This window comes from Xenopus laevis, chromosome 5L, assembly GCF_017654675.1.
Source record: "Xenopus laevis strain J_2021 chromosome 5L, Xenopus_laevis_v10.1, whole genome shotgun sequence".
NCBI classification, from domain to species: Eukaryota; Metazoa; Chordata; class Amphibia; order Anura; family Pipidae; genus Xenopus; species Xenopus laevis.
Genome location: NC_054379.1, coordinates 69,568,874 through 69,639,589, shown reverse-complemented (window position 1 = coordinate 69,639,589; position 70,716 = coordinate 69,568,874). Strand labels below are relative to the sequence as shown.

At 38.1% G+C, this 70,716-nt stretch overlaps 1 protein-coding gene and 1 non-coding gene across 2 annotated transcripts; one reads left to right on the top strand and one right to left on the bottom strand.

Moving 5' to 3' along the window:
• Positions 1-10,978: 10,978 nt before the first annotated feature.
• Positions 10,979-11,050, top strand: trnae-cuc. Its single transcript has one exon. It is a non-coding gene; the product is annotated as a tRNA-Glu (tRNA).
• Positions 11,051-31,266: 20,216 nt separating this feature from the next.
• Positions 31,267-60,370, bottom strand: hey2.L (hes related family bHLH transcription factor with YRPW motif 2 L homeolog). Its single transcript, XM_018263187.2, has 5 exons — positions 60,034-60,370; positions 55,096-55,174; positions 46,878-46,961; positions 38,054-38,135; positions 31,267-32,620 (listed from the first exon to the last, which is right to left on the bottom strand). The coding sequence occupies exons 1-5, from the start codon at positions 60,114-60,116 to the stop codon at positions 31,944-31,946; spliced, it is 1,005 nt and encodes a 334-aa protein (XP_018118676.1). The 5' UTR covers positions 60,117-60,370; the 3' UTR covers positions 31,267-31,943.
• Positions 60,371-70,716: the final 10,346 nt, after the last annotated feature.

Below are 70,716 nucleotides of genomic sequence, written 5' to 3'. Positions count from 1 at the left end.
TAGAGTTGGGTGTCATTAGCATAAAGGTGATACTGAAGTCCAAATGACTGAATAAGTTTTCCTAGTGAAGTTGTATAGAGCGAGAACAGCAGGGGGCCAAGAACAGAGCCTTGGGGAACTCCAACAGAGAGTGGGAAAGTAGTAGAAGTAGAGTTAGAGAAGGAAACTTTAAAGTAACGGTCAGACAGATAAGATGTAAACCATCAAAGAGTAGTATCCCGAATGCCAGATGAGTGTAGAATGTCAAGGAGGAGTGTGGTCAACTGTGTCAAAGGCTGCAGAGAGATCTAGAAGGATTAGAATGGAATAGTGACCTTTAGACTTTGCCAATAGAGGATCATTGGTTACGTTGGTGAGTGCAGTTTCAGTCGAGTGTGATGGGCGGAAGCCAGATTGCAAGGGGTCGAGGAGGGAGTTGTGAGTGAGATGCTGGATCAGGCGTTTGTAAACAAGCCTTTCTAGTAATTTGGATGCGAGTGGAAGAAGGGAGACCGTTCGATAGTTAGTGGGAGAGCTGGGATCAAGGGAAGGTTTTTTGAAGATAGGAGTGATTAGTGCTTGTTTGTATAATGATGGAAAGGTACCAGTAGAGAGTGAAAGATTAAATAGGTGGGTAAGTGCAGGAGAGAGTGTATCAGAGATTGGGTGGAGGAGGCGAGAGGGAATGGGGTCGAGTGAACAGGTCGTGGGTTTTGAGCAGGCTAGAAGTTTGCTAACTTCATCTAGAGTTGCAGGGATGAAGGAGTGCAAAGTAGATGGGAGTGGACTGCACGTTGGTCTGAGATTGTTGTCGGACGGTATGCTCAGCCTAATGAGATCGATTTTTTCATTAAAGAAATGAGCTAGGTCTTGGGCGGTAACATTAATAGGTGGAGGGGGTAGAGGGGGGCATATGAGTGAGTTAAATGTGGCAAACAGCTGCTGTGGTTTGGAGGACATAGTAGATATTAGAGAAGAGAAGTATTGTTCTTTGGCTAATGATAGAGCTCGGTATATGCAAAACCCTTCTTCATGTAAATTAACCATTTTTATAATAATATACTTTTTTAGTAGTATGTGCCATTTGGGTAATCATAAATAGAAAATTGCCATTTTAAAAAATAAGGGCTGTCCCCTGGGATTGTACGATTCACTGTGCACACAAACATACCAACAAACCATACTTGTTAGGTCACATGAGCCAATTAACAGACAGAGTTGTGTCTTTTGCTTCAACACTTCTTCCTGTTACAGTTAGAGCTGTAGTATTTCTGGTCAGGTGATCTCTGAGGCAGCACACAGACTTACTTACTCACAAAATGGTGGTTCAAGACAAGAGATGTGAAAGGGCACTTTTTTAACTTAAATATATAGTCCAGTTTGGTAAGATTCTTTCATATGTCACTTAATTTGATATAAATTATCTTGCTTAAGTATTCATTTTGGGGTTATAGTTTTCCTTTAAGACAGGCTTTGCATTATCCAAAAATCTAATGTATGCACCAGAAAGGAGGACCTGATACAGGTTATATATAATTGGCAGTGAAGAAGGAGGGATCATGTGAAGAGGTCAGTAACATCCAGAAAGTGCAGAAGGGAAAATAAAAGTGATTGTTGAACCTGAGGCATAGAGGTGGGAAAGGCAAAATATTATTGACAGCTGTGATTTTTAAATTAGTTTATAGCAGGTATGGATGTTCTAATAAAAAAAAGAATTTCATGCTTAACCCTTTAATTGCCACAGATAATAATAATAATCTACTATCTGTGGATAAAAGGATTCAAGTGCCACAGATCATAGATTCTATGACATGCAGCACTAATAGTACTGCAAGAAGATGATGATTTAATAAATATTTTTCATATAATTTAGGCAATCAAAATTGATATAACAACTATTTGTGGGAATTCCCCTTGATAAAGGCTATTTGCTGAAACGCTAGGGTGGATAGGGCAAACAATCCCTGTTTTGTTTAAAGTGGAGGGCATTTTTAATAGCTTAAGGCACAAACAATATAAATATCCTTAATATATTGATAATGAGTGATAATGAGGACCTCTTGTATTTGTCTTTATGAATTATGTGGTCACAGCCTCATTACACCTCCACTTAATGGTTTAAAAATGAGTGGTGAGCACAGCTTTCCCTTATTGTTAAATGTATCAATTTCACCCAGAATTGGTCAGAGGTTAGGCAGAATAGGCACCTGCCTAGGGCGAAAAGGTAGAGGGATGCCAGACACATACCTATTCTGCAACCTTCCCCTTGTTTGTTCCCATGTGTCCCTCACCTTCACCAGCTCTTCTTGTATTTTGGGGGTATAGTTTTCCTTTAAGAAAGGCTTTGCATTATCCAAAAATCCAAAAAAAAATCCAAAAATCTAATGTATGCACCAGAAAGGAGGACCTGATACAGGTTATATATAATTGGCAGTGAAGAAGGAGGGATCATGTGAAGAGGTCAGTAACATCCAGAAAGTGCAGAAGGGAAAATAAAAGTGATTGTTGAACCTGAGGCATAGAGGTGGGAAAGGCAAAATATGATTGACAGCTGTGATTTTTAAATTAGTTTATAGCAGGTATGGATGTTCTAATAAAAAAAAGAATTTCATGCTTAACCCTTTAATTGCCACAGATAATAATAATAATCTACTATCTGTGGATAAAAGGATTCAAGTGCCACAGATCATAGATTCTATGACATGCAGCACTTGATGGGTTGGGGAGCAAGTAAAACAACTTGAACGTGGTCATGTCTTACTCTCCTTAAGATGTGTGATATGAGAGGAAATGGTGGAAACACTGTAGGTAAGCTAGTCAAAATGATATGGAGAAGGCATCTCTCCCTTTTGCTTGTTGATCCCAAATCCAAATAGATCCTGCGCACTAAATAAATAAACTAGGGATTCGGTTTGAGACTTTGCCTTTTTCAGCAGAATTTGAGTGCCTGTCTGAATCCAAATACTTAAAATCATGCGACTTTTTGTCACACAAACAAGGAAGTTTAATTTTTTTTGTTGCATTCATAGTGGGTGGTTCTCCTTGACCCTACCTTGGAGCAAATCAGGGGTTGCAATTTTGTTTGGGATTTGGCCAAATCTTTCATGAAGGATTTGGAATTTTGTTGAATCCCAAAATAGTGGATTTTGTGAATTCCTATAATGATTACAAAGAATAGTACTGCAAGAAGATGATGATTTAATAAATATTTTTCATATAATTTAGGCAATCAAAATTGATATAACAACTATTTGTGGGAATTCCCCTTGATAAAGGCTATTTGCTGAAACGCTAGGGTGGATAGGGCAAACAATCCCTGTTTTGTTTAAAGTGGAGGGCATTTTTAATAGCTTAAGGCACAAACAATATAAATATCCTTAATATATTGATAATGAGTGATAATGAGGACCTCTTGTATTTGTCTTTATGAATTATGTGGTCACAGCCTCATTACACCTCCACTTAATGGTTTAAAAATGAGTGGTGAGCACAGCTTTCCCTTATTGTTAAATGTATCAATTTCACCCAGAATTGGTCAGAGGTTAGGCAGAATAGGCACCTGCCTAGGGCGAAAAGGTAGAGGGATGCCAGACACATACCTATTCTGCCACCTTCCCCTTGTTTGTTCCCATGTGTCCCTCACCTTCACCAGCTCTTCTTGTATCTTTGGCGTTTGCATGCACACACAAGAGGAGAGGGCACGTAGTTAGCTGTATTGCCTATGGTGCCTGGCCAGCTTGGCCCTCCACTGGAACCACTTGAAGCAGATGTAGCAATTACTAGCGTGTTCCTCAAGACTACTGTACCTGTAGGTGCAGGAGTCTCAATAAGAAATGCTAAGTAAAGGAGATAGGATATTACTTAAAACATAGAATAGATGGTTGCTGAAGCTTTGTATAAATCATTTGCAATCACATCAATAGCAATGGAGAGGTGGGTTCAACCAGTATAGGATAGCTGTGTTATAGCGCACTTATTAGTGTAAGATGGATCAAAACACTGATCATTGGCAGCTTTGAGCCTAACCAAGGTGAGAATGGAAGGGAGCAACTTTTAATGTCTGGTGTGTGTTAAAACTTTGGTCTCTGGACAGAATAGAGTTACAATTATATTACAACTCCTGGCATTTTCTACTTCCTGGAATTTAGTGTGGGTCCTGGTAATTGGAAGGTATTACCCCCCTTCCCATTAGGCACATATCTCTTCTGCCTAGCCCTAGTTCAGCTGCCTAGCTATGCGCGATGGTGTGAGGGAGGACACACTCGTCATCATTGCATATCACAACAATCCACCGCACATCCATGCATGGGCATGCATGTAACTTTGCTGTGGCAAGGGGGCAAACTAGGGTGAGGGGCATGCCTTGGGCGCCACTGAAGATGGGCCTGACGCTGTGATTCAGTCTGGCCAGGCTGTGGGTCAACTTCTCAAGCCTGATCTTACTGCAGACTCTTAGCTCTCTTCTGTACCATGCTGATCATCAGCCTTCAGCATCTTCCTCCTCCTCCAGTCCCACCAGATCGTAAGCCTTTCGTTTTTTCTTCTAGCCTGACCAAACCTGGACAGATTAATTTTTACTTATCTTAGCAAAAAACACTCTGAGAATATAGAACTCCCCACTGTCTTTTAATGACCTTTTGATCCCTCAGTGGGAGTTGGGAAACTTGAAACTGAAATCATTCAGTAAGAGAAAGTGAGTAGAATTGGAACAGTGAGACTGAGAGGCAACATTGGCTTCTGTCCTTAGGCACAGATTTGTGGGAAGACCTCAAAGGCCCAGTTCTAGGGCAGCAGGATTTGTGGAGCTGCATGCTGCCCAGCCGCATCGTAATTTGTTCAGCACTGGGGATGTTCGGGAGATTATACAACTCCCAGTGCCCCAGACCCCATGAGTAAAAATCTGTATGTGCACATGTGATTGGGGGAGGGAAGGGGTTTGGGAGATACTGAGGGAGTTCAGGATTTAGTGGTCGGGAAGCAGTGACAAAAGGGCCATCTGGCTCATGGGACACCATTTTATGAATCCAGGCATATATGTCCTGTGTGACACAGAGGCTTATGGGAGTCTGACAAGTGTATTTGGAGTTTACTAAGGTCAATGACAATATAGGATCAATCAATAGTGTACACATTCTCTCAATATGCGAATGTAACAGGGGAAAATTATGTGGGTTGCTGTTCTTCTTCTGAATCCCATACCCTGTGATTGGTTCAAGTATTTTATGTGCAAGTAACTGTTACACAGCCTGTGATAACTGAGATACTGCAGTGCCCACCTTGCCTGTCCTATTCTTAAGAGTGAATGCTGTACCCTGTGCATTAATAACTACATGCTATTCTATATTCGTAGTGTTTTATCCTGTGAGAAACTGTTTTCTGTTGCTGCCCTCCTAAAGGCTGCAGATGTGAAGTACACCCTATTTTCATTGTTTCTACAAGACATTGCAGAAATTCAGGGAATGTATTTGCCGCTCCACTGAAAATGGATCTAATATTTTTTTTATATTACCTGATTGTTCCATGGATTTATTGTAACTTTACAGATTATAAATTCTACATTCAGGGCTAACCAAGTCCTAGCAGAATTTTGTATCAACAGTGCCACCAGCTGGTCAGTTCTTGTAACTGTACAGTCCAGGAGAATATGTTCAGAACGAGAACAGGAACTGCTGTGATGTTACTTTTCTCATGCCCAGTGTCGGACTGGGATGCCAGGGGCCCATCAGAAAACCTTAGACCGTGGGCCCATTTTCCAAACTATTATTCCTCCTCTCCTCACTCAACCTCTGTATTCTCCTAGTCTTTTATCTCTACATACTATACTCTATTCTTCCATTATTAAGACTCTTTTTTCCCATAAAGTAATAGGGAATGACCATGAAATAGACCAAATGGTTAGAGGCAAGAGGCCCACTGACACCTGGGCCCACCGGGAGTTTTCCTGGTATCCCAGTGGGCCAGTCCGACACTGCTCATGCCATTACTTTACATGAGGAATGTCATCTGAGAGTTCTGATCTGTTTCTGAGTAGATTAACATCAGAACCGTTCCTGTTTTCCTTCAGTAAATATTCTTCTCGACTGTACAGTCTCAAGAACTAACCAGCAGGTGGCACTATTCATTAAATTATGAGTTTATAAACAGCTTAATAACTTTGAAATAAACAAACAAAAAATGTGTGTAAATTGCAGAAATGCTTAGTAGAGAAATGTTACATTATTTTTTATAAAGTTTACATATCCTTTAAATATCACGGATCTTGTTCTTACAGTGCCTGTATCTCCCTCATGCTCCAACATCAGCCCTCAGCTCCTGACTGCAGCCCTCAACTTCCTCCTCCAATTTGACTAGACCCATCTGTACCACAGCTACAATACATCCTCCTCCAGCCATACTAGACCTTGGCCCTTAGCTTCTTCTTATTTAGCTTTAGCAGATCACTGGTTCTCAGCTTTCTCCTGCTATAGCCTGAGCCAGTGTTGGACAGGGAGAGTCAGCCAACAGCTATGGGTACTCTCTGGCACATTGTCAATGCCACTCCCCTCCAGTGCTGATGATTTTCTTTGCAATTTAATGACCAGTGCATTCTGGCCCCTATTGATACCATTACATTACCTAGGCTGCCCATGTAGCCTATAATGGGTAATGGGGTCCAACAGGACCGGGCCCAATGGGTTTTCTACTGGTGCCCCAGTGGGTCAGTCCAATGCTGGTCTGAACAGACTGTTGGTCTCTTTCTTGAACCTTACAAGAATATAGGCTTCTATGGCAGAAATTATTTGACTTGTGCTGTTTTTATAATTTATGATGATCCCTGAGCCTCCCAAATGAAGCCCAGACCACACTGAGCATGTGCGTAGTCTTGATCTTGCAAAGATGTTAAACATACTCACAAGATGGTGACCCCCTGCGGCCAACTTTAAAAGCATAAATCATTTGTTTTATTAGGCTTCTAGTGCAGTAAGTTCATGTTTATATTTAGTATACAAAATACAGCATTTCTAGCATTATTCTATTTTGGACTTTAGTTCTCCTTTAATAACAACTATCTTTGTAGCGCTCTCTTGTATTATACATAGCACTGCATAAAAGTTTAAAGGTTTGGTGTTACTTTAAGCTCCCTTTATTAGTTTTTTGGTTATATAGAGCTAGATTGTCAAGCACAGGGAAGATAGCTAAGTACAGTTTTATTCCCAATCAGTAAATGCAGGACTAGCCTGTATTTCTTTTGGATGCAGAGTTCTTCAATGTAAGAGAATGGATGTGAAAATGTCTAGTCAGAGGTAGAATTTGTAATTAATTATTGCGGCCAAACAATCCTTCTCAATCCCCCAGACAGCAGAGCTTTATTATTTTCTTTTTATTATTCCTAGTTTGTTCTTCTTGTCCTCCTTGAATTGCAGTTCCTGTACTTACTAGTTATGCCTAAAAAGTCTAAAGTACAAAGTACAAATTTGAGAAGATAGCTATAATGCACGTCTGTATTTGTGTATAGAATCAAATAAGTGTCAAACACTCAACAGTTTTATCAAACAAATCAGGTGCAATATGAACCAGTAAATTCAAAATTTAATTTAAATGTAATTATTTGATTAAATTGTTTTAACCACTGAGCTAAGCAAATAGTTACGCTGCCTTGTGTGAACTATGATTTTAAATTTTTTTTCCTGCTATATATTTCAAAAATCCCAGTTAACTGTTTTTTGGTCCACTGCTGCCATAAACACTGGATATGACTGCCCTCTTTGGATACCAGCAGTTACACACTACAGCTTATCTACTGTGAATGTGCCAATTGCAACAGGAACAGGCACTGCCTCCTCAGCTCAGCTGCTGAATTTTTTTATATATACAGTATAGGCACTCATGGACTACCCCATCAAAGCTCCGCCCTGGGCATGGGCCAGGAGTGTCTATAAATAACTATGGCACTGTGAGTGATCCTATTGGTTTAGAGCAAGCCAATATACAACTCCCTCCTCCTGCTCAAGTCCTACAAGACTGTTGACCCTCAGTTTCCTCCTGCTCCAGACTGACCTAAGCTCCTTCCTTCTCCATCCTGACCAGCCCTCTGGTTCATTATGATTCAGCCATAGCACAACATTAGTTTCAACTCTTTCCTTCTACAGCCTTAACAGTCAGAACCCAACTTCCTTCTGCTCCAGCATGACTAGACCATGGGGCTTTCAGCTCCCTTCTGCTCCAGCCTGACCAGAGTCATGCACCTTCAGCTCCTTCCTGTTGACTCTCAGCTCCCTCCTCATAATTCAGCCAAAGCAGAGCATTGGTCTTCAACTCTTTTGTGCTGCAGGCCTCACCAGACAGAATCCAACAGGGTACTGTAGCCCTTGTAGCTCCTGAATGGTACATTTCTGGTTTTGAGTGTCAAGTGTCTCTTCCAATTTTGAGTGCAGAACTTGTGGTGAGTTCTAGTGCTGCCTGTCTATAAGAATTTAAAAGGTTCTGCACTGATCCTCCCTCGCTTTTGTTGATATTTTGGCATCCTGCCATTATGGATGACATAACAAGAGCATGAGGGGGAAAATATATGTAGTAATCACAGTTGCAGTTATGACAGTATAACTTCAGTTTAAGTCTAGAAAAAACAATGGATTGGGAATGGAAGATCATATTGGTTTCACAGTTACAGTATAAGCATACCACTTACATTTATGCCTATAATGTAAGGTATATACATCACTTAATGATGTTGTCTACTCCATGATCATGCACACAGTGGAAAGAAAACAGATGTGGCCACCATAGGAATATATGCCAAAAATTGGAGTCAGGGATCTGGAGAACAAAGTGTGCTCTTTTTATGGAGCAGCATCTTAAATGTAGTCCTTTTCATAAATCTAAAGAAACTGGCACCTGCATGTTCTGAAAATCAATGTTTTCCTCTGAGTTTTTTCTTTTTTGTAGAAAAGAGAAGATACTAGGGAGGTGTTTCCAGTAAAGTCTGTCCTAAATTATATTTGTACCCACACACTCATATAGCATAAAACATATACATGTAAGGGATCCCTTATTCGGAAACCTATTATCCAGAAAGAATTACGGGATGATCATCTCCCATAGAGTTAATTTTAAGCAAATAATTGTCATTTTTTTTTTAATTGATTTCATTTTTATCTTTACAGGTAGTATCTATTATCTGGAATGTTTGGTACTTGGTGGGGGGCACCGGATCCGGATCTTTCTTTAATACTGTATGTATCACCAAGCTTTAAGACCAAAGGTAGATGGAGAGTTGGCTCCACTGCTCTCAGCCTGCTTTTTTTTTTTTTTTTTTTAGAGAGAAGTGGATCCTCTTTGTGCCCTATCTCCATTTATTTTAATAAGGATATATCCAGATTAGTTACCATCAAGTACAAAATACTGTTTTATTATTACAGAAATAAATCAATTTGACAAATTTGAATTATTTGCTTAAAATGGACTCTGTGAGAGATGGGCATTCTGTAATTTAGAGCTTTCTGGATAATAGGTTTTTGGATAAGGGATCCCAGAACTGCGATAGTAAAACATGGACTTAAGAGAAACAGCTGCATAAATCTGTATTGGTGGAACAACAATGCTTTTTGGTTTATGTAATGTTTAAATGCTTTTTAGCAGACTAAGATATGGAGATCCCAATTATGGAAAGATCCCTTATCCAGAAAACCCCAGGAACCAAGCATTCTGTATAATAGATAATATATGTATTTTAATGAGGAGGCTGCTCTGTCTGAGAAATAATTTAATATGTTCAGAGAATATTAACTGCCATACGGTGCACTTTTTCAGTAGAAAAAAGGATTTTTTTCCACAACGAAAAAGGGCCAAACACCTATAAACAAAGCATATGCAAGACCACAAAACAAACATATCAGCCAAATGTTTTCTTTAGTTCAAGACAGTTGTCTATGTTAGAAGTTTGATTATCTTGTGTTTTATGCTAAAGCTAATAGTGACAATACATGAGCAAGTTCTCTCTGGTATCTGACTGATTTGCCAGTAGGCCCCGTCACATCCTCTGCAAACATATACAACTGCTCACCGACACAGATCATTCTGTGGTAATATTTAATCTGCCCATGCATCAAAAGGGCCTTCCAACCCAACTTTGGGAATAAACCATTGTTATATAATTGCTTATACAGTATATCATAATCCCCTATGGGCCTCCAGTACATCCTGGCAGTCACCTCTGTAGCAGTGATGGTTCCCACAATGTATGACTGTCTCTCCAATAAAGGTTCCAAGGACCAGGGAGGGACATATATAATAAATTAACTATGGCTAAATGGCCTAAAAAAACCCAATGTATATATGTGTCAAATTACAGCCACCCCAAGCCATGAATATCTTACAGCTAACAAGCTAACCTGTTAGCCATGGTTTTAAACGTTCAGGAATGTATTACTTCATGTGCTCTGGAATGTATTATTAACTGCAATTCATGGCTGTGCAACTGCATTTATCTTATTGTTCCTCCACAATACCAACTGTCAGCAGGCACTACTTAGCAACTGTCAGCAGCCCACATAAGAAAACTTACGCGCTGCTTATTACAAAGTTACAGTAGGATGGATTCCAAATAGCGTTCTAATCTTCCACAAAGTAGGAAAATCAGCTTTACGCTACTTTTTCGGGGGAGAAAAGACATTTTTCATCTGCCTCGCGTTAAGTATTACAATTTAGCAGTCTCAAACACGTATAATTTGCAGCAGAACAGCGCCTTAGCAGCAAACGGAAACAGGTGATATAGTATTGCTCTTATACAGTTGCGAGAAAAGGACGCCAGAGGGCGCATGGAACATGGCTGGAACCCGAGGACGTGCGCAGTCGCTGGTGTTTCTGTATCAGGTTGGCTTGCAGCGTGTTCTACTAAATGGAGAATAATGGTGCCTTACAGGTTATCCTGAACAAAACAAATACTAAGTATAGGAAGTAAAAAATAGTATTTATTCTACTTATAGTACTACAGTAAATATAATGTATCCTCCGTATAGTTTCCCTGGTGGTCTAGTGGTTAGGATTCGGCGCTCTCACCGCCGCGGCCCGGGTTCGATTCCCGGTCAGGGAAATACGTTTTCATTTTTTGCGTCTTTCACTTTTATTTATTTTTATCCTTTATTTTATGTAGCTAAAACTTGCTTTTTTACAGCAATAGTGTTGCATACAGTGCAACTTTCATCCTGCCATTGCTACATTCAGAACAGCAAAACCCCAAATCTCTTCTGACTTCATTTCCCATAGCTGATAAATACACTAATAGATGTATATATATCATTTTGTATCACTGCAACTTTAAAATAGGCCAAAACTCATTTTTATGTTTCTACCTTCATGTAGATAGGGTCTACACTATAATTGTACTTATGTTTATGGTACTACTGCTTGGAGGATAAATCTTATGTAATGTTTTACCCTTGGGACTCCACAACATTTTTTAATTAATCACACTAGAGCAATAAAAAAAACAAAAGCTAGGGCAATATAAGTTCCAATAACAACAGCAAATAAAAGTGGTATATTTTAATTACTCTGAGCTGATATCAATGTTTAAAGTGTAAATTTTATCAGCAAAGGCTACCACATTATTTGCTGGGTCCCATTGATTTCCCACTGCTTTCAGTCCTTCCAACTTTTATTGCAGTGACGCTTATTTACTATATGATATGGTAAAGATACTAGAAAGTTGAATCTTATTCAATGTAAATTCAGCTTTTTAAATCCAGTTAAACGGTGCAATACTCATATTCTGAAACAAAATGTACAAAGCACAAGTTTGCATAATTTAAAATTGGTAATCTTCTTATGCTACACAGGTTTAAATCAGTTTAAAGAGACATTTTAAGCATGGTAAAATGACTGATTTCGATAAAGAAAGGTTTTGGATTATAAAAGATTGTTTTCATAAATGGTCATTTTTTGCAGCATATAGGTTTCAGTTTTAGCTGTAGTATTGACATTCACCACAAGATGGCAGGCTAGCCCAAAGACATTATTCCAGATATCTTCACAATGATACAGGAAAATAGGTTCCATGTCTGTTTCTATCTATCCTTCTAGAATAGTAGAGGTAACAAGAGAGTATCTATTAAAACTAGCAGAAAATAAGTTTTATGGTAGGATGGCACTATAATGGCAGTCAGGTAATTCCATTTATTTTATTCCTGTGCTTCTTCCTGTTACAGTTAGAGTACCATTATATTCTGCAGGTCTCTGTGGGAGCACACAGACCATCAGTAACTGTTGTCACAAGGCAAAGGGCAATATTTACTGATTTACTGTTAAAACTCTTAAAAATGATTTAGCAGTTGATCCAGAGAGCTATATAATTACCGCATTGGCACCAAGATGAGGAAAGAGGGGGTTTATTAAATTGGAGGCTGTCCTGCTTGGGAACTTTGTTTGGAATAATTGAACTTGATGGACTTATGTCTTTTCTTTCCACTTAACTGACTTACTATGTAACATTAGGTCTCAGTTACATTTCTTTTACACTTCATTGATATCCATTATTTTTAGACATTGCTTTTCATTTACGTCAGAATCAAACAGAAGCACTGACAGAAACGCTCACAGCTAAACAAATGTCATGTAGAGCAGAGTACAAAAGTCCTGTTCACATTCACTTGAGCGATGCCATTCACTTACTTCAGGGTCAGTGTATGGTATCTATCTGGACCTTTCTCAAGCTTTGGAGAGATATACAGACAAGTCGCTGACTGCATTGCAAAGTGAAATAAGAGAAAACAGAAGAAGACCATGTGTGATCTGTTTTAGCTTTAAAATACAGTTTTAGTTATCACTGGAGTGGGGGAATTATCTAACTAAGGGGAAACATGATGAAAGGGCACATATTCATATCCCAACTATGAACAGAGATATAATTAGATTAGTCAGAAGACAGTCTACATGAAAACAATATAAAGACAAATAAATAAAAGAATGAAAAAGGTGACCTCCCACCTCAGAGCCAGCCATTGAATTGCTACATTTCTGATATAATTGTAGTGGAAGTGGGTCTAGCCATAGTTGAGTGTTACAGTCGGCACCCTAAACCAGAACTAATGCCAAGCTCCCTGGTCTCGGCTTCACCAGTAGTGTGACTGCCTTTGGCTTCGGGAGGAGCCCTCAGCGTACTCAGATGCCACCTGGACTTTTCGAGAGGAGCAAGGCGAGGAGTTCTGGCAAGCGAAGGGGCACGACTGTTGTTAAAGTCAGTTAGGCCGAAGGTCGTGGTACAATAACGTAAGACAAATTCGTGGTCAGACAGGCCGGGTCAAGGCATAGCTAGAGTCGTCAGGCAGGCAAGGGTCAAACCGGGTAATCAATCAGATGGGCTGAGGCAGAATCGGAGTCAAATAACAGGCAGAGGTCAAACCAGAACGTCAAACAGGAGGGTTAAGCAGAGTCAAGGTCAGTTTCAGGCAAGGGTCAGGTTCCAGAGATAAGAGTAGTCAAACAGGCAGGCAGGGGTCAAAACAGACAATCAGGATCAGATTCAAACAGAATAGCAACAGCTAATAGCACCAGGAACATATCCTATCACGGGCAATGCATAAAAGCAAATGTCTCTTTAAATCCATTTGAATTTCACGCCATTGCGCGCTGACGTCATCACGCCAGCACGCATGCGCCTATATAAACCGGAAGTGCGCGCGGCGCGCATTAGGAAGCTGGCAGAGAAGGATGACCACTGGACCCCCAGGCTTCTCAGGAAACTTAGCATGGAATTGCCTCCTGAGGCGGTCAGCCTTGATGTCATCAACTGAGACCCAAGAGTTCTCCTCAGGACCGAATGGCCCTTCCACCTAGTTAGATATTGTAGCTTACCTCGCACCAGGCGGGAATCGAGGAACTCATGGATCTCATATTCAGGCTGACCTTCAACCAACACTGGGGGAGGAACAGACAAATGATGAACATTAGTGGCAGGTTTTAAAAGAGAAACATGGAAGGAATTAGAAATTTTAAAATTAGCGGGTAATTGAAGACGTACAGAGGATGGATTGTTTATTGCAATGATGGGGTATGGACCAATGAATCTGGGACCCAATTTGGGAGAGGGAACCTTCAGCTTGATGTTCTTTGAAGACAACCATACTAAGTCCCCCACCTTGTATTGGGGTGCTTCCCTACGGGATTTGTCAGCAGCTCTTTTCTGAGCAAGGGAAGCTGCTGACAAGGAATTGTGCACCTGAGACCAAATTTCAGAAAATTTAAGAACAGAGGAATTGGCAGAGGGTACAGGAGAATTAGAGCCAGAAAAAGAAAATGCTTTGGGGTGCAACCCATTGACAATAAAGAAAGGAGACTCTCCTGAGGAGGAATGGGTAGCATTATTGTATGCAAATTCCGCCCAGGGTAACAGTTCGGACCATGTAGATTGATTATCGGACACATAGCACCTAAGATATTGTTCAAGGGACTGGTTTACCCTTTCGGTTTGACCATTCGTTTGGGGGTGATAGGCAGAGGAAAAGGATAATTCAGTTCCAACCAGAGAACAGAAAGCACGCCAAAATTTTGAAACAAACTGAACCCCCTTGTCAGAAACAATATTTTCAGGAAAACCATGAAATTTAAAAACATGATCGACCACCACCCAGATCATAGTCTTACCCTGAGAATGGGGCAATTCAACAATAAAATCCATGGAAATGCGGGACCAAGGTTTCTGTGGGATGGGTAAGGGATTTAACAGACCTTGGGACAGATGATGAGATGACTTAGACCTTTGACAGATTGGACAGGAGTTGACAAAAGTTTTAGTATCCAGTTTGAGAGAAGGCCACCAAACATGACGGGACCATAGAGAAACAGTTTTAGCAACCCCCGGGTGTCCCACCATTTTAGAATCATGAACCTCCTTCAAAACCTGCTCCCTAAGCTCCTCAGGAACAAACCATCTCCCAGGGGGAGTATCAGAAGGAGCAATTGTTTGTAAAGGAAGTAACAAGGAGGAAAGGTCAGATTCTAAAGTGGCCAAAATTAATTCTTTAGGGATGATGGGAGTACACTCACTAGAGTCGGAGGGAATAGATTCAAAACTCCTAGAGAGTGCATCTGCCTTGGTATTTTTGGAACCAGGCCTGAAAGTTAAAGAGAAATTAAATCTTGAGAAGAATAAAGCCCACATGGCTTGCCTAGAATTCAGGCGTTTAGCAGACTCGATATAAAATAAGTTTTTATGGTCTGTATAGACCGTCACCACATGTTTTGCACCCTCTAAGAGATGCCGCCATTCCTCAAAGGCCAATTTGACAGCCAACAACTCCCTGTTCCCTATGTCGTAATTTACCTCTGCAGGTAAAAACTTCTTAGAGAAAAAGGCACAGGGGTGCAATTTGTTGGTTATCGGGTGCCTTTGAGAAAGGACTGCCCCCGCTCCTACCTCAGAAGCATCAACCTCCACAATGAAGGGAAGAGCAGAATCAGGGTGTAGAAGAATAGGGGCAGAACTGAACTCCCTTTTGAGGGTTTCAAAAGCCTGTAAGGCTTCAGGAGGCCATATATTGGGATCAGCGCCCTTCTTAGTTAAATTTGTGATGGGGGCCACAATAAGAGAAAAATTCTTAATAAATTGACGATAATAGTTGGCAAAACCAAGAAATCTTTGAACTGCACGTAACAAAAGGGGTTGGGCCCAATCCAGGACAGCTCTCACCTTGCCTGGATCCATTTCTAGACCATTGTTGGAAATAATAAACCCCAAAAACTGAACAGAAGACACCTCAAAGGTACATTTCTCCAGTTTCGCATAAAGATTATTTTCCCTTAGCCTTCGTAAGACTTCACAAACATGATTACGATGTGTACTTAGATTGGAAGAGAAAATAAGAATATCGTCAAGATAGCCCACCACGAATACCCCCAACAGATCTCGAAAGATGTCATTGACAAATTCTTGAAAAACTGCGGGGGCGTTACAGAGCCCAAAGGGCATTACTAGATATTCGTAGTGGCCATCCCTGGTGTTAAATGCGGTTTTCCACTCATCCCCCTCTCTAATACGAATGAGATTGAAAGCACCTCTAAGATCAAGCTTGGTATAGACTTGGGCACCGTAAACCTGGTCAAATAGCTCAGAAATTAGAGGAAGGGGGTAGCAGTTCTTAATGGTGATTTTATTTAAACCCCTGTAATCAATACAAGGACGAAGACCACCGTCTTTTTTACCCACAAAGAAAAACCCAGCACCGGCAGGAGAATTAGAAGGCCGGATGAAACCTCTCTCAAGATTTTCTTTGATATAGTCCTTCATAGCTTGGGCTTCAGGTAAAGAAAGAGGGTAAGTACGACCACGAGGAGGAGAGGAACCTGGAACTAGGTCAATGGGACAGTCATACTGTCTATGTGGGGGTAAGATTTCTGCAGCCTTCTTAGAAAAGACGTCGGCATATGCCGAATGGGCTGCAGGTAAACCCTCTAGTGAGGTAGTTGCTATTATTGGAAGGATACAGACGCCCCCACAATTTGAACCCCACTGAGAAATCTCCCCCGTAACCCAATCAATTTGGGGATTATGAACCTGGAGCCAGGGTAACCCCAAAATAAGAGGAGAAGAGGCACCTTCAATAAGAAAAAGGGCTATCTCCTCGCAGTGAGAATTGTTAATACACAAAGAAAAGAAAACAGTTTTTTTGTTAACAATACCTGACCCTAGGGGTCTTTTGTCTACCGCTAAAATTCTCATGGGGGTACACAGAGGGACCAAAGGAATGCCATGTCCAAAACAACCTCTAGGAGAGAGTTCACTAGGAGGACCTGCTGATGAATAAAGCCTCCAAGAATTTATTGTATGGTCCCCTCGTATATTTATACAAAGAAATCATATCCCCCCATGCTTTATTCACCAGTAGGTCCTTCCAGTATACACAAGATTATTTATGCAGCTTAGAGAAAAAATTGGTTTTATCTTAAGATGTGAAAAGGGTTTCATACAGTGAGGACTTTGAAGTTGTGGAACTCTCTCTCTCTAAGGCCAGGCCTAGGATTCCAGGGGCAGCATACTGTCCAGCTGCATTCTAAGAGGCACTGGGGACACACAGCTCCCCAGTGCTCCAGTGCATGCATGCACATTCTTGAGAGGGTGGAAGCTAGGACCATGTGGCTGATTTTATTGAATTCTTAGACATTTTATGAATTCTGTATTTTTCTTTATTAATTTTTGATATCTAGTCTACACTATTATTTTTGTAGCCTTTGTAAGATACATAGGTTTGTAATCCTATGCAATACTATGAGGCCGATTTACTACTGTATAATTCAGAATTCTTTTTTTTCATGAATCCTATTTTTCTCTAAAAAATTGTGTTGTTTTATTTCTCTAAAACGCTATCAACTTTATCAAGAGAGTTCTTTATTAAAAATTGAGTTGTTTTCTCGAAAAAAAAGTTGTGTTTTCTTGAAAAAAATTCAAGTTTTAAGAGGTTAGTTTCACAAAAAAACATCTAACATTTTTTGGAAAAATAAAGTTGTGCTTTCAAAAAGCCACTAAATTCAACCTCTAGAGTTTGCACCCGAAAATTATGGCAGATAATATAATGTAAAGTTTAAAAAATATTTTCAAAAAATTGTATTCCACACTTTTATCTGCTATGAAGACCTGTGCCCTATAGTTCAATACCAATTTAAATGGAGCTACAGAGTAGCTTGTTTATAAAAACTGTAGTAGCATTTAGAAAACATACTTTTGACGTTTTTTGGTGATTTTATGATGACTTTTTTACTGAAATAGAAGACTAGATTACGGACAATCAATGGTAAATATAGAAAAAGGCTGGAAATGCAAAAAGTGATTACCTATTTCTTAAATAAGACCATTTTGTGCTGAAGTTGTCTCTGGAATAGATTTGTTAGATGTCCTGTGTTAATTGCATGGAAGTGTGCCACTAGCACTTTTCTACATGGGAGATTTTGCTGAGTATGTGTTGGTAGCACTTCTGTCATTTCCTTTCAATCCCAACTTTTGGCTGAGTGGTATATAAATATAAAATCATATTAATCTTCTAGTTAGCCTCTAATAGTATGCTGTAATATGGATACAGCATAAAGAGAAATGGCAGACTTAGGTAAATAGTGTTAAACATAGCATAATAAAGGGTAATACTAATTGTAACAGTTGTTTGCCTGTGTATACTGCCATACAGAGCATAATAGTGTTTAATACAGGGGATCTTAACAAAGGCAACTGTGGTTACTAAAATCTCTTTGACATAGAAGTGATTTAATATCAGCATCAATTGAAGCAGGACAAAGCAGGACACTGGACACTTTGGAGCAGGTTGGAATGGGTGGTGTGTAGAAACACAAGGATAGGAACAATAGGGTGTGTGCAAAGATGTGTAAACACAGGAATATGATTGGGTGGATGAAGATCTGATAGAGTTGAGCAGGATCAAGTGGGCAACAGATCAGAACATGCAGAAACAGAATAGAAAGTATGAAGATTTAGGCAAGTCCTGATTTGTGGAGAGGCCACCAAGGCCTGGGCCTAGGGCGGCAGGATTTTGGGGGGCAGCTTGCTGCCCAACCACACCCACATTGGTTCTGAAACAGTGATGGGCGAATTTGTCCCATTTCGCTTCGCCATGAAAAACGGCTGAAAAATTTGTGAAATGCAAGTTTTGACTCCGGAATTTTAGTGGCAAATTCACTAATGTTTTCAGCGGCTGCGAAATATGGAAATTCCCTGCAAATTTGTGCCTGGCGAATAAATTCGCCCATAACTATTCAGAAACATTGGGGATGAGCAGAAGCAGCAGCTAAAATGTGACATTCTGGACACAAAAGAGCAGGTAAAATTCTGGACGTACAGGAACAGGCACAGATCATAGGGCAGGCAGAGTATGGCACACACAGGGATCATAAGACAGGCAGAGTATGGCATACGGGGAACATAGGGCAGGCAGAGTATGGCACACAGGGAGCATAGTACAGGTAGAGTATGGCACACACAAGGAGCATAGGGCAGGCAGAGCATGGCACACAGTGTGCATAGGGCAACCAGAGTATGACACACACAGGGAGCATAAGGCAGGCAGAGTATGGCACACAGGGAGCATAGGGCAGGCAGAGTATGGCACACACAGGGAGCATAAGACAATCAGAGTATGGCATACAGGAAGCATAGGGCAGGCAGAGTATGACACACAGGGAGCATATGGCAGGCAGAGTATGGCACACACAGGGAGCATAAGACAGGCAGAGTATGGCATACAGGGAATATAGGGCAGGCAGAGTAGGGCACACAGGGAGCATAGGACAGGCAGAGTATGGCATACAGGGAGCATAAGGCAGGCAGAGTATAGCACACAGGTAGCATAGGGCAGACATAGTATGGCACACACAAGGAGCATGGGGGCAAGCAGAATACAGCAGGAGACAGGGAAGCCTATCCGGACCATTACAGTGACACAATGCTGGTGCCCTATTGTATGAGGTGTGAACAGGTTAACAATGTGGGCACTTTCAGTCTTTACAGAAGGGAACAATAGTGTGAACAATGCAGGGGGATTATAGGTGTGAACAATGCAGGGGGATTATAGGTGTGAACAATGCAGGAGGTTACTGTCTGATATTGAGGTGTAAACAATGCAGGGGCCAGTTAATCTCATTATTGATACCTGTTAAAGTCTACACAAGGTAAGAAGTCACAGCAGGCAGACTTTCATGTGGGGGGGCCACACAAGGGGGGGGTCTTCTGGCCCAAGGGCCGACAGTTGGACATCACAGGTCTAATACATTAGGCATGAGGAAAGGGTTTTTAATGGATGCAGGATTTGCAACAATCACAAGTAGTGACAAAAGCTATGGCACCAGCACCAGAGGTGTGAACTAACCACACTCTAGTTGGGGGAAACAATTGTTATTCCCCCCAAAAATGCTCCACCAAGCATTAGACCACCCACATAGAGAGGGAGCGGTGCTCTTGATGCCATGTTGTGCCAATGAGAGTAGTGCCACAGCTTTGACCCTGGGAGAAGCATTCATTATGTGTATTTGTGCCACTACACATGGCTAACAGCAGGGGCGATCCTGGCCCCTCCGCCGCCTGAGGCAGCAGCAGTTGCTACTGCCCCCCCTCCCCCGGAAATTCGCTCTTAAAGTACCAGGAACAGCATTTTTGCTGCCCCTGGTACCTAGTGGAGAGCTGCCGCCTGAGGCAACAGCCTCAACTCGCTTCATTGGCAAAGCACCCCTGGCTAACAGCATCAGCATCTCCCTCCCATTACAGAGTCCATTTTGTTTGGAAAAAACAATTGTTTTTGTATTGTGGGCTTTATTAGCCTGCAACTCCAGTGAGGGAAACAATTTTGGGTGGTAGGTGTCCTTTAATAGATGCCATTCTATACTTGGTGATTATTCCTACAATATTAAATTACACTGAAAGATTGGTTACGCTGGGTTGGTTTACTGGCTGTAGTTAGAAAATGTACCCTTCACTTATGGTATATTTGTCCTGGTTTACAATTGCTAAGGCCTAATTGTAAGACGCAAAAAGCTTAGATACTGTTGCATATACAACTTCCTAGTTCTTTTACAATCCACGCACAGTTCCCTGTTTTGTCACAATGCACCAATTATTATTTCTGTGAAATATATTCTTTATGATGAAGAATTCAGGAATCTTGTCAGGCGAGGCAAGAACCTTGCTCCTGGCAGAACTTTACTAGAGGTGGCAAATAGCTAACCCTGGTAACTTTGAAAAGAAATTTTACATTTGGTTAAGAAGAATTCTTTTTGTGTAGAAAAGCACAATTGTGCTATCTACACTAGCAACTCTGCCTCCTGCTACCATCTGTGTGTGGAGGATGCATAGGGTCTGCTGGCTTGAGTGCAAAAAGTTTATTTGCACCCAATGATGAAAGGCTATTTTTCTTTATATATGGCTAATAGCTAATATACACTGCATGAAACCTTTCCCAATGTTTGTTAAAACACACTGTAAGTGGTAGTTTCTAGAGCTCAGTTAACAAAGACATCATTTTTGTATTAAAATGGATATCTAATAAGTAGTAACTGACTATCTGTGTGTGTGTGTGCCATGCATGAGGTAAAGTGTGTTTGTTATGAATTATTAGTTGTCTATTTTTATGAATGCAACCACTGGGTTTGGGCAACACTGAATGCAACCGTCAGATCAAAGGAGCTGTTGTAGCGTGAGAAGAGGTCAGTGTGAGCCAGATAATTCATGGATTTATTACTCAGGTTGGTTCCCATGACTGGCAGTACTGCCTGTTGTAAGTGCCACAGAAAAGGTTTAATGATCCTAATGTGATTTACAATTGGGAATTCTACCCCAGCTTTGCTTGTCTTCCTAAGGGAGCAAGGAGCACATAAAGGTCACAATGCACAACCGGAGAAATTGGATCTGTTTTCAGTTCTAACATATATGTAGATATTGATTTATATAGCACTACTTAAGTACACACTGCTGAACATTTTTGAAATACATTAAAGTACAAACAAAGAGGACAAACATTATAATAAACATAAATTGAAACTATAGTCACAACAGGTGTCACAGAGGTGTTTGAAACGATTCACTGCCACCTGAATTGTGTATATGGGGGAAATAATACATGTGCCATTTACCTTATAGTTACAAAGGGCTGTGTACTTAGATGTCACATGAGAAAGGAAGTTTCTTCTTTGTAAAGTTCCTTCACTCACCCTTCAAATTTTACACTGTGCTCTGCATTTATTGATAGTATAGTATTGATCATTCATATTGATATTTCAGTAATATAGCACAGAGTACAAGCCTTTCCCCCCCCCCACACACACACTTTTGGATTTAAAGCTACAAGGCCAATTGTGGCCTTTTTGCACTTTGCTTACTGCATTGGGCATTGTAAATGACCTTTTTTTTTATCTCTGTTACTATGTACTCATCACTGTAGTATTTGCAGGCCACTCCGTTCTTTTTTTCTCCATTATTCTTAGTTATGTTTTGTAACTCGTTTTTACCTTTGCTGCATCAACTCTACCATTTTTACATTCTCCAAAATTATAGCAAGTATATTAAGGGGGTTATTTACTAAAATTCGATTTTATCTCATTGTTTAAATAAAAAAAGCTCGACCAAACTCCCATCCTTGATTTTGCCTTATTTATCAATAAAGGGATATTGTCATGGGAAAAAAAGTTTTTTGTTTTTTTTTTATTTAAAACACATCAGTTATATTCAATTTTGAAATCTGAGGAAGAAACAGTACCTGTTTCCCTAATTAAATGATAAAGCAAGATATGTTACAGTAATTTGGACATGAACTTGCCTCTTCAATGCCTCCGTAACGGCTAAATTTTGCTCTCTAATCATGAATTTTACAATCAGGATTTCTTGCTGTTTGCTTATGTATAGACCCCCAGAAGTTCTGACAAAATCCATTATCACAAGCACTGGAGTCCTTGAATGTGGACTACTGCTCATACTCCATACACAGGGCTTGAATGAGCCAGTGACATCAGCCTGTGTGTAAATAGCCCACACAACAAGTTTTAGGAGGAAGCCAAGTGAGAAACTGAGAAAAAGGTGTATATATATATTTATATATATATATTACTAATCATGGAGTATGGATGTTGTTAGGGTATTCCTGTCACATCAAGGCACTGCCATTCTTTCTCTAGTACATATCATGAGCATTAAATTGAAAATTACCAAATCAAATTATCACAAACCTAAAATACTATCATGCTAAACATTTTCACTTCTCATGTGCTTTGGATTTATTCCTTATTCCCGGTACTGCATCTTTGCTTGCCTTTGAAGTGAACATAACTGATTTGGCAGCTTGGGTTCCTGCACCGTTCTTGAAAATTTGAATAGGTGTTTATGGATGATGAGTGTAAGAAATGTTATGATTTTACAGTTTGGGAGGGAAAGGGATTTAGAAGTCACATCATATAGTGGTATGAGTAATTATGAATATCTTCAAGAAACAGGGGTGACCTGTTATTCTCCATGAGTTTGTTTAAAGGGGCACTAATATTAAAACGTTTTCTCTATAAAACAGGGCTTAAGTACGCTAAGAGAACAGAACTGTACAGGAACTATATTCATAAAAGAATGTACAGCAATGCACAGACCTGTAATTACTGGTAACCTCCTATGTCCGCCATCGCTCCTCACCTATTGCACAGAAGACCACAGGAAGGGGGACATGGAAATAAGAGGGAATAAGAGGAAAGCAGATAACAATTGGTGAAATTAGGATAAAAGACAACAGTAGATGAGTAAAGTAAAGGGAATGTAAAGGGCAAAAAAGTAATTAAAGGCAAAGATGAAGTGTACACAAAGAAAGCATCAGCCAAAAATGACAGAGAAGAGGGAGGAAGAGGGGTCTGAGGGAATGTCATGGAGAATGGTAAAGTAAGAACACAAAAGAAGTAAGGAAAGATGGGTGATCCTCAGATGGGAGTGGGGGTAAAGCAGTGATCCCCAACCAGTAGCTCGTGAGCAACATGTTGCTCTCCAACCCCTTGGATGTTGCTCTCAGGGTCCTCAAAGTACGTGATTATTTTTGAATACCAAGCTTGAAAGCAAGTTTTAATTGCATAAAAACGAAGTATAGTGCCAAGTAGAGCTTCTTGTAGGCTGCCAGTCCACATAGGGGCTACCAAATAGCCCATCACATCCATTATTTGGCACCCCAAGAGACTTTTTCATGCTTGTGTTGCTCCCCAACTCTTTTTATATTTGAATGTGGCTCACGGTTTAAAAAGGTTGGGGAGCCCTGGGGTAAAGTATGGACAATGGAATGTTCAAGAAAGAATAAAGTATAACTGGAAGGAAGGAAATTTAAGAAAAGCACTTATGGAAATAAGAGAAAAGCAGATATTATGGAATAATGTTATTATGGAATAAGAACAACAAAATTGGTCCTGTTGGCTGTGTAGCGGTGGCTAGACAGAATAATTGTGACTTTTTTTATGATAGCATATTAATATCAGGCCTATCCCATACAACCCCATGTTAAGGTGGGTAGGTTGCAAGAAGTGGGGCCTTAAAGTGTGTCATATAAAATGGGTGGGGCTCATTTTTGCCACTTAGCAATATGCACTGTTTTGCATTCTTTCGGCCAATCTCCACTCTGTGTAGCTGCCAAAGCTTTAAGTAAGATTCTTAGTGGGGTCCCTCAGGGCTTGGTATTGGGCCCAGTTTTACTTGTTCATTAGGGATCAACTAGCAGTTAGGCAAGTTAAAAAAGTTAAAGGTTGAACTTGATTGATGTGTCTTTTTTCAACCTAACTTACTATGTTATATGCTGTGCATGTCAGTGCAGCTACATGGAGTTGTGGAAGAGAGCACAGGAGGAGAGAAGGGGAACAAACAATATCTGTGACTTTGCCCTAAAGGTAATAAAAAACAATTGTAGTTGCTTCTGAATCTCCATTATTTTACTGAGGCATGTCGAATTGTTTTCTACCTTTTATTACCCTGTACTAATTTGTGGTAGGCTTATTATAGTAGAATTTTTAGTACGATCTGTGCTGTAAAAACACAGATTGTCTGCTCCTTGTCTAAGGATGTTTACTGATATCTAACCTTTATATTTAAGAGGTTTATTGTAGCAGCTCCACACATTTTGTTTATAATAAAATCGAGGTTACAGATCCTACCTGCACTAAGCTACAGCTGCTCAAACTCAGCATGAATTGTACAAACATTAATAAACATTCCCCAGTGTCAACAGATATGTGATTTTACTGCACTACAAATTTCCTCCCATGGGATGCAATAATATATGGCTTTGGGAACATATTTTTTTGAAGATGGAAAGGAACCCTGTCTACTTCAGATTATCAATCATCTACTCCAATACCCACATGACCGACGCATGTCAAAGATCCTTCACATATAAAGTATGTGTGTAAAGATTACATTCAAGTGTAAAGATTTGTGTAATACAGTGTTACAGATCCTTCTGAAATGAAACCACAGCATCATTCTTTTTAGGAAGGCTGTATAATATTTTGAAGAGTACTAGATATTGTGTTTGAAATAAGTAAGATATTTCAGTGAATATACAGACTGTACAGTTACTGAATGCACTTGTTTCCTTGATCTGCTCTGCCCTTCTCCCCTGTCTGGGAAAAGGTTCCTGCAGTTAATGGGCACTATAGTTAAATCAAAATAAGCTTTAATGAAAGATTGCTCTAACAGTAGAAACAGATTCTGTGAACTGGATTTGGGGGTGAAATGTACTCTTTTTAGGCACGAAAATAATTTTTCAGTTACTCAATTGCATACATCAGAACAAGGCTTTCCAAAGTCCATATACCACTGGACTAACACAATAGTGAGCCAACCAAAACAGGGATGGTTTCTACCTAGATACAATGGATTTTCAGATAATAGATCACATACTTCTACTGGCAGATACACCATCTTCTCTTCCCTTTAGTTATGTAAATATAGTTGGCATTCCAGGTTTTAATTAATGCCAATATTCTTTTTTTCCATAATTCTAGAGGTTGCAATATTTAGCCCTCTCTTTAAATCCAACATAACATAAGATACAGTTAAAGGCAAATATTCACCATGCCGTTTGTAATTCTTATTATGCTGTTTTATTTTTTACATAAGCTCAATAAAAAGTTGTGTCTGTCTTTAACTTGTTTGCTATAAATTATCTTTACAGTCCTCTTCTTCATTATATTTGGGCAACTTCCTATCAGGAAAGAAGTAGCAGCTTAAACAAAGTAAAAAGCAAGTATGGCCAGTTGGTTCAGATAAGTGTGCTGCAGATTTGCACAGTATCTAAATGCACCCTAAATTATCGATTTAATTTAGCTTATTGCCTTAAAGGGGTTGTTCACCTAATGATTTATTATCTGTAGTTTTTGAGTTATTTAGCTTTTTATTTAGCAGTCTCCATTATAAATAATCAGGTAGCTAGGGTCCAAATTTCCCAAGCAAACCATGCATTGATTTAAATGAAAAACTGAAATGTGACTAGGAGAGGACCTTACTAGAAATATGAGAAATAAAAATTAGCAATAACAATACATTTGTAGCCTTACAGAGAATTTGTTTATAGATGGGGCCAGCGACGCCCATTTGAAAGCTGGGAAGAGTAGAAGAAAAATGGCAAATAATTATAAAACTGTAAAAAATAAATATTGAAAACCAATGGAAAAGTTGCTTGAAATTGGTCGTTGTATTGCATACGAAAAGTTTACTTAAAGGTGAACCACCCCTTTAATGCCTTAGAGAGTGTATAACATCATTTACTTCAAAACTAGCATTTAAACCAATTTTTGTGAGTCAGACAAACTGCTTATTTCTAGACCGACTATGATGATCAGCTAGTGGCATGAAACTGGGCAAGAAAACCAAATACATTGAAAATGTCATTCTGAGCGAGTGTTGACTATTCATGTAACATTAATGTTGAAAATTGATAACAAATGTATAAACAGACTCAAGCAAAATGCTAGGAATGTTTTGTGGGTTTGGTTTTAACAAGATGATAGCCTCCAGAAAAATACATTTAGCACAGACCAAAGTTTCCCAAACCAGCTTTGAACAAACTAGGTTGGAGAGTTTCCATCAGACATATTTTTAAAATTCATTTTTCTAACACTGTGCCATCCAAAAATATAAGAGACATACAGTACATATTCAAGCCCTAACAATATAATTAATATAGCTTGCTTCCCTGAACCATTCCTGACAGAGACATGGACACACGCTGTTTCACTGTGAATTTATGTTACTGGCAACTGTTAGCATACACGCATTCCCCTTGATAAAAGCTTTTACACCCTAACATCGGGGTAATTCTCATTCTCTGCCAAGGGTGTCTGCTCACTTGTACTGCTTGGCATTTGAGATATAATTTTAGTGGTATGTAATCTAAAAATAACTAATAATGTGTTATATGCTGTATATAGTACTTTCTGTATGTTTTGCAAAAACTGTATATTACATATAAAGAACCTTTTTACAATACCACCTGTGTGAATATATAAATTATTTTGAGAGTGCAAGTCCATAATATTTACAATAAAATTAATTTTCCTCTGACAGCTGCAGTGAGAATAGGGTACATATATTTAGAAGGTTACAAATAAGACGATTTTAAATCAATAGCTTAGAAAAAAATCCTATTTACCTATTACTGATCTACACTGTTCAGCATGAGAATTTAAGGGATTTAGCAGGTCAAGTCTATGCTCTTTTAACTTTTAGTATGTTATAGAATGGCAAATTCTCAGCAACTTTTCAATTGATATTCATTATTTATTTTGTATATTTTAATATATTATATTTAAATTATTTGCCTTCATTTTTTTCCAGCTTTCAAATGTAGGTCACTGAACCCATCTAGAAACAAATGTTTTGTAAGGCTACAAATGTATAGTTTGCTACTTTTTAACTACTTATCTTTCTATTCAGGCACTCTCCTATTCATATGCCAGTCTCTTATTCACATTAATGCATGCTTACTAGGGTAATTTGGACCCTAGCATCCAGATTGCTGAAATTGCAAACAGGAAAGCTGCTGAATAAAAGGCTAAACCCAAATAAAAAACACAAGTAATAAAATAAAATTAAAAACAATTAGAAATTGTCTCAGAATATCACTCTTGTGTCGGGCTAAAAATCGGAGTTTTTCCCGCAAAGCAAATTTTCGGGAAAATGTAATAATAAATAAGCGTTAAAAACTTGAGTGGCTTGGATCGGAGTTTGTAGCAGCCGATATTGAGATAAATTCGGACCTTGATAAATAACCCCCTAAAAGTTAACTCAAAAGTGCACAGCCCCTTTAAGGAATGATGTCATCACATACTGTATATACATCCCCTTTTATTTTACTATGTGCCGTATAAATTTTGGAGATTATATGTAGTTGTATTATTTTATGGTTGATGCATCTGTAGTTCTAGTTCTTTCAGATAAAAGGTCCTGCATTGCTTTGTGGTTTTTGATTCTCACAGTATATCTAGAAACCCTGCTCTAAATCAATTTTGGGCTGCTGATTTTTTTTTGCCAGAAAGGAAACACAAATAATCATCAATATGATGTAGAAATAAAAAATTAAGATTTTTACCACCCGAAAAGTAAAAAAAAAAAACTCAAAATCATATTACCTTTCACAATATTATACTTGAATAACAGAACTACCAGAGAAACAGAGGACCTGCTTTGCCATGGCCAGAATCCACTAAAGCCTCACAGCACTGCAGGACTCGTGGTTGCAAGATGATGAAATGGGGGGTCCTGTTAAAGTGTGGGGCCCTGGAATTTTTTTTGCCCCAGGGCATGTAAGCCTACTCACTGTTATATTTTGTTTTCAGGCAAAAGTGAAAACTTTTTATTATTACGACACTATTCATTTGAAGAAGACTTAAACATTCCTTAAAATTGTTTCTTTATTTTCTGTGCAATCTTTGTCCCCTGAGCCGTTGTCTGTCCTTTATTGTGTTTATATTAGTGTTGCTACATTCCTCCTAAAAATGATACTTTGTGAATTGCAGCAAATGTTTCATCAAAATATTCTGCCATATCGACACAAGCCTTGAATTTAAAAAGTATCAATTCGTTCCCTGGTTTCCCGAGTTCAACCATTAATGAACCAGCCCCAGGCTTTCTAGTTGTGACAAATGTAAGTGCTAATGCAAGTAGTGAGGTAATTCCACCTTATGTACAAAAGAAAATATCGAGAAAATGAATTCACTTGTTAATTTCTGAATTCCTATTTCCTGTTTATGGGAAATAAATGCAAGTTAAATTCATATTAATAAATTGTTTTATTTACTTGAAAACAATATTCAGCCTCCACTCTGTGCTTTTCCTATTTGTATCTCTCACTTTTACACATACACACTTTCTGATCTTTACCCAGAGAATGAACTGTAGTTTGTTTGTCACAATTTAGATACTCAAAGAGACTTCATTTAATTAGTGATATGTAAAGTTCTTTCTTTTTTTTTTGCATAGAAAAAGGTTACAAAATAATGACACAAACATAACAACTAACGACTAGTATACAGTATTTATAAAACAAATATTTTAGAAGAATAGCTTGCATATGTGTAACATTCTTGTAAAGTTTATTGCTTTCTCCACACAGCGAAATGAAGTGCATTATGACATGTGCTGTGTTTTAATATTAATGTATATATGGCCTTCTCCTTATCTGAAAAACAGCGTATTGTGGGAGTAGGTAAAATACCCTCACATACTCAGAGAAGCTGTTTTTGCTTTGATCACCCCACTTGGAGACCATCTAGCAGTAATGATGTTTTTAGTTCAGAATATGTATATATGAAGCGAAGGTATCTGAAGTGAATAGGGACCAACAACAAAAAGCAATTACAGGTATGAATAATACGTACATCTGAGCACCAAGACTTGGGGTGAACACTAGCAATCATATCTTAGGGTCTATTGGGTATTTCCGCTGAACGGCAGTGGCAAAACTGTAGGTGCACAGTTATCAGTACAACTGATACATTTCATTTCTGTTACCAATAAAGGAAGCTCTGAAGGCTAACTACTCTTTTTTGACTTCCGAAAGGCACCTTTGCAGCTGGCTGGGTATAAAGTTACATTACTATAAGTATTTCCAGTATTTCCAGCATCAATATGGTAAAATAATTAAGTATGTCTCTGTTCAGATAGGGGACAATATAATTAAAATGACATATCCATTTGAAGTAGAGGTTCTTTATTTAATTTAAAGGAGTTGTTCATTTTTGAGTTAACTTTTTGGGGCAAATTTAACCCTTGATATTCGACTGTCGAAGTTAAATCCTGCGACTTTGAATATCGAAGTCGAAGGATTTAGCGATATTCGTTCGATCGAACGATTAAATCCTTCGAATTGTTCGTTTCGAAGGATTTTAATCAATCGATTGAACGATTTTTGTTCGACCAAAAAAAAGATAGCTAAGCTTATGGGGACCTTCCCCATAGGCTAACATTGACTTTGGTAGCTTTTAGGTGGCAAACTAGGGGGTCGAAGTTTTTTCTTCAAGAGACAGTACTTCGACTATCGAATGGTCGAATAGTTGAATAGTCGAACTATTTTTAGTTCGAATCGTTTGATTCTAAGTCGTAGTCGAAGGTCAAAGTAGTCCATTCGATGGTCGAAGTAGCCAGAAAAAAAACATTCGAAATTCGAAGTTTTTTTCTAATATTTTCTTCTAAGTAAAAGGGCCCCTTAGTATGAGGTAGAGAGAGGGATATTATGAGACGATTTGCAATTGGTTTTCATTTTTTATTATTTGTGTTCTTTGAGTTATTTCACTTTTTATTCAGCAGCTCTCCAGTTTGCAATTTTAGCAATCTGGTTGCTAGGGTCCAAATTACTCTAGCAACATGCAATGATTTTCATAAGAGACTATACAATAGTTATCAGAGTACCAAAATTGAAACAAAGTAACGGTGCACCCGCAAGTTAATTATAACAATTGTAGCAAACATATATATCTACTATATAGTACTGTCTTCAAGAGACAGTACTTCGACTATCGAATGGTCGAATAGTTGAATAGTCTAACTATTTTTAGTTCGAATCGTTTGATTCTAAGTCGTAGTCGAAGGTCAAAGTAGTCCATTCGATGGTCGAAGTAGCCAGAAAAAAAACATTCGAAATTCGAAGTTTTTTTCTAATATTTTCTTCTAAGTAAAAGGGCCCCTTAGTATGAGGTAGAGAGAGGGATATTATGAGACGATTTGCAATTGGTTTTCATTTTTTATTATTTGTGTTCTTTGAGTTATTTCACTTTTTATTCAGCAGCTCTCCAGTTTGCAATTTTAGCAATCTGGTTGCTAGGGTCCAAATTACTCTAGCAACATGCAATGATTTTCATAAGAGACTATGCAATATACTATGGAATATTTATAGGAGAGGACCTGAATAGAAAGTTAAGTAAGGATTTAGCGCTATTCGTTCAATCGAACGATTAAATCCTTAGAAAAGAACGATTCAAAGGATTTTAATCCATCGATCGAACGATTTTCCTTCGATCAGAAATTGGCTAGAAAGCCTTTGGGGACCTTCCCCATAGGCTAACATTGATGCTCGGTAGGTTTTAGGTGGCGAAGTAGGTGGTCGAAGTTTTTTTAAAGAGACAGTACTATCGAATGGTCGAATAGTCAAACGATTTTTAGTTTGAATCATTCGATTTGAAGTTGTAGTCGAAGGTCGAAGTAGCCAATTCGATGGTCGAAGTAGACAAAAAAAACATTCGAAATTCGAAGTATTTTTTATTCTATTCCTTCACTCGAGCTAAGTAAATGTGCCCCTTAATGTTGGGCATAATAACATATGAAAAGGTGGTATTTAAATTTATATTTTATGCTGTACAAATTCCTCTTATATATTTAAATACTGAAATAAGGGACTAAAGTATTATTGTGAACTAAAACTCCACGTGTAGACTGTCTTGCAAATGCTGAAAGGCATACTTATCCACAGATGGATGAATATTAAGATTACATACTTTCTGTACTGAAAATTTGATGTACATTTTTTCATTGTTGGCTCTTGATGCTTGGAAGGTTAATTACTTATTTAAGCTGCTAACACCATAGTTGTATACATGCTTTGTATATACTAAGGCATATGTAATCTAAATAACATTTGGGAGTCTTTGCGGACATATATTCTTGTGACAGACTAAGTTTAATCACAAATGATATGATTCTTATACCCATCTTTGTGTGACATAATTATAAGGATGACATACTGTGCACATAGTCACAAGCTGGATATGAACTAGCAACTGCTGTCAGCTGAGGTTAGTTAGTGGACATCTAATGTGCAAGTGAGGCTTAACAATATAAACATCAGTTTGAATGAGAGTTTGCTTTATAAAGGTTTCATAAAATCCAGTCTCCAACTTCAAAAAAAGACAGTGACACTGTTCTTTTGCTCCATGGGCCTTTTGAACTTCATACGTGACAATACAGTTTTGCTACAGCAATTTTTTAAACAAGGAAATTAGAAAGCCCCTACTTCAGTGCCCCAGGGCCGGTAGGGCTTGCTGCTTGCACTTCCACCAGCCTGTCGTGGATTTGAAGTTGAAGACAAAGGTGAAGCAATGGCTGTTGCAGCTGATGCTGCCATTGCTGCGGCTGCTCCTGGAGGAAGGACTGGAAATGCTCCAGCAAAGGAAAGAGGAAAACTTTGGGCAGCAGCGGCGGCTGCAGCATGGACTGTGGCAGAGAGAGAAAGCAAGGAGGTAGACAGAGGAGGAACACCAGGGGGTATACTGCTTGCAGAGGGTACTCGGAGAGCAGCATCAGCATGGGCAAATGTTGCTGTGAGGAGTGCAGATCCATGTTGTGAGGGCAATTCTGTAGCTGTGGAAAGTCTGCAGGTCATGTTGTCTGAGGAAGAGAGTCCATTGTGCTGGAGCAAGGCAGCAGGAAGATGATGAAATGCTGCAGCCCAGTGATGAGGGTGCAGGGAATGCTGGTGGGGTGCTACAGTTGATGTCATGGCTACTGCTTCCCTTTGAGAGGCACAAGAGCTAAGGTGGGAGACAAGCCGTACTCTCAGGGGATCTGATGAATCCAGGCCTTCAACAGAACCAAGGTACCTTGCAACCTCTGTTAAACATTCCCGAAATCCAATGCTCATAAAATCCATTGCCAGAGCGTGTGCATCAAAATAACCTATATAAAGAAAACAAAAAATATATATAATTTAATAAATAAGTCCTGTGACAGCTGATGTTCTTATCACATGCAAATACACCAAACACTTTATTTTACCTTGAAAATCTCAACACTAGAAACTGAAGGGGGTAGGAATTACAGCCAGTACTGTCATTAGTACATTTGTACTTGTACAACACCCAACACCTTCAATGTAATGCACAATAACAAGCATTTGAATACACTGCATACATACACTGCACTTGGGACAATACAAAACAATGCCATTTTAAAAGTTTGGCTCAGAATTTTGATGATTTAATGTGTCCTACGTCTGGGACAAACAATACAAATGGTAACCCAAAAAAAAACACTTTAAACCACCCTAGTAGAACTGACGCCTAAACACACAGACTGTCATAGTAACTAAAGTAAGTAAACAAGACATTTCTCTCACTGTGAACATGCTCTGTACCTGGAGTTTTTCAGATAATAAATCTTTCTATAATTTGGATCTTCATACCTTAAGTCTACTAGAAAATCATGTACATATTATATAAACCCAATAGGCTGGTTTTGCTTCATATTAAGATTAATCATATCTTATTTTAGATCAAACACAAGGTACTGTTTAATTATTACAGAGAAAAAGGAAATCATTTTTAAAAATGTTAATTATTTGGATAAAATGGAGTCTATAGGAGATGGCCTTTCCATAATTCGAGCTTACTGAATAACGGGTTTCTGGATTACAGATCCCATACCTGTACACAAAAATCTCAGTTAAACTCATCAATGAACAGACATCCAAATCTACTGTATTTTCAAGCAAATTAATGATCGATCCTTTACGAGGGAGATAATTAGACTACCAGTGCACAATAATGCCCCAGAATAATGAACTCCTGCTAACAGAGCAGTCACACTGGAGGAAAACAGGTATACACTGATAATCCTGCAGGGTCCAGACATGGCAAAGCTCCCCTGTTTGTCAATATTTATGTTCAGCACAATTTATTGAAGTAATTTTGAATATGATGATAGACTCTAAGCAGCAGTAATACCGAACCAGTAGCTCTGGAGCAACATGTTGCTCTCCAACTCCTTTGATATTGCTCACAGTGGTCTCAAAGCAGGTTCTTATTTTTGAATTCCAGGCTTGGAGGCAAGTTTTGGTTGTATAAAACCAGATGTACTGCCAAACAGAGCTTCCTGTAGGGTGCCAGTCCACATAAGGGCTACAATAGCCAAAAACAGCCCTTATTTGGCACTACCCAGGAAAATCTTCCATGCTTTTGTTGCTCACCAACTCTTTTTACATGTGAATGATGCTCACGGGTGAAAAAGTTTGGGGACCCTGCTCTAAGGTTACCAGACTCACCTGAAAATTCAGGACCATGGGGTCAATTGGAGTGCATCGGTGTGTTCTCAGAATACAAGAGAATATGGACCTTAACACATACAGAATGATGCATCAGGACATAAACCCTACTCAGATAAAATTTTGTGAAAAACAGCATTCTTAAAAATAAACCATATAAAAATTGGTCCTGTACAATAAGATGGGATGCACATCCCAAACTAAGGTGTTGGCGTCGAAGCCCATATGCAACCTTTGTCTAATTAAAAAAAACAGATCACTCCCTTTAAGACAGGGTCAATATGGGGAAGCAGACTCGGATCATAATTAACCCTTCAGGTATGACTACTCTGCCAGCTATGAGGGAGTTATTCGGTATTCTTATATATATTTTACAGGGTTCAGAAAAAGAGCTTGTAATGACTTATAAACACACCTTGCTCTTTTTTTTAGTTTTGTAAGCAGCCTTCCACAATGGTACATAATAAAATTAGAATTTATGACATGTATCTTAAATCAGCTTGTTCGATAAAAGTCAAATTCAACAAAAATATCTTTCTCCTCATGCACAACCACAGTTGTTGGCTATGGGAGAAACGCCACTACCAGTTTAGTTATCGTATATTACCAAGTGATTCCATAGTTTATAAAGAGAGGGGTGAAAAAAACGTTGGTTTATTGTCTGAAGCTTTTGCAGCAATGCTATTTTGCAAGCATTTTGGCAAAGATTTTTTTACAGCACACTCTACCAAATGGCAGAAAGTAGATTGTACTAAAAACAAGAGAAAGCAGTAAAACCCCACACTACCTTACTAAAATTAATTGAGATCTAATTATATAAGTGCTTAGTGCTATTATAAACATATGCTTAGTTCTCAATCAATTTAGCACCAACATACAATTAATGGTATTTCAATCGATTGTGTTAATACAAATAATTATGATTAAAGTGCTTAAGTGCTATAAATTAGGTGCTGTGACCTTCAACAAAATGTATCCACACACAATTGATGAATAATCTAAAAGTTCATGGTTCTTATAGGAATTAAATAAGGTGCTAGTGCTGTAGTTATACAATTAAAAATAAAGCGTCAGCAATTCATGAATAAAAGTTAGAAATTAGAAAATAGTATAGAGGTGGAGTTGTCCCGAAGAAACTAGCTGCATTGTTCTAAGCCCTGGGACACCACACGTGGGAGGAAGGCAGAACACTGAGGACTGTGGTCTCGTTACTACGTTTAACTGTCTTGTAAGGAGAGCTAACTTTGCTATAAAACCAACAAATCCTCAGTGCCTTAGAGATAAAAGAGAATAAAAGGAATGAATGCTGCGCTAATAGCGCTACAATTCCATTAAATTTCTCTGGATCCGAGATTCAATTAAAGTTTAAAAAGGTAAGATTTCAATAATGAGCTTTTTTTTTTAAAAAAAAGGGTTTGAAGGCTCGCCGACGTACGTTTCGCTTACGCTTTATCAAGGCAAATGGAAAAGTAGATTGTATTAATTCATATATATTAAAGGGATTGTTCACCTTTGAGTTAACTTTTAGTACAGTATGATGTAGAGAGTGATATTCTGAAGCAATTTGCAATTGGCTTTTATGTTCTGTATTTTTTGAGTTATTTAGCTTTTTAATTCGCAGCTCTTCGGTTTGCAGTTTCAGGAATGGGGTTGTAGGGTTGCTGGGGTCCAAATTACCCTAGGAACCATGCATTGATTTGAATAAGAGACTATGGAATATGAATAGGAGAATAGGAGAGAATAAAAAGATGAATAATAAAAAGTAGCAATAACAATAAATGTGCAGTCTTACAGAGCATTTGTTTTTAGAGGGGGTCAGTGACCCCCATTTGAAATGTGGAAGAAGAAGAGGCATACAATTCAGAAGAAGGGGCATATAATTCAAAAACTATAAATAATAAATAATGAAGACTTAAAATTAGCCATTCTATAACATACTAAAAAATAACTTGAAGGTGAACTATACATGGATAAATGTAACTGGGAAATTTCAAAAAATTCTATTCAAAAACCCCCTAAAGAAAGAAAATCAATCCACTACCCTCCCCTGGCCCCCTCCTTGCTACCTCCCAGCATAGTCTTTTACTTGAAAAGGTATCCCTGGCTGTAATGCTGACCTATCCATGCAGAGATGCAGAGTGTGAATATGGCGCCCATGAGCTGCGCTGTGCTATTCTGCATGGATAGGTTAGCTTTTCTGCCACGGACACTTCTTCAAGTAAATTACTATTCAGGGAAGTAGCAGAGAGGGAGGGGGCAGTGGATGGTAGTGAATGGGGACTTTTCTCTTTAGGGTGGGTTCGTTCTCCTTTAAAACAAAAATGATGCATAAGGTACAAATTCTTGAGGCTTTGGGGATTTACTAACAACTGGAAAGTCTTCTGTGCTGGAAGGAGACTGCAGTTATGCAGCGGAGTGGTGTTGTGGTAATTCAATGTGTAAAAGTCTTTGGTAATACAATCCATTGCATTGCTTGAAACCAAATAACGTAGCAGAGAAAAAAAATTAAGAACATCAGGTCTTTAAACTCTTGACAAAAAAACCATAATGGTGCCTCTCATCCTGTATTGTGGGGTAACAACATTCCTGGGGAAGTTTTCCCATGGTTGTACTGATGCAATATGTCCCTCCCAGCCTCACACACAAACACACGCAAGGAGCAGATGAAAGGGCCTGGCTTTCTCTGTACTATACTGACATTAACACTACTGCCTTGATTTCTGTGTCCTGACAGTTTGAGGCATTTTAACGTATGATCTGTTCAGTGGTATAATGCAGGCTTGTATGACATGCTGTGTCACTTAACAGCAAACAAAGAACATCTTTCTCTGGCGTTTCTTCATGAAAAAAAATTTAATGAGAAAAATATATACAGTATGACTTACATACACAGTCACTCGGCCATGATATGTATATAGTTAATACTGTTTACAAGTTTTTGACCTGAACAATATGAAATATGCCACAAAGTTTTATAGTATTGATAACAATTTACATAAAAGATATACAGCATTGCTCTGAGGAGCTTAATATAGAAATCATTTTGTTTTTTTTTTTTTTAGTAATGCCTAACCAGGTCATTAGTGATTAGGGGCTTCAGTATTAAAATGACTGTGTCAAATGGCAGCTGCTAGAGTTAAAGGGATCCTGTCATCGGAAAACATGTTTTTTTCAAAACACATCAGTTAATAGTGCTACTCCAGCAGAATTCTGCACTGAAATCCATTTCTCAAAAGAGCAAACAGATTTTTTATATTAAATTTTGAAATCTGACATGGGGCATGAAGTTTATCAGAGCACAAGTCACATGACCAGGGGCAGCTGGGAAACTGACAATATGTCTTGCCCCATGTCAGATTTCAAAAATGAATATAAAAAAATATGTTTGCTCTTTTTAAAAATTGATTCCAGTGCAGAATTCTGCTGTAGCAGCACTATTAACTGATGAGTTTTGAAAAAAACATGTTTTCCCATGACAGTATCCCTTTAAGAAAGCCTTACTCAATGAAAGTAGAAAGCAGGAGGCCAAAGTGCTGTGCTTTGCACAGGAACAATCACTCTCTCCGTTTCCTTTATGACCACTGCACACGTACAAGTTTCAAGAATCTTACCCTTTTTCTTATATCAAGACCCACAAAAAGTAGTCTGGTAAATAAACTGGCCCTCCCCAACCCTGTCTGCACTTCCTGTCATTAAAACAGCCATTGCGTCTGGTTTCGACATTGTACAATTGTGGGCCTCTGTCCCTCCTGTTTATTATTTCCACTGTTTTTGTATTTGTTTTGTCTCTCTGTGCAGTTTCTCGCTGTCTTTGCAAAACTCCAAACAAATCTGTGGCTGGACTGTGGGTGAATGAATCTTCTACTCCCACAGTGTTATGAAAGCAAACACAAGCCCAGGGTCAAGTGCTTCTTTTGTCCCTCTAGTTCTTTCCCACGAGTACAATCCTGACATTAGCATTGATTTCCAACCCTTTTATCCTAAACCGCCTACCACCAATTGTCAAAGGGATGTTTGCTTAGATTTCCATGCACTTTTACAATAAAAGGATATAGACAGTAAAGGCCTACCTTTGCCTCCGGTTGCCTGCAGCATTTTTAAATGATCCACTGTCATCTGGAGGATTTCAGCTTTTTCCAGTTTGGCAGATCCCTGTGCAAAATACAGACGGAGTTATTACAATGTATAAAATCTCAGACTCCAAATTATAATCTGTTTTTTAGTTAGTGTATGTCAGGGGAAATATATCCATTAAGTAGTTTGGCCTATCAATAATTTATAGTCTCTAAAACAGATGGTGAATTAGAGGGCATTGTGTGCAGAGAATTCTTCCCTGTATATCTGCATTTTTACATTTAAAGGGAAAATGTCCTATTTACTTCTCTTTAATGAGGAATTTTACAGTATTTAAAAATAAGGGTGACAGCATACCTAATGGTGTCTTAGACAGTTATATTGCTGTTCCTGCTGTAGTTGTACTATGAAAACTCATTGAGAAAAATACATTTACCAGAGCTCCCAAGATTATATTGATTACATTTATGTCATAAACCTAGATTAAAAAATGTTTCACTTTAACTTTAATTCTACCCTACCACCTATACTCCATTGTGTCCTATACAAATTAACTTTGTGCCTGAGTGAGTCAAAGGAAATGTGGTTTAAGCTAAAATAATTCTAGTTAATTTCCTAAATGTAACCATACCTTCAACTGGTAACGCTTTGCATTTATACAGTACATATGGATAAGAGGTTCTGTATTCCATGCCTTGATAATAAACCTTAAAGCGCAAAACTACAGCCCCAGTATTAAACTAAAACAAAAGTGATTGGTTCAGGATTTTATGATTTATTAACTGGACTTTACTTTCAGTCTTTGGACATTAGGAGGAGATTATCTAGGTAGCTTCAATAAAAAGTATAAGCTCTTTGCAACAATTACTGTTAGCCCAGGTTAAATACAAATACGTTGACCAACGATAGCAACAGTAGCCACAAACCATTTATATAGTAGTCATATTGGCCAGATAGGATGGGCATGCTGTGGTAGACAAAATCGCTTATTAGTGAAATAAAGATGGAGAAAAGTAAGCTAACAACCATGCGTTATCTAAAGAGCGATTTAATGGGCACAACATATTCTTTGTTTTGTTCCATGACATTACTTCAGGACTGTGTTATGAAATGTTATGGTTACGCATACACAACGTATGCATTTTGTTTATGTTGTATATGGGTATGTATAGTGATGCTTATTGATGTGTTTGGCTATATCTATATAAAAGTAAGCTAAATCTACCACTTTGTTTAAGTACTGTTTTCCCCTCTGGGGCATAATGAAAAACATATTACCTCTACACCTGGGCCTTAAAGGAAAACTAAAGTGTAACTAAAGAAGTAGGCTAGAAATGCTGTAAATTATGTTTTGGGCTTCTATACCAGCCCAAGGCAACCACAGCCTTTTAGCCGGGAAAATATATGCCTCCAAAATTAACAAGTAGCTCTCCGTCTTCTTTTCTGCTGAATCACTGCACATGCTCTGTGCTGCTGTACTAAGCTTAGGGAACGACTCAAAATATACAGTACGCATAGAATATAAAAGTCACAATATAAGGCTGATTAGTAATTAATACAGATAATTACTACATGGCAGCTCATAAACCAGTGCAACTAGCATGAAAATTCAATAATCAGCCTTGTAGCATCAACTTATATTACAGGCTAACCTCATATTCTGCTTGATAATTTGTGACAACCCCTAAACTAAGCTTCTCAACAGCTGCTCCGAGCCCATCTTTCCAAGATGGTGATTCCCTGTGACAGGTTTGAAGTTCTGGATTATTGTTGTTATTGAGAAGTTGAAACTTTCCGCTGGTGCAATAAGCTCAGTATATAAAATATGGCATTTCTATCCATATTTATTTATAGGGTTTAGTTTGTCTTCTTCCCCCACTAGTAACCTAGCTTTAATGTATTATGGTGGGTGCCCAGCTGAACTGTATAGCGGAACTGTATCTTACTGTATAATGAAATCTCCAACATTGCAAAAGCTGCGTAAAATTTTGTGCTCTGCTCTGGAACGGCACATTTGCACAGGAGCAGTAACCAATAGCAACCAATAAGCTGCTATAGGTAACTGCACAAGGACAAACTGAGCACCTTTTACATAACCCCAAAAGTATCCTCAAGGGCACCGGCCACAAAGTTCATGGTGGGGTGTGTGGATGTTGCATATGTTATACCGTGTAACACATTTATGTATGAAAACAAAGGGAGAAATGAATTCAAGATTTGATTCTCAATTCTGTCACAATTCTCTTTACAATTCTGTCACTCTTTGAAGAATTTACATTAGACAGAATATCCACAGTGGTGCTTGAAATTTCAGAAACCTTTTGAATTTTCAATATATCGACATAAAAATGTGATCTGTTTTTTTACCCAAGTCCTAAGACTAGATAATGAGAACTCAAGTAGACAAAGGAGCCAAAAAGTATACTTGTTCTATTGAGGAAAATTATCTAAAATGACATATTTGCATGTGGCAAAATTATGGGAAATTTTAGAATTCTTAGTTCACGTGAAGGGGAACAGTGAAGAGAATCACGTGAAGAATCAATAGGATGATAATTAGGTCTGAGTGTTGAAAGCAAGTAGAACCAAGTAGTCAAAGGAGCCAAAATTATACTTGTTCATTTATATATTGAGGAAAATGATCTAAAATTACATATCTGCATGTGGCAAAATTATGTGAAACTTTAGTGGAAGGGAAAATGTGAAAAGAATCACATGAAGAATCTATAGGATGATAATTAGGTCTGAGTGTTGAAAGCCCTGTCTCATTTTAAGAACAGAAATCTGGGTCTTCACTATCCAAGTCTGATCTTAACAACACAGGTTTGTGGAAGTGTGTGATGTCACAAACAAAGGAGATACCTGAGGACCTCAGAAAAACAGTTATTGATGCTCATCAGACTGGAAAAAGTTACAAAACAATTTCTAAAACCCAAACATAACCAAAACAAGGAGTGGCTGACCAACAGAGATCACTCTAAGTGCAAGGAATATAATATTCCAGGAGATCTCAAAGGATCCCAAGTTAACATCTTAAGGCCACTCTAGTATTTGCAAGTGTCAGTGCTCAGGAGTCTGCTATCAGGAGAATACTGAATAACAATGGTGTGCATAGCAGGGTTGCAAAGAGAAAGCTATAAAAAACATTGTTGCCTGTCTATAATTTGCTAAAGATCATATGGATGAGTTAAAAAAAGAAGGGTTTGCTCTTCATTTGTGGAAACTATTGAGACGGTTCTCACTTTAGTGAAGGGTCGCTCAACTCATGTGTATAACTAATGTATATTTTGAATATTATTGTAAAATGATCCTTTATTTCTGTATGTTGAAGATACAACCAATAAATACAACTTAAAAAAAAAGAACATGTGGTTAGATTCTGTGGACGGATGAGAACTAAATAGAACTTTTTTTAGCTTGCATGAGAAGTGTTTCATATTTGGAAAGGCAAACACTGAATTGCAAAAAAAAACCCTTCCCCACCTGTGAATCATGGTGGTGCCACTATCATATTTTGGGCCTGCTTCGCTGCCTCTGTGCCATCATTGATAGTTACATAGTTACATGGTTAGATCGGGTTCAAAATAGACCAAAGTCCATCAAGTTCAACCCTCCAAATGAAATCCAGCATGGAAATATTAATTCTGAATTGTACTATCAAATTCTGCAGGAAAATGTCAGGGTATCGTCCATAAACTGATTCTCAAAATAAAAAAAAAGAAAGTGGGTAATTAAAGAATGGCTAAAACACAAAAAAATTTATGTTTTGGAATGCCAAAAAAAAAAGTCCAGACCTTAATTCTATATAAGAGTTATGGAAACCCTAAAGCAGGCAGGTTATGCGAGAAAGTCCACCAACATCCCTGAGTTAAAGATATACTTTTGCCACATAAAAAATATGTAACTTTGGATCATTCTCCTCCATAAATTAACTTTTTTGTTTTTGATTTATTTATTTAATTGGGTTCTCATCAATCATAGTGAATTTTGACACAAATATTAATTTATAATCAATATCAATAACATTATTGTTCCACCAATATGGATTTATGCAGCTTAGCTATGGTCAGGTACAAGGTACTGTTTTATTATTACAGAGAAAATGGTAATAATAATAAAATAATTACTTCCTTAAAGTGGATTCTATGGAAGATGGCTTTCCTGTTATTCAGAAGTTTCTGGATACCAGGTTTCCAGATAATAATTAATTTTAAATAAAGAGTGCTTTACAGCAGGTAAAATCGGTTGTGAGGACAGATGCATGCAGTCAGGTTCTACTGCCAAATAAAGATCATCAATATAGTGTGGAAAGTTAGGCTGCTAACAGAGAATTGTTTTTTTCATAGCATTATACTGTATATCAATATCAAGTGAGCAGATAATGCTGGACCTTCTTGTGTCCTGCATTTCTGGTTTGGCTTACATTCACCAAATCCAATCACCATATCAATCAGGAGGCAAAAAGCCCAAAACCACTTTATGTAAAATGTTCCCAAAATGTACTTTGGCCAACACTTGTAAAAAGATACAAATGTGTAGTATCTATAACCATACAGACTAAAGAAACAGCATAACAGGGCTCTGGGTTTTTTTTTATATAAATAGCTACAAATTCTTATTTAGGTCACTTTCTGGAGGTTTTTTACACAAACAAAGGTGATATTTAAATTCACCAGTAATTTAAAAAAGTGAAAAATATGCCTGTGGCTTCACTGAAACACTTTGTGAAATGAAGAAAATTATTATTGTGTTTTAAGATTTTTCATTCTACTTGCATTTTGGAAGACAGACAGACACGTTATCCAGCATTTGTGAACAAGATCTAAGGATGCTTTGATATCTAACTAAAGCAGAAAACATGAAAGCATCCTTGTTATGGAGAATCTGGACATCCTCAACTCTGATATCAGTGCTTGACAGTTAGCGAATCGGAACAGAAATTTTGCTTTTGTGAACAGAAATAAGCTGTTTTTTATTTGTTAATGAAGGAGTGCAAACTATGAAAAGCAAAATGGTAAATTCACATAAAGTGATATTGTGAATTATATACCAACAATATACAATATATATGAAAAATGAACGATTTGTTATACTGTATTTATTTATTTATTTCACTTTGCTTTCATTGCAGTGTTTACGTTGCCATTTGTTTGCAAGGGTCCCTAATCTTAGCAATATGGTAGTAACTAGCATCTCTGACCAAATAGCAAGTCAGCATCTTCGTTTTACTGATACTGCTGCAATAATGTTACTACACTAATATATTATTATACATATATTATTATTGTATTATGGAATTCTCTGGTTTCTAAAGTCAGCTGACAAATAAGGAGGCAGACTTTCTAACAACAATTGCTATGGAAGATTCCTGCCGAAGAACATGCTCCACAGGAATCACTGAGTGAGAACAACCTCATAGTAAAAACACTATTAAACAACCATTCAATGTTCTTATAGGCAAATATATCACCCCACTTTTTGACATGAGCTCACCCAGTTGGCCAATGTAAAAAGGTGCAAAAAAATATTTTTTTATACAGACATATCTGGTTCCACAGATTGAAAGGAAACCAAGGTCCTTAGGCTCACAATTTGATGCAACCCCTCCCTCACCTGTTCCATTGTGAAGTGATGGACTGTGGGGCTTGAAGTTCCTCTCCTTTCCAGAAAATCTGTGCACCATCACAAATATATAAAATATATACATATACAAATATCAGAGGACCGCACTCCAAGGACTTTGCTCATGAAAAAACTAAAGTGATTTATTCCAATTAAAGGAGCCGAAACGTTGAAATAAATCACTTTATTTTTTCATGAACAAAGTCCTTGGAGTGCGGTCCTTTGATATATGTATTTATACTTTTAACAGTTATAACATACACTGCAACTGCATTTTCCTTTTAGTTACATCATACAAAAATATAAGACACTGTACCAGCATCAGCATAATTCATATTTAACTGTGGCCAATGGATGTATGCTTGTACCTCTCTGCTTGGCTGGAGTGTGTCTTATAGACAGCCAGAATAATTTTTTACAGAATAGAAACATACATATTTTGCTAGAATCACTTGTATGGCTTTCTCTTATGCTGTAATTTGCAGTCCATTGGAGTGTACTCTATATTATATAACAACATGTATGAGACAATTCATTTAAAACAGGAAAAATGCTGTTAAATATGTAAGTTTAATTAGTGTAAAACCTTTAATAAGTCTCTTAAAATGACTAATTGTTTTTTTTCACCTTCAGCGATTTTAAATTTAACACTATTAATCCTGAGGCACTCAGTATACCCAGTGCACCCAAAATGTGCTATTATAAAAATATGACCCAGCTGAGCAATAATGGGGAATAATGGGGATTTGGTTACAAATGTAGGACAGAATAAAAGGCTATCATTAATGAATCAGTTTTAACATTATTAAAGGGGAACTCCACGCAAACATAACTTGAGCTTTTTGAAAAGTAAACATATTTCAAGCAACTACGTTCGATCAAACTAATTCAATCAAAAATAAACTTTGAATTTCAAGTTTTACCACTTCGAAATTCAACCCTTAGTAAATGTGCCCCTAGGGGTGGGACTACGTATAGTGTACTTTTTAGTTCTTTTCTATGGGTGTTATAGCTCAGCTGCAGTTCTGAATTCTAACACCCTACTTTTTGGAAAGTCCAAGAAAAAAAGAATGAGCAGTATGTTAAATTTAGCACTTTTGAATTTTTTAAAAAACATTTGCTGTGTTACTATGATTTAATTGATCGATCGAAACGATTTTCAAAAAAAAAACTTTGACTTCTAAAAACTTAGCCAAATTCTGCCTATAGGTTCTAGAAGGTCCCCAAAGGCTAACATAGCTATTCGGCAGGTTTAAGGTGGCGAAGTGTCGAAGTCAAAGTTTTTTTAAAGATACAGTACTTCGATTTTCGAAAAGGTTGAATATTCAAAGTTTTTTCAATTCGAATCGAATTTTGGCCTAATCGATGGTCAAAGTACCCAAAAATGACTTTGAAATTCAACATTTTTGAATTCGCAAAATTCACTTCGAATTCACTTCGACCCTTAGTAAATGGGCCCCCTAGAAGCAGTAGAGAAGATGGTACGCAGATCAGCATTTACAACTGTACAGCAAAGTTTAGAACAGTATAAGTATAGAATTCAGTAAAAAAATAACAGGAAGTGTCAAAAAATACTTTATAAACAGTGAGAAGCTGGTACATATCCAGCTATTCCACATTTTACAAAGTGCACATTGAGTCTGAAATGCATTCCAGTGCCTTGGGTTAAAGTAAACACATACAAAGTAGTGTCATATCGATTTTTGTTGACCCAATTTTATAAATAGTCTCTTAAAGTATGAGTTTATGTCAGCAGCAGGTAATTTAATGTTAAGTATCTTTTCAATTAGAGAATCTAATTTGAGTGGAAGACTTGAGAGCCAAGACCATCTTTTACATTCAAAGGTGGTGTTCTGCAAAATGATTCAACCATCTTCCACAAAACAGCCCATTAGAACATTATGTATAGGCATTGTCTGAGTTTTTTTTTAAATATTTCAACACTCATCCAAGTGACTTCTTTAGTTCAACAGATGGTTGAACTGAAGAAGCCACTAAGATAAGTTGTGAAATGTTTTCAAGAAAATTCAGAAAAGTCCAGTTTCGACTGAATTCTACAAGATACTGTAAATTACCTGGATGAATGAAAATCTTCATAGATTATGTATAGGCAATGATGTATACAAAATGTATAGGTAATATATGAGGTAAATCAGCTCTTCCAAAATATGTATAGACTTGCAGATGGGCACCTGGTTCATTTGGTGCCCAGAACACCCCATTTCAATGGAAAAATGTTAAAGGTTACATTAAAGGTGGCCATAGACACACAGATCCTATCGTAAGAATTAAGGGTTCGTACGATTTTCGGATCGTGTGTGGCCTGTGCCGACATCTTTCGTCCGGTGGAGATCGGTCGTTTGGTCGATCGGTTAGGTTTGATTTTGACCCGACCGATCCCGCCAGAGCCCATGGCACATCGTAATCTGATCGTTCGGCCATACGGCCGAACAATCAGATTACCCCCAATATAGCCATGCCTGTTAATGGCATATCGGGGAAAGATCCGCTCCTTTGGCGATGTTGCCAAACGAGCGGATCTTTGCGTCTATGGCCACCTTAAAACTCTCGTACTAAAATGAAATGTCTGCTATGCACTAAAGCATCATCAGGGTTGGGCCCCTTAGTGAATTTGCACCCCCTGTTCCCCAAATATTTGTGTCACTGAACAGGCAGGGGTTGGGTGGATCGGACATGACCTAAGACATCTCGGTTTTCTAGTTGGGAATGCTAATAGTTTTTTTTAACCATGGACTATGTTTCTCTCCAAAAAAGCATCTATAATTATTAAACAATGTTTCATTACTGATCAAAAAGAATGGACTATTCTAGTGCAGCAATGGATCCTATACATTACAGGCAACAAAAAAGAAACAAGAGAATGAAGAAATTCTTGTGCAATTACATTTAAAACCTCTACTTTTTTTCAGTTTAAAACTGGAATATGATACATATTTATCACTTTTGAAACACGATAGTGCCTGTCTCTCAGAAAGAGACCACAATATTTTCTCAACCCAAGTGGAAATATTTTCTGCCCGCTTTCATGATGGAATTAAGCTTTAACAGTTTTGCCACAACAAAGCAGTTAATTGAATTGCCTGTTTCATGCCAGATAACGCCACATGCAATGTTATTTAATGAGCAGAGAAAAGAACCAGTAAAAAGAGCTAAAAACAGTTTGTGCAAACAGCTTACTTGTTTTTCAAAGGCAGTCGGCACAAGTCGCCTTAATTCAGACAGGCTGTTATTGATACGGTCACGCCGGCGTTTTTCTATAATCTGTTTGAGATACAAAAAACAATGACAAGTTCAGACTGACCACCAGGAACTCATTATACAGATAGAGCACAAATGTAACCTGGAACTCTGAAATATAACCTGGAACATTCTAGAATGCTGTGATATAATTAAGTTGTCTTCAACAGTAAAATCTTTAAAGAAAGACCCTTCAGGCTTTGCTCCCCATTTACATAGCACAGTTGAAATGATTGTTTTCATATGAATATCTTACTTAAGATTTCTGTAGCCAGATATACTGTAAATATTATAAGAAATATATTTACTTTCTGTAAGTTGTAAACCTAAACTAGACTTTCACTGTCATATATTAGTTTATACTAATTCTTCATTGGTATAGGTTAGGGATGCACCGAATTCACTTTTTTGGATTCGGCCAAACCCCTGAATCCTTCGTGAAAGATTCGGCCGAATACAGAACCGAATCCGAACCCTAATTTGTATATGCAAATCAGCGAGGGGGAGGAAAAAATAGTGGCGCGCACGAAAAGTCACATGATTTTAAGGATTCAGATTCGTTCGGCCAGGCTCAAGGATTCGGCCGAATCAGAATCGTGCTGAAAATGGCCGAATCCTGGCCGAATACCGAACCGAATTCTGGATTTGGTGCATCCCTAGTATAAGTGACAATAATGTGCTGGTATATGCCATGATATGAAAAGAGAGGTACAGTTGAAAGCATACTTTTCTTATCATATTTACAGTATATCTGGCTACAGGAATCATAGTAACTATGCTACTATATTACTATGTTACTATGATTCCTGTAACCAGATATACTGTAAATATGATAAGAAAAGTACTTTCAACTGTACCTCGCTTTTTATGGTATATACAGGCACATTATTGCTCACCTATACCAATGAAGAATTAGTATAAACTAATATATGACAGAAACGGAAAGTCTAGTTTAGGTTTACAACTTACAGGTCTTATCTACATTTCGGGGCACATTTACTTAGCTCGAGTGAAGGATTAGAAGGAAAAATACTTCGAATTTCGAAGATTTTTTTGGCTACTTCGACCATCGAATTGGCTACTTCGACCTTCGACTACGACTTCGAATCGAACGATTCAAACTAAAAATCGTTCGACTATTCGACCATTCGATAGTCGAAATACTCTTTACTCTCTTTAAAAAAAACTTTGACCACCTACTTTGCCACCTAAAACCTACTGAGCACCAATGATAGCCTATGGGGAGGTCCCCATAGGCTTTTGAAGGAAAATCGTTCGATTGATGGATTAAAATCCTTTGAATCGTTCGTTTCGAAGGATTTAATCGTTCGATCAAACGGTTTTTCCTCTGATCGTTCGATCAAACGAATTGCGGTAAATCCTTCGACTTCGATATTCGAAGTCGAAGGATTTAACTTTGATGGTCGAATATCGAGGGTTAATTAACCCTCGATATTCGACCCATAGTAAATGTGCCCCTTTGACTTGAGACAGTGGGATTAACTGATTGTTTTTGACTTCAACCATAGTAATATTTTATAATTTTCTATGGAATGTAGATCAAAGATAGGATATGCTGCAACCTATATAGGGTATGCATCTCATGGAACTTTATTAGATGTGAAAGAGGTGTGAGTTAACTGAACATGAAATGGATGCAAATGACTCAAAATTGTGCATATTTACATGAAGCATAAAGTTTTTTTATATTCTCTATAAAATATTGAGAAAAAACATTGTTACCTCCTCTGATGAAGGGCCCAGTGGTGCAAAATCATTATGGGGCTGGACTTAAGGGGTCAGGAAACACTGGGACCCCTCTGCAGTTTGTTATAGTATGATGTTAAACGTTGCTTCTATATATATAGTAAATATACAGTAATAGGGGCAGATTTATCAAGGGTCGAAGTGAATTCGAGGGAATTTTCGAAGTAACAAAATTCGAAATTCAAAGTAATTTTTTGGATACTTCGACCATCGAATAGAATACTACGACTTCGAATTTACTTCGATTTCGATTCAAAGTAAAAATCATTCGAATATTCAATAATCGAAGTACTGTCTCTTTAAAAAAAACTTCTTAAATCTCCTCAGTTTTACTTAATTTAATTTTATATATTTTTTGTGGTCTCTATATATTATGCATTATATATTATGCATAATACATTTCCATGGTTTCACATTTTCCTAGATTTTCCTAATTTTTTTTCTGGTCCACTGAAAAACATAAAATAGGGGTTCTAATGTATTACAGATGTAGTGAACCAAGTTTTATAACTAAAAAACTATCATTTTATTCTGTTTTTCAAAAGTCAGAAGGCCAAATTCATCTTTTTTTTTCTTAAAGGTTTTTATTTTGCTTTTAACAACATACAAACAAGACACAGTCCATGCATAGTTCAGTATAGACCTTACAGCGTTGTCGTCTGACAGAGCAATCACAGTTCTTATACATTACAAAGAAAGGAGAAGGCAGCAATATAGTTTAAATCCCCAATTAATGGTCTGTGCACTACCACCGAGAATATTTAAACAGGAGGTACCTCTAGAAGCTCAATTGTTGGGTTGGCATCCAACCAAGGGGCCCATATATTATCGAATTTGGTAGGGGAGCCTCGAGCTGCATATGTTAGTTTTATAAGTGGTAAAGTTTTGTTCACTAGTGTTATCCAGTCTAGTAATTTCGGTGATTCAGAACTCATCCATTTAATGGCAATTAGTTTTTTTGCATAAAACAAGATCGCTCTCATTAGTTTCCTTGAGTTAGCACGAGGAAGGAGATCCTCAACTACTCCCAGGAGACTTCTGGAGCCTTAACCCTAGGCAAAGCCAGTTGTTCATCTACATAACCCATTACCTCAGACCAGTATCTGCTGATGTGTACACATTCCCATACCATATGCTCAAAGCCCGCGTTCACAGCTTGACATTTCGGGCATTCAGCATTAAGTGATCTCCCCATAATTTTCAGCTTAATTGGAGTAATATAGACTTGGTGGAAGAATTTAAATTGTGTGAATCTATCTCTAGTGGCAATGAGGAAGTCATATATATGATCAGTTGCTTCTGCCCATTGTTCCTCCTCTAGCGCAGGAATTACCATAGTCCATTTGAGTCTTGCTTTGGCAAAGGGGGTAGGCGTGGTTGGAGGCAACAATTTGTATAGTTGTGAGAGCTTATCAGTCTTGGGCTCCCAGAGTCTATCCTCCCATACGGTTGTGCCCAAATCCACCTTGAGAGAACCAAATTGTGACTGAAAGGCATGGCTGAGCTGCAGATATCTAAAGAATTGCAGACTGTGATTTCCCAATTTCTCTTTCAGCACTTCAAACTGGGGGAAAATGCCATCCACTGTTAGGTCAGATAACCACTTAAGTCCTATCTGGGGCCAGTAATAGAAGTCAGGAATATCAAGAAACTGCTGGAGATTAGAATTCCTCCAGATGGGCATATGTGGGGAGGTATAATTGCTGACCCTTGACTTTTGTTTCAGTACCTTATGCCATACTCTAATAGGGGTACTAAGCACCTCCGGTATATCTGGTGTGTCTTTTAGGGACCTATATGGCGCGTTACGTAGGGCCTCTAGTGAACCCATAATATTTCCATGTAAGGCTGTTAAGGGATTGTCAGGGTTTGGATTGAACCAATTATGTACATAAATTAATTGTCCTGCAAAAAAATAGTGTTGCATATGTGGTAAGGCCAGGCCCCCCGTGTGGTACGAGGCCGTTAGAGTGTCCCACCCAACTCAAGGGGATTTATTTGCCCAGATAAATGATCTCATTTCACTATTGAGTTTAATAAAGAATCGGTTTGTCAGCATTATCGGAGCAAATTCATCTTTAAATTTCCATTTGTATTTAGAATAATTAAAAGCCAAAAAATATATTTTTTTTGTTTTGCCTCCAATAAGGATGAATTATATCCTAGTTGGAATCAAGTACAATGTACTGTTTTATTACTACAGAAAAAATGTTGAATTCTATTAAAATGGAGTCTATTGGAAACAGCCATCCCATACCTGTATATGCTTACAAAGAGAATAAAAGATTATGTTGTAAGACAACCTGGAAGTTTTAGTAGCTGTTACCTGTAGCTGGCTAAAACAGATTTATGTTCTACCATGAAATTTCAATTTGACATACTCTGATTTTAAGTTTCCCCACATTTTACACCATTTTTTTGGTCCCACCAATTTAATATGCATTCAATGGTGCTTTTTCGTGATTTGACATCATGTCTTCACAGATTTCACAACATTTTGTCCTGATGTTCTAAAAATGGTTTTCTCCTCTATGAATGTAATAGTAGTGAAATTAAAAGCCTTAAAATACTAACCATATGCATATGTTGCCAAAGTTCTGTAATTAGTCTGTAAATAGTCAGGTCCAATTAGTCTGCACCTCTTACAGTCATGCACAATTTACTTATTGCTTTAGGTTGTGCCTTGTCAATGTAAGTATTGTATTTCAATGTAAAAAAGCCACCTGTGCTTGTATCCCTTTAACCTTTATCTGATTTTTCATGATCCTGAATTTTTTAATTTTTTTCCTGATCCCATGAAAAATCAAAAATTCGGATTCCACTGTACATGCTAAATAGCCCATTTAAGTCTCCAACGTAAAATAACTCCCCTGTTATACCTAGGCCACAGGCAGTTACAATTCGACCATGCCCAGTTACGCCATCACAGCAACCGGCTCTACTCCTATCTGTTGTTTATATTTAGGCAACTATTGAAAAATCTCAGTTTGTTACATAGACCTAAGGCTTTATGCATGCTAGTGATTTCCATGCAGCTGCCATGATACAGACTCTCACATGGTAAATCCTAGACCTGTAGCAAGCTTTGCACCATTTATTATAAAACGCCATTTGCCTTTTACAGTTACTGGAATAGAGTAACACATTATTTTGTAACTACAGTGCTTTATATGATAAATGTATAGTAATTATGAAAAATACATAAGAAAAGCAGCTGATGTGATCATATTGTGTGATAACTTCTATTATTTCTAATGCTTGACATATGTTTCATTTAATCCTTTGTCTACTTCGTAATGAGATACTTATCCCCTACAAAATTAGTATGGGCACCAAATATGCCCAGATATATCAAATAAGCACAAATGTAATGTCCTTTATATGTTTACATATCACTGCTTTATCTGGAATCTGACCTATATTTTAATATGAATGAAGTTTCTTGGTATTTTTAGATAAACCTGTGACTTACTGTAACTGTCAGTATTTAATTGTTTTTTCTTAATTAACATTTCTTGCCATTCCCAACTGCTCTTGGTGCAGCTAACTCCATTTCATTTTGGATACATGCAGGATTCTGTTGTTATATTTCTTTTTTGAAAGTTAAAGGGGTTTAATGTCTTCTTTCTGCCCACCCCTTGGTAAAATATCATGCCTGTGCATGGAAGTAAAATACTATGTGGGCATTATCCTCAGTATAGAGCAGAAATATAGGCAGCAACCAGATCATACAAAATTCTAAATTGAAAATCCTATGTTCTCAGAAAATAAAGTAAGCTGGCTGAAGAGTAAATGGGAGTAATTCAGTTGTCCATGCATATATTTAGAAAATGTATGTTAAATCATCCCTCCATTTGTAGGTTAAATGGAGTGAAATAGGTTTAAGGTTTAAATAAGTTTAATGATTTATATACTACATAATGCCCCTAGAAGACAGTAAAGTAGCCTAGTGATTTTTGCACAAGCATATTAACATTTACAACAAAAATATGAGCATAAGCAGTTTTTTTGTCCTTTAGAAGTCCCAGCGTGGGAATATTTTTTGAAAGGATTTGCTTTTGGAGTCGTAACTGTACACCTGATATAATTTCACAGTGCATTCATGTTTTCATAAAGCCACATGCAGATGGATAGGAGAAGTGACGTTGCTATATTTTTAAAATGGAGGTATTTTAGCCTTCAGATTCAGTTAAAATTCAAGAATAAACCTGTAAAAATCATCCTTAATTTTATAAAACTTGTGTAAATAAGCTAATAGGTTGAACTTGATGGATAGGTCTTTTTTCATTCTCAGCTATGAGCCAATAATTATATGGTATCCAAAATTGTACATACATACAACTTTTAGCCTGCCAAACAGTTTTTGTCATATTACGATGAAAAAAATAGTTCCTATACCCTGTGGGTTTTGTGACTATACTAAGAGAACATAAAGCAAAATTTCCCAAAGCATACCAGTCATTCCCTGGCTTAGTATAAGAAAACAGGCAAACTCATTCATATTAGGATACATATGCCTGCTTTGAGGTTTTTTTTATTAAAAACACTGTTAAAAAAAATTATTGAGCTACATTTTTAGTTCTCTGTATCAGAACGATTGGTCTTTCACTTTCCCATAATTTTTCCCTTATATTTATTACCATAAAAGTTTGGTTTACATAAAAGTTTGCTACAGAATATTAGTGAAACATATTTTTACAGATTATCCCAAGATCACAAAGAAACAGATGTTTGCAGCTGAAACTTATCAATGTATATCATCTGTGTAATTCAATGTCTAATTCAACACAAAACATTTATCAAAACTTTTAGAACACTATGGTGGTAAAGTAATAAAATTTTCGCAATTTAATATTCTTCATTAGGTTTTTATTGCATTGCGAATCTTAATTGCACATTGCAAACCTTTAAGACCTGCTTGAAGGTAGTGTAAACTTTTGGAGCAAACCTACTACCTAACTTTTTCATTAAGAAGTTCATTAAGAAGTTTTATTACATACACTACACACTATCGCAAACTATAAAGTTCGCAATCACTATCCTACTGTCGCATGAAGGGCAAAGTGTTCACAAAGGCAAATTGTTCACTTTGCGAACATTTATTCGCATTGCAAACGAAATGTGAACATTTTTTCTGTTAGCAACCAGTCTTACATTCCTCCAAAAATACTTATAAAATACACCAGGCCATGTAAATAAATATTGTTTGACACTTTATGAAAAAGACTGCAACATGCACAGTGGTGAATGGACCCCAGTAAGTAGAGATTTAGGCCTCATATACTGTATATATATATATTTTTTATAGAAAAATAAGATTGTTACTGCAACAATCGTTTGTTATTTATTTGTTATTTGTTTAAGTTTAATGTGACAATTCATTTGTGAACATATGTGGGGGTTTGCTTTATGGGGTATTATGTTATTTAAAGTATATGTGTATTTTCGTCGCTTTTTAGTGATGCTTTAATGGCCTCATCTTCTTTCCTTTTGCTGCAAGTATTTTTATATTATGTCAGTTTGTTTGTACTAGCACTTTGAAAAAGACTAGATTGCTATATATACATCAGAAAATAATATATATTTTTATTTTATTTTATTATCATTTATTTTAAAGAGATACTGAAACAGTTTAAACACCTAAATACCTGAGTTGAGTTGCTGTGCACATGCTGAGGGCAAGGAATGCAGCAATGTGATTCCATTAATTAATCAAATCTGAATCCTAATTGTCATATTTAGGCACAATAATAAAAACTGCATTATCTAAAAAACTGTTGTTTTCAGTCATGTGCTGTAAAGTCACTAAGGTTTATATTCTGTTTGGCTGATAGCAAAGTATTCAGCCAAATTAAAATCTTGAACTGCATGTTAGCTTAGCTTCAAACTAAGACGAAATTTCCTCATGAGGCAACTTCGGGCAACTTTGGAAAACGAATCGCCACATGTGATTAGCACCGGCGTTTTTTCATTTTAGCTGGCCCAGAGTCAGGGAAGGTGTTTGGGGAGATTGGTCGCCGCAAAGACGAGGCAAATAGTCGCCAGGTGACCAAATCTCCTCAAAACGCCCAGTGTGGCCTTAAATTTGGTATATTCCTAGTATTTTCTAATATCCAAACTGCAGTCCTCTAATGTAAAAAAATGTAAGGGGTACTTCTAAACAGCTCAGTGTGCCCTGGTCTCAGACTTTTTGTACTACCCTGGGTCTCTCTTTTCTAACCAAAGCCTGTAAAGAGTACACAAGTTATGCAGTCTAAAGTTGATAAAATGTTTTACTACTTAGGCTCATTTCAAACCAATGCAATAATTAGATGATTCCACATACACATATCAACAGGCCAGGGTAACATTTTTGGACAGTTTTAGATTTCTTCAAAAATATGAAGCCTACCCCTCTGCGTTTCTTCCTGGCCATGATCTGGGAGGCTGTTGTTGGAGAACTGGATCGAATAAGAGATCCACTACTGTTCCTGTAAAAGAAAGCATGATTTACTCATATAGTCAATTATCAAAAATTAGATGCAAATTATCAGAAATTGTAAGTGAGGAATGACATATATATATTTTTATATTTATGAACCAGATACCTTTTAGTGTCATATTTACCATATTTTTGACATCATATTAGGAATTTTTGTATTTTTTCCAAGGTGATATTCTACACATAGATTTACTGCTCTTTCATTATGTATACTCAGTTTCAATGCTGTTCACTGTTGTAACTAGTGTCCTTATAAGACACGTTATTCACCAAGAAAAGACATGGGGAATTTTCTGATATTAAGGGGCCGATTCACTAAGGGTCGAATTTCGAAGTTAAAAATACTTCGAAATTCGACCCTCGGATTGAAATCCTTCGACTTCGAATATCGAAGTCGAAGGATTTAGCGCTAATCCTGCGATCGATCGATCGAAGGATTTTCCGTTCGATCGAACGATTAAATCCTTCGAATCGAACGATTCGAAGGATTTTAATCCAACGATCGAAGGAAAATCCTTCGATCAAAAAATCACAGGCAAGCCTATGGGGACCTTCCCCATAGGCTAACATTGACTTCGGTAGCTTTTAGCTGCCGAAGTAGGGGGTCGAAGTTTTTTTTAAAGGGGAAGTACTTCGACTATCGAATGGTCGAATAGTCGAACGATTTTTCGTTCGATTTGTTCGATTTCGTTCGAATTCGAACGAATTTAACCAATTCGATGGTCGAAGTACCCAAAAAATACTTCGAAATTCGAAGTATTTTTCATTCGAATCCTTCACTCGAGCTTAGTGAATCAGCCCCTAACTGTATAACAATATTCAAGTGTATCAGTGCAACAAAAGAGATCAAAACAGCAGTACAGAACAGATATATATAGTATCTATCCACTTTATTTGCAACACTGTAAATGTGCACCAGCAATCTTTCAGTATATATTGATTACATTTAAAACACCAAAATTCAAATGTTACCTGTGAGTGTTTTGTTATTGCTTTTTTACTTTGCTAATCTCCGCACTGCTACTTCTGCCCACTTGTACCATTGAACAATGTAGCAGTAGTCAGCATTGCCTCAGCCAAGACTAGTTCACCCAATAACTGTATCTTGCAACCTTTTGTGATTCTCTTTTATCAATCGCAGCTCATGTGATATATTAGGGAATTGGAGTATTGGCTGGGAGCTGACTACTGCAACATTGTATTAATATTACATGTAGATAGAACCAGAATTGTAAGGAATAGCACATGACGGATATGTAAACTGTTTTAATGAGTATTGGAAAGCTATTAATTTCTCGTTTTCTTTTTAATCTTTAGTTTTCAAAATTTTATATCATGTTTACAACCCGGCTGTTCGCTAGCATACACCTAAAATTTACTTTACAGTGTTTGTATGAGTCAAGAACAGCATACAGGTGTAAGTAACCTATTCTTGCAGACCTTTCAATGATCACTTCTTACAGTAATGTTTAATAATGTTTAGGGGTGGCGCAAATAATTTCACGTTAAAATCATGAGACACCAATGAGTTTAATTTTGTATGTAGTGGAAAGTTGTCAGCAAAACATTTTCTTAACATTCTAAATGCATCTTTTTTATTTACTATTTAACACTTTAACACTTCCATAAAACCATATTTAAGAAACAAATGAAGTAATGCAATTCAAATTTATGGTATTTAGAATTTTCTCTGTATATGTTATTTAATTTAATATGAGTTATTCGAAACTTACTGGGCTCAGTTTATTAAAGATCAATTCACTTTACTGTTAAAAAAGGGAAAAATCGTGACTGATTCTCATATTTAGCTGCCCACGTTTTCCTATAACACCACTATGTTCCATGACTTATGAACTATTATGTCAAAGAAAATACCTAACAATTAGGCAAGCTAGGCAAGCAGCAATTGTAACTCTTTTGTGAATCTGGCCCACACAGTATTCATTGTTTATAGTAAGCAAAACTTTTGCCATTCCTTTCAGTCCCTCAGGAAAACATAAAATACTGAAAAGAATCAATTGATAAATTAAGTATCAAGTATACCCAAATGCACTGTCTATGTAAAATGTCATAAGCATCATTCTTGTCTTCTTCTAAATTATCAAACTATCTATAGGCATTAACACTAAATCTGATATCCAAAAAACTCTGAATTATGGGAAGGCCATCTCCCAAAGTGTTCATTTCAAGGGTCTGGCCACAGTAGCAGATTCAGGGAGATTAGTCGCCCCATCGACAATTCTCCTCTTCTTTGGGGCGACAATCGCCCAGAAGAAGAGAAGACTTGTCACTGGGTCGACTAATGTTTCCGAATCTGCTTGTGTGGCCTGACCCTAAAAAAGTAATACAAATATTTTGTAATTACTTTTTATTTCACTGTAATAATACAACAAGACATTGCACTTGATCCTAACTATGCTGCATAAATCCATATTTGCACAAAGCAAACCTATTGGGTTTATTTAATGTTTACATTTTAAGGTATGGTGATCCAATAACATAAAAAAACATATCCAGAACACTCCGCGGAACTCACTGTTGATGATGAGAGCCCTTGTATTTCTGTACCATGTACTGTACATGGCTTTCTAACTACCGTACCTAAAAATTACTTTTCTCTGCCTGCTGTCAAAGTGCACAATAATGGTAAAATATAAAATCATATGTCCCAGGAAGCATCATGCATATAGGCAACTGTCAAAACATGCCCTTTCACAGAAGATCAGTCAGATATAAGGTTGACAGGTTCTTTGAAACCTTTTCTGCTAGTTCGGGAAAAGTGTAATTCTATTGACATCTGCAGGCAGTGCCATGTATGTCCAAAAGCAGTTAATGCACATGGCTGAAAAGTATAAAGTAATCCTGCAATCCTTCTCCCTACTAAACTGACATACAATTAGCTAAGTGAATATGGTATGAAGCCAGAGTAGACTGTGCACATATTTAGGCATAATTTACACTCCTGTGGATACAAGATGAGGTGACAGCCTGGTTATCACTGCCAGGCATGTTATCACTCTGTGACAGGCAGGAATCATAACAATGACAAAAACTATATATATGTATATATATAAAATAACAGCCAGTTTACAGACGATTTACATGGATCTCACAATTTTTTAGACACGTTTTCCAAGCACTGTTAAAATTACAGTTTTTTCCAAGATCTCATATGTTGCTTTTAAAAATATTGTGAGAACCTGGTACTATAGATAAAGAACTACCAACTACTCTATCCAAGAAACTTAAATCGGTGTGTTGAAGATCTCTTTGTTGGTTCTCTTTGTCAAACAAGTTAGATGCTCTTTTTCAGCAGATGATACTTATTTAGAACTGAGATCCATGTAAGTCTCAGCCTAGTCTGTCATAATGTTTTCTAAAAAGATGTTTCTGTTGTAAAGCAGATATAGTATGATGGCTCCACATATGACAATATTCACAATATCATGTTTGTATTTATACTATTTAGACCAAATAAAATTCTAGGAAAGAACTTCAGCAGCAACTACACTGCTGGTATTTCTGAATGCTGGGAGATATTGTACCTGTGCTGTAAGATTTAATACTATATAACAAATGGATTCTATACATATGGGCAATATCTTTATATAATCACAGCCTAATGGCTCCAATATTTATGTGGTGTTCTCTGAACCGATACTAGCATCAGTTTAACATACAAAAGGTTATAGGCAGGTTATGATTCTCCTGATAAAATGGACTATTCGTGCAGCCATGTTGTGTGAATGCAACAGATACTAAGCTCTACTGGTGGAACAACTGCTTGTGAGTGATGAACTTTCTCTCTACAGTGCTGCGTAGCAAGTCTGCATTATATAAAATATGTCAATAAATAATGTGTTTGTACCAAGACTCTGCGTGTAGTCGCAAATCATTTACTTGAGTCCTAAACAGCATAAAAGCCTGTAAATAGGACTTACTTGTATCAAAATGCTTTGGTGTTTTTAAATAATGAGTACTACAAAAAAATCACATTAATTCAGACTACATAGACATTTCTAATGACTGTAAGGTGCTGTCAGGACTATCTAAAAAATGCAAGCATTAGTTCACCATTGCCTTAGAGATAAGTTAGTCATGCAGGGATGCTGTAGCTCAGTATGTGACTTGGTTGCAATACTCAAATATACCTTTCTGTCTCTAGCTAATACAAGCTAATCATGGTGCATTGCTTCTTCTTTCCCTTCACCAAAACTTTCAGAAAAGTTTTTGAACCACAAGTAACCCCCCAAAATAAAAATTTGCCTAATAAAAGAAAACATAATTCTAAGCAACTTTTCAGTGTCTATGGTTTAAGTTATTTGTATATGTATAGTTATTGAAAGCAGTGTTTGTCTGTCCCTTTCTATTCTCTGCCCTCCTGACTCAGACGGTTAATACAATTTAAAACAGATTACCAGACCTGTCTTTTCTGGGGAACTAAGACTTTTGCAATATTGTTTTAAAAGTAACAACCAGGAGTTAAGCAAATGTTATGTTCAATAGCAATTGTTTTTACAAATAACTTTAAAAGCACTGAAAACTTTTAATAAATAGATATTGGAAAGTTGCTTATAATTATGTTTTCTTTTATTAGGCAATATTTTATTTTGGGGTTGCTTTACTCATCCAATTGAAGATGCTGAATTTAAAGCATGGTCAGTAAATATAAATGGATTTATACATAGTAACAGACTGCTTATTTTAATCAAACTACATACAGGACCTTAAAACGAGAATGTTGGAAGTTGTAGTACCATGTAAAGCTTGATATTCCTTCTAGATTGTGCCCACATCGGCGCTGAAAAACTTTATGGCTCCCAACTAGGTGCTGTTCTCAACACTTACCCAGAATAATTATTCTCACTCCCTACATCAATGGTTTCGTCCATGTCACTGTCAGAGCTGGTGTCATCGCAAGGTCGCTTCATTGTCAGACAAGTGATGAGGTTCCGAGTAGTATATCAATCCTCCGGCGAATCACAAACGCTGTTCCCACAGGTGGAAAGAAGGGAAAGGATAGTTACAGAGAAGGGTCCTGTGAAAGGGAGCGCTACTGTCAGCACGCAAGCCGGCTTCTGTATCTTACAACAGCAGCATCAGTCCCACCAATGCTTTCCCACGCTGCTGCTGCACACCCAGCCTGTAGCTCCCTGGCCACGCCCTCTAGCTGCGCCCTTCCCTTCCTTAGCAGGGTTATCCCTCGCCAGACTCCGAGCACATGTAGTGGGCCAGAGTGCCTTGTGTCGGAATGTGCACTGTAGCGCTACCATGGGAAACTGACTGCGCTTCTTCATTTTATGCATATTGGGGGGAAAAACATTTTTTTCCCTTTTATGGTGACATTTAACAAATCATTAAAACAAATGCTTTATTCCGGGTTTTCTTAAGTATTGGGCTTTTTCCAGCATAAGTCCCTCAGGTCTCACCGACATTGTTGGACAAAGCAGGAGTTACCACAGGAAAATACTGGTATTATTAAAACTTAATGGTACAGGCGTGGGAAATGTTAGTTAATATGCCGATGAGGCAACTTGGTGTAGCCGAGCAGACTTCCTGTGGTCTCCCCGCGCCAATTTGGGAACCACTCTTTAAAGGGGAAGTTTACTACTAAATTAACGTTAAGTATGTTATAAAGGAACTAGTCTAAGCAGCTTTTTATCTTGGTTTATTATTTTGAATGTTTTTTGACATATTAGTTCCTGACTCCAGCATGCAGCTGAAAAAGATGTTAGTTGTTCTGGCTCATTAACCCCCAAAGTCACAAGGATTCAACTTTATTGTTCTTATTATTCATTTTATAGGTTGTCTTTCTTTTCAAAAGCTCTTCTCATCTTCCATTACAACTGCTACTTGGTTGCTAGGGTAATTACACCCCAGAAATCATATTGTAGATGAAATTCCAAGCCTGTACAAAATATTTCACATAGCAGCAGGTTTAAAAAAAACAACAAAAAACATACACATCCATCAAGTCCAACTTTTTGCATAAATGAAACCTGCCTAACCAGGGGTGATCCTGGCCCCTACGCCGCTTGAGGCAGCTAGGTTTTGCTGCCCCCTCCTTTCCAGTGCGCTCACCTTTTTGGTCCAGGGGGGGGTTCACGAGGGAGGCGGAGAGGGCCAGGATGCTAGCGCAAAGAGCATAATTGCGCTCTCTGCGCTAGAAGAGATGAATTTACGGTTTGAAAACCAGAAATTCGGCTCTTAATGTACCAGGAGCGGCATTTTTGCCGACCCTGGTACCTAGTGGGACTTTGCCACCTGAGGAGAGTTACTCGACTCGCCTCATTGGCGGAGCGACCCTGGGCCTAACTTCTACTCTATAAGAAGCTGGAAACCCCAGGTGGAAAATTCCATCCTGACTCCAAGATGGAGGCTGGACCAGTCCTTGGATCAACTTTGTGCAAGTGCTAATTCCAGTAACTCTGTATTTTCTCCTTTGCAAAATATGCATCCAACCCTTTCAATACCTAATATATCTGCCAGTACAACTAGTTCAGGGAGATACAGTAATTCCACATCAAAAACCATTTCTAGCATATTATAATGAAACCTCTTTTCTTCTCATTTCAGCAGAAACCCTCATATCTGCTGGAAGAATTTACTGATGAGCATCACTGTACCAATTAACATATATATTTATATAACATATCCCCCTTAAAGCATAATTAAACCTTCAGAAAATTAATTTGCTCTGACTATTTTTTCTGTAACTGTACAGTTAGACAGTCAAAGAGCTATACCTTCAGAAGGAAATCAGAGATGTGTTTTGATGTTGCTGTGCTTAGCAAAAAGATCAGACGCCTTAGATTTCCTTTCCTATCTCTTTCTTGAACAGAGCACTGACCAGCAGGGGATGCTGTTGTTACATAATCCATTATATTGGTAGTTAATAAAAGCTCAGCTAGCTCTAAAATTGAAAAATAAATAATGAACATTGCAAAAGTGCTTAGTAAAGCACCCTGAGCAAATTTGCATTCAGTTTTTTTAAGGTTCACTTATCCTTTAAGTGCATCTCCTTCAGTGCAAACAATCCAAACTAGGCCAGCCTGTCTTTACAACAAATACCTTCCATACAATTTACCAGCTTAGTTGCTCTTCCTTGGACTGTCTCTGTTTCATTAATATCTGATTCCTGCATTTTCTACTTGAGGCCTTACTGATTTTTTTGTAAAAGGGAAGAATCACCACAAATATATATCCTGTTGACTACAAGTATTCCTAGGCCTTTCTCCATCAAGGGTTTGCCTTAGTCCCTTTAAGGGTAGAAATGGCTTACACATTTTTTTCTAAATCCCAGGTGCATAACCTTACATTTATCAGCACTGAATGTCATCAGCCACCCATATTTGTCCAGGTCCAGTTGCAAGGAATTAATTTGGCAGTGTAACTTTGTATCATCTGCAAACACTGATACATTACTTGAAATGCCCACCCCAAGTCATTAATAAAAAATAATATATGGTATACTTTTAGCTTACAGTTAGGCAGGGCGGCTGATAGGGACATAGAAGGGCAATTATAATTCACGGATCGGGAGGGTACTCACTGTGGGTGAACGTATTGGAGGCTCTTTTGGATACGAGGGCTAGTACTAATAGCAATTTTATGCTTTGATGTGCCTGAGGCACACTGTACTCCACCAAACAGTGTGTTACAATAACGGCCTTAGGTCACCGACACTAACTATACAAGTGCGCTCATCTTACCACTCTATGGGAGGGATCTCGAAGTGGGTGAAGGGGTTGGCACTGTGATGGGTATCCTCTAGGTTACTTTGTCAGTGATTACACTCTATTACGGTGGCATTTTAAATATGCTACATGATAATTTTGACTATTAGTCGATTATTAGTCTGTTATACAGGTGCAACAGCATATAACTAATTGAAACCACCCATTTGCCTGGTCGATCAGCCACCTGCTGCTAACTGTTATTTTAATGTTGCACACTGGATATTAGTGTTAATGTTGTATAAAAAGTTATGTTTTAATTTAACCACTTCACATTAGCTTCGGATGTTATGGATGGGAGGGTGCAGCTATATAGGTCAGCTATTTCATTTCTCCTTTTGATACATAAAAATAATATATGTTGGCCTAACACAGAGCCTTGAGGCAAACTAAGAACCTTACCCAACACCTAGAATGCCACATTGACAACCAATCTCTGTACACAATCTCAGTTTTCTATCCTGGTACAAACAACAGTATCAAGACAAACAGACTAGTTTAGTAAGCAGTTTATTTGGCACTGTATCAAAAGTTATGGCAAAATCCAAGTAAATCACATCAACTAAAACTGTCAGTTTTTTTACATAATCTGTACTTTATGAAGCCATGCTAAATGCTACTTAAAATGCCATTCTGCGCAATATAATTTTGAATGTGATCCTTTAACAAACGTTCAAATAACTTGCTCACCACAGATGTCAAATCTCACGTTGAGATCATAATCTCTTTTTAAAAGTATCACATCATCAAGTTACTGTAATTTTATGTGACAAACTATGTACAAACTAAAGGGCCTGTTTACTAACAACTGAATTTAAATTTTTTTCCCAAATTTCAAAAAAGTCATGGTTTTTCTAGATTTCTTTAAAACCACAAAACACAAAAATTTGCCAGGTAAAAGTTGTCGAGGTAATATAGAATTCATCAATTCAAACTTTTAGAAGTTTTCAGATTTTTTTTGCTAGTAATTGTGTGAAAAACTAGGTATTTGTATTTTTTTAGCGCATAATTCAGCGTTTTTTTTCATTGATACTTTTTATATTTGGATATTTTAATAAATTCCATGCCATTTGTTGTTTTAAAGAAAATTAGTTTATTTGCGTTGTCAAAAAACACTAAAATGAGACAGTTGATAAATAGAAATAGGACACACCGGCACAACATGGGTAATTCCAGCAGGTAAAACCTTGCTCGTTTATTGCGGATGCAACGTTTCGGGGCGTGACCCCTTTTATGCTTGAGAAAGGGGTCACGCCCCGAAACGTTGCATCCGCAATAAACGAGCAAGGTTTTACCTGCTGGAATTACCCATGTTGTGCCGGTGTGTCCTATTTCTACGTTGTTTTTTGAGGTTGCCCATTCCCTCTGGCATCGAGCACCTGGGAGTCGCTGAAGTCTGGACGGCCAGGGTGTGCGAGTGTAAGTCTTTCTTTTTACAGTTGATAAATAGACCTCAACATGTTAGATATTTGGACTCTGCAGACTCTTGTGTTAAATTGCCATAGACCTTGTACATTACAAGGCAACAGGATGACTTCAGCTCTACCTTTCTTACAACCCTTGCTATCAGTTCCTTGCTCATACATATAGATTTGCAAATGGAGGAGTGCAAATGGCCTCATTTAAAACATGCAGTAAAGTTGATTCACGGACCTGGATTCTTAGTCACAAAATACAGTAGTAGTCCCTGTGACACTACATTTTCTGCCTTATGGATAGGTGTTAATGGCATTTTATTTTCAATCTAGAGGGCTGACAATCTTTGAAATGGTGGACTATATAGTGAACAAAGTACCCCCTCTTGTAAAATATAAGGATATTATAAGTTACCGAGGAGTTTCATGACCATATAAAAACACGAGGCCGAAGGCCGAGTGTTTTTATACAGGTCATGGAACTCCGAGGTAACTTCTAATATCCTCATATTTTACAACTGGGGGTACTTTATTAATTATAATACACAAATTTTAGTGAGTCATTTTAGTGTGTCATGTAAAATTACATCACTACTCACCGTTTATAACTGATGACATCACTACTCACCGTTTATAAGGATATAATTTACAAGATATTCATGGCTTCTGTGTATTATATAAAATTATGTTATCATTCCATAAGTAAGGTATTAATTGTGTGCATATTTATTATATAGTTCACCATATAATTAACTTTTAGTGTGATGGAGACAGTTTGCAACTGGTCTTTATTTTTTAACTTAAAGGGATACTGTCATGGGAATTTTTTTTTTATTTCAAAATGAATCAGTTAATAGTGCTGATCCAGCAGAATTCTACACTGAATCCATTTCTCAAAAGAGCAAACTGATTTTTTTATATTCAATTTTGAAATCTGACATGGGACTAGACATATTGTCAATTTCCCAGCTGCCCCAAGTCATGTGACTTGTGCTCTGATAAACTTAAATCACTCTTTACTGCTTTACTGCAAGTTGAACTGATATCACCCCCTCCCTCCCCCCCCCCAGCAGCCAAACAAAAGAACAATGGGAAGGTAACCAGATAACAGCTCCCTAACACAAGATAACAGCTGCCTGGTAGATCTAAGAACAGCACTCAATAGTAAAACCCATGTCCCACTGAGTTCAGTTACACTGAGAAGGAAAAACAGCAGCCTGCCAGAAAGCATTTCTCTCCTAATGTGCAGGCACAAGTCACATGACATGGGGCAGCTGGGAAATTGACAAAATGTCTAGCCCCATGTCAGATTTCAAAATTGAATATAGAAAAATCTGTTTGCTCTTTTGAGAAATGGATTTCAGTGCAGAATTCTGCTGGAGCAGCACTATTAACTGATTCATTTTGAAAATGTTTTTTTTCCCATGACAGTATCCCTTTAAAGGGGTCCCCTACCTAAAAAATATTTTTGCTCAAAGAGATTAAGGCTGTTTAAGACTAGTGACTCAGTAATCCAGGTGCAGAACTGTTACAATTCACTACATTATTTGATACAATTCTCAGCAGCATTTCTGGAAAATTTGTTAGCAACTATTGTATCAATTATAACAGCTGCCTTTAATAAAATTCACAGATTCTGCTCAGCAGGGTCAAGAAATGTATCAACTAACGTATCAGATAAGAACAGTTTACAGTGTCATTGACCAGGGCCGCCATCAGGGTGGCACAGGGAGTACATCTGTACCGGGCCTAGAGGGGGACTCGGCTGTGCTGCACTTTTCGAATTAGCCAGGCCGCCCTTGACAGCACAGAACTGGCAAAGTCCTGAAGAGCGGAAGTCCCGAAGAGCGGAAGTCCCGAAGAGCGGAAGTCTTGAAGAGCCGAAGTCTTGAAGAGCTAAAGTCTTGAAGAGCTTAAGTCCCAAACGGAGTCGAAGCCTTGACGCTGTGAAAAGACCCGAAGCCATGAAAGGATCCTAAGATAAGTTTCACTGAAAACCAAAGTGTTTTTTTAAAATGTTATTAAACCCTGGCCACCAATATATTATTTTAATACTATATAGGCCCCTGGCCACCAGTATTTTTTTTTTAAAACTTTTATGGGGGGCCCTGGCGCCAATGTTTTTTTTTTATAGGGTTGTCCCTAGCGACCAATGTTTTTTTTTAACTTGTAGATAGGGCCCTGTTCACAAATGTTTTTTTTTTAAAACTTTTATGGGGGCCCTGGTGCCAATGTTTTTTTTAGTTTATGGGGGGAGGGGGGCTTGGCCACCAATGCTTTTTTTTTAACTTATTGGGAGGCCCTGACCACTAATGTTTTTTTTTTGATGTGGAATCCTGGCAGCCAATGTTTCTTTTTTAACTTATAATGGGGTTCTAACCACCATGACTTTTTATAACGTGTGTGTGGGTGGGGGTTTACCTTTTTTAGCACTGTCTGTGGGGCCTTTTTACTGCGGTGTGGGGTGAGCTGGATCTGCGGTGGGGCTTGGGGTCTGGGCTGGAGTGGGCAGTGACATGCTTGACAAAGAGTGGAGTGCCGCTCGAAACGTTGCATTGTGCTGCTGTCCTATAAACAATAAAGACGGTTTTACTATAATTGGAGTGCTGTCTATTGGAGAAAAATTCTGAAGTGGGCAGTGACCAGGGGGGCCAGACAATTTTGTTGTACAGGGCTCCATGATTTCTCATAGCTTATCCAGGGAGACATAACAAAACTTCAGTATTGGCAAAATAGAATGAAAATGGTTCTTGCCATCAGTCATCAGGGATAGGACCTTTAAGTAATTAATGCAGAAGGATGAAACAGATCTGTAGGATCACAGGGGGTGACTGTTCTATCATAAAAACATCCACTCACAGATCAGCAGGGCTGCTACTCCATTTCACCTGCTGCACCTATGATTACATAATATTGATTTTCTAGGTCCTGCCTGTTTTAACTGCTGTGTAGAATACTATTCTCTAATTATTCTATGCTAATACATAGAATAATAATAATAGTTCAAATGAATTGAAAATTTGGCATCCTCGATATAACACTATGACATTATAGCATGTATGGTTGAAAAAGGGTCCTTTTTGACTCAAATAAAAAGAATAAAAAAGTAGCAGGTGGTTGTGGCTTCCTTCATTCTATGTGAATTATAGCATGTATGGTTTTTGTATGATGAGATCCTCTGGCCCCGCATTGGTATACCTGGTCAGAGGGAGGAAGATGTAATGGTAGGTTTAAATACATTTACTGGTGTAAGCATAAAAAACACATTCAGCTTAAAAATAAAAAAATAAAAAGTTATCTTTTCCCTTGTGTCTTTCTTTTGAACTATATTGGTTAAGTTTAGAAATCCAAGCAATAATATAAATCATACACTACACCATTGCATTCTTTCCATTGTTGGATTAGTTTTGATTCCCGCATGTATATCATAGACTACTATAGATATTTTGCTGAAATGTGCCAAAAGGAACTATCAATGTACAGCTATGCTTGCTCGTTGTCCTTAAAGGAATTGTTCAGTGTGAAAATAAAAACTGGGTAAATAGATAGGCTGTGCAAAATAAAAAATGTTTCTAATATAGTTAGTTAGCCAAAAATGTAATGTATAAAGGCTGGAGTGACTGGATGTATAACTTGTCAGTCAGAACCCAACTTCCTGCTTTTCAGCTCTCTTGGTTTACACTGACTGGTTACCCTGGCTACCAGGCAGTAACCAATCAGAGACTTGAGGGGGGGGCCACATGGGTCATTTCTGTTGCTTTTGAATCTGAGCTGAATGCTGAGGATCAATTACAAACTCACTGAACAGAAATGTACCATGTGGCCCCCCTTCAAGTCGCTGACTAGCTCAGAGTTATAGAGCTGAAAAGCAGGAAGTTGGATTCTGGCTGTTTTATTAGACATCTGTTCACTCCAGCCTTTATACATTACATTTTTGGCTAACTAACTATATTAGAAACATTTTTTATTTTGCACAGCCTATCTATTTATACAGTTTTTATTTTCACACTGAACTATTCCTTTAACAGGAAATCAACGAGGGATAGTTGGGATATCACTCACTGCACTACATAAGGATGGAAGGAACATATCTGTCTCCTTCCTGTAACATCTTCCCTGTTTTTATTTTGTTTAGTAGATGCTGTACTTCTCCCGTCAGTCATTACACATCCTGCTTACAACCATCCTTTAGTAAAAAACAATGGTGAGTATTTTGTTAGTTATTTTATCTAGCTGTTAGTTATTTTATCTGTCTTTCCTCTCAAATCTTGTACTTCAGTGACAGTTACCTCGTCTCTACATTCCCTATCATACTGTCAGTATACACACCTTGCAATCTATATGAGATGAGAGTTTTTCCCAGAGAAAATAACCTGAACCGTACAAAAAATCTTGAAGCTGTTCTGGGGTTGAAGTTTTCAGCAATTGGGGCATTATACTCTCAGTCCTAACAGGATTTGTTATGTGTAGTGTTCTTGGGTGAGATGTTCTGTAGCTGTAGTCTTTTTCATATTTTCTGAAAATTAACTCACTCTATTAAGTCCCTCCATTTGTCTGAGTGACCTGCCTAACTTCTAGTTTACACAAAAAGAAAAAAACCCATCTGAAGCCTTCCCTTGAAACCTCCTTTACTATAATTTAAATGGATGACCTTGTATCCACTACAGCTGATTAAAGCATCATAGAGTGTATTGTTTGGTCCCCTTGAATATTTATACATATTTATATCACCCCTTAAATGCCTCTTCTCCATTGTAAACAATCCCAACTTGGCCACTCTATCCTTATACAGTGTCAAGGATTAGGTGGGGGGCGCTGTAGAGACTGAAGGGAAAGGGCGAGTCCTTGAGGCAGGAGCTGTATGTGCCTAGGGAACACTAGAAGGGAAAGCAGGAACAGGTTGATGAGGGCGAAGAGTCAGTCTGGATCAGGTGCAGAACAGGACGGAGAGGGCGAAGATCAGGAGTGGACTAGGCAGGAAGAAGAGGGCGACGACTCAACAGGAACAGACTGGACGGGGCAGGAGTGGAACAGCTTGGATGGGACAGGACGGTGCGGGCGTAGATCAAACTGGGGGATAGAGTGCAGAAGGAGACTGGAGCGGATAGCAAGACAGTAGCAGAGGGAGACTGGAGCAGGATAGCAAGAGAGGGAGACTGGAGCAGGATAGCAAGAGAGGGAGACTGGAGCAGGATAGCAAGAGAGGGAGACTGGAGCAGGATAGCAAGAGAGGGAGACTGGAGCAGGATAGCAAGAGAGGGAGACTGGAGCAGGATAGCAAGAGAGGTACAAGGTACAAGGTAGGGTCGGATCAAGGTCAAGGCTGGGAAGGTACAAGATAAGATAAAGCAAGACAAGGACAGGCAGAAAGACAAGGCAAGGCAAGGCGGAATAACAAGGGAAAATGGGCAAGAGCTAGAACTACCTAGTTAGGGGCGCTGCCGCAGTACTAGGAACACAATACAATGCTCTGGCAAGGAGTGGTCTAAGAGCTACCCTTAAATAGGGAAGAGTCAGCCCCGATTGGCTGATTAACTAGGTAGCAGCTGGGTTGAGGCTGGAGATGTCAAACAGGCTGCAGCTGAGCTGGGGCTGGAGAGGCCAATCAGGCGGAAGCTGGGCTGGGACTGCAGAAGCCAGGTTATACCTAGCAAGCAACCCTACAGGCTGCTCACCTGGCCAAATGGTCAAGGCATCGAGCCAGAAACCCAAAGGTCCCCGGCTCGAACCCCAGCAATACCTGACAGTATCCCCCCCCTCACAAGGCGACTCCCAGGCGCCACAGTGACCAACATTTTCGTGCACCTGGGGAACTGGCAATGCTATGGGCAGAACTAACCACATGGGTGCCCAACAAGAAGGTAATGCTATTGTATTAGCCACCCTGGAACTTGGCAGAGCCACCCTGGCGGGTGCCCTGATGCTCGGCAGAGCCACCCTGGCGGGTGCCCTGGGACTCGGAAGAGCCACCCTGGCGGGTGCTCTGGGACTCGGAAGAGCCACCCTGGCAAGTGCTCTGGGACTCGGAAGAGCCACCCTGGCAAGTGCTCTGGGACTCGGAAGAGCCACCCTGGCGGGTGCTCTGGGACCTGGAAGAGCCACCCTCACGGGTGCTCTGATACTTGGTAGAGCCACCCTGGTGGGTGCTCTGGGACTCGGAAGAGCCACCCTGGCGGGTGCTCTGGGACTCGGAAGAGCCACCCTGGCAGGTGCTCTGGGACTCGGAAGAGCCACCCTGGCGGGTGCCCAGGTGTTTGGCAGAGCCACCCATGCGGGTGCCCTGGGACTTGGCAACAGTATAGGCAACTCCACCCTCGCGGGTGCCCTCCACATGAGTGCCTGGGTTTTGAACATTATTTTATGAGTTGGTACAGTCACTG

Bases quoted from the DNA above. Each gene is read 5' to 3' on its own strand.
- hey2.L (XM_018263187.2), bottom strand. From the start codon at position 60,116: ATGAAGCGACCTTGCGATGACACCAGCTCTGACAGTGACATGGACGAA. The intron at 55,175-60,033 runs GTAAGTGTTGAG...TTTCTTTTACAG, and splicing joins AGTGAGAATAATTATTCTGG to GAACAGTAGTGGATCTCTTA. The intron at 38,136-46,877 runs GTAAGCTGTTTG...TATTTTGCACAG, and splicing joins CGACTGCCTTTGAAAAACAA to GGATCTGCCAAACTGGAAAA.